Genomic DNA, 72,089 nt, shown 5'->3' on the forward strand with positions numbered 1-72,089 from the left:
CTCACTCATCTCTGCACATTCCTCTCTTCTCCCTTTCTCTCCCTTCTTTCTTCTCACTCATCTCTGCACATTCTTCTCTTCTCCCTTTCTCTCCCTTCTTTCTTCTCACTCATCTCTGCACATTCTTCTCTTCTCCCTTTCTCTCCCTTCTTTCTTCTCACTCATCTCTGCACATTCTTCTCTTCTTTCTTTCTCTCCCTTCTTTCTTCTCACTCATCTCTGCACATTCTTCTCTTCCCTCTTTCTCTCCCTTCTTTCTTCTCACTCATCTCTGCACATTCTTCTCTTCCCTCTTTCTCTCCCTTCTTTCTTCTCACTCATCTCTGCACATTCTTCTCTTCTCTTGTCTTTCTCTTCCTTCTTTCTTCTCACTCATCTCTGCACATTCTTCTCTTCTCTCTTTCTCTCCCTTCTTTCTTCTCACTCATCTCTGCACATTCTTCTCTTCTCTCTTTCTATCCCTTCTTTCTTCTCACTCATCTCTGCACATTCTTCTCTTCTCTCTTTCTCTCCCTTCTTTCTTCTCACTCATCTCTGCACATTCTTCTCTTCTCTCTTTCTCTCCCTTCTTTCTTCTCACTCATCTCTGCACATTCTTCTCTTCTCTCTTTCTATCCCTTCTTTCTTCTCACTCATCTCTGCACATTCTTCTCTTCTCTCTTTCTCTCCCTTCTTTCTTCTCACTCATCTCTGCACATTCTTCTCTTCTCTCTTTCTCTCCCTTCTTTCTTCTCACTCATCTCTACACATTCCTCTCTTCTCTTTCTCTCCGTTCTTCCTTCTCACTCATTTCTGCACATTCCTCTCTTCTCTCTTTCTCTCCCTTCTTTCTTCTCACTATTCTCTGCACATTCTTCTCTTCTCCCTTTCTCTCCCTTCTTTCTTCTCACTCATCTCTGCACATTCTTCTCTTCTCTCTTTCTCTCCCTTCTTTCTTCTCACTCATCTCTGCACATTCTTCTCTTCTCCCGTTCTCTCCCTTCTTTCTTCTCACTCATCTCTGCACATTCTTCCCTTCTCTCTTTCTCTCCCTTCTTTCTTCTCACTCATCTCTCCACATTCTTCTCTTCTCTCTTTCTCTCCCTTCTTTCTTCTCACTCATCTCTGCACATTCTTCTCTTCCCTCTTTCTCTCCCTTCTTTCTTCTCACTCATCTCTGCACATTCTTCTCTTCTCTTCTCTTTCTCTCCCTTCTTTCTTCTCACTCATCTCTGCACATTCCTCTCTTCTCTCTTTCTCTCCCTTCTTTCTTCTCACTCATCTCTGCACATTCTTCTCTTCTCTCTTTCTCTCCCTTCTTTCTTCTCACTCATCTCTGCACATTCCTCTCTTCTCTCTTTCTCTCCCTTCTTTCTTCTCACTCATCTCTGCACATTCTTCTCTTCTCTCTTTCTCTCCCTTCTTTCTTCTCACTCATCTCTGCACATTCCTCTCTTCTCTCTTTCTCTCCGTTCTTCCTTCTCACTCATTTCTGCACATTCTTCTCTTCTTTGCTGAGCTCGTTTACTAGGCTTCTTTAACCCTTTCCTTACTAGATCGCTCAGGTTAGAGGGTGAACATTGGTCATGATGCTCTACAGTCGGCAGCAGACTAGAGTTGACCTGTATACTAGCCAGGATTTGGGGAAAGTTTGGGGGCGACCTTGATGGGCAGAGGACGGTGGGTGCCGGCCAACACCTGCGACCCACAGAGCAGCCAGGGCTAATCCTGCACGGCATTTCCCCTAATCTCGCGCCCGGCTCCGATTCCTCTCCGCGATAAATTGCGTTATATTTATAGCCCATCTGAATATGATAAAACTCCACCACCCGGTAATGTAGGTTCGTCCCAGGGAGACACTTTCATTAGTAAATGTCACACAAGTGGACAACCCAATCCCCAACCAATTAGAGAAGTGGAATATTCCCAGCTGCCGCAATTTACAGCGCCGCCGCCGCCACCGTCCCCCCATCCTGACGAGATCTCCGCGCGCTCCAGGCTCGCCACATGCGCACACACCGGTCTATAAATTGCACATTTCGCCGAGATGAAGTGGGCAATTAGCGGCTTCTAATTCATCAGACTAAGGACCCTGATTTGTAGTCTCAGCAATGGAGGGAAAAAAAACGTGGCTGCAAACGGCGCTCAAAGCTCCAGCGCAATTCACAATATTCCGCACTAATCTCTCACGTTTCCTCTCTCCACAGAACAGCTGGTCTCATTAAAGCTGTATCTGCAGGAACGGGTGAGCGGCTGCTGCGTAACCTCTTCAATGCTGGGGGCAGCGATGGAAAAACAGACGAGTGGGAAAGCGCCAAGTACAGAAAGTGAGAGCTACACGGAGAAAGCCGCAGAGAGGAGTCAGAGAGCTGCCGGCAAGGGGCAAGAAATATTCCGGGGCCCAGAGAAGGAAACAGGGCCCCACACGTGTGCCAGCAGCAGGGTCATATATAACTATACGTAAGGTTATACCCGCTGTAGGTATATAAGATGCCCAGGTTATACCAGCTGTACATATATAATTATATACAGCAGATTCCCAGGTTATACCAGCTGTACATATATAATTATACACAGGAGATGCCCAGGTTATACCGACTGTACATATATAATTATATACAGGAGATACCCAGGTTATACCAGCTGTACATATATAATTATATACAGCAGATTCCCAGATTATACCAGCTGTACATATATAATTATATACAGGAGATACCCAGGTTATACCGGCTGTAGGTATATCATTATATACAGGAGATACCCAGGTTATACCAGCTGTACATATATAATTATACACAGGAGATGCCCAGGTTATACCGACTGTACATATATCATTATATACAGGAGATACCCAGGTTATACCGGCTGTAGGTATATCATTATATACAGGAGATACCCAGGTTATACCAGCTGTACATATATAATTGTATACAGAAGATACCCAGGTTATACCAGCTGTACATATATAATTATATACAGGAGATACCCAGGTTATACCGGCTGTAGGTATATAATTATACACAGGAGATGCCCAGGTTATACCAGCTGTACATATATAATTGTATACAGAAGATACCCAGGTTATACCAGCTGTACATATATAATTATATACAGGAGATGCCCAGGTTATACCGGCTGTAGGTATATAATTATACACAGGAGATGCCCAGGTTATACCAGCTGTACATATATAATTGTATACAGAAGATACCCAGGTTATACCAGCTGTACATATATAATTATATACAGGAGATGCCCAGGTTATACCGGCTGTAGGTATATAATTATACACAGGAGATGCCCAGGTTATACCAGCTGTACATATATAATTATATACAGGAGATGCCCAGGTTATACCCGCTGTAGGTATATAATTATACACAGGAGATGCCCAGGTTATACCAGCTGTAGGTATGTACCGTAATTATATACAGGAGATGCCCAGGTTATATCAGCTGTACATATATAATTATATACAGGAGATACCCAGGTTATACCAGCTGTACATATATAATTATATATAGGAGATGCCCAGGTTATATCAGCTATGCATATATAATTATATACAGGAGATGCCCAGGTTATACCAGCTGTGCATATATAATTATATACAGGAGATGCCCAAGTTATATCAGCTGTACATATATAATTATATACAGGAGATACCCAGGTTATACCAGCTGTGCATATATAATTATATACTGGAGATGCCCAGGTTATACCAGCTGTACATATATAATTCTATACAGGAGATGCCCAGGTTATACCAGCTGTACATATATAATTATATACAGGAGATACCCAGGTTATACCAGCTGTACATATATAATTATATACAGGAGATGCCCAGGTTACACCAGCTGTACATATATAATTATATACAGGAGATGCCCAGGTTATACCCGCTGTAGGTATATAATTATACACAGGAGATGCCCAGGTTATACCCGCTGTAGGTATATAATTATACACAGGAGATGCCCAGGATATACCCACTGTAGGTATGTAATTATACACAGGAGATACCCAGGTTATACCAGCTGTACATATATAATTATATACAGGAGATGCCCAGGTTATACCAGCTGTAGGTATATAATTATACACAGGAGATGCCCTGGTTATACCGGCTGTACATATATAATTATATACAGGAGATGCCCAGGTTATACCAGCTGTACATATATAATTATATACAGGAGATACTCAGGTTATACCAGCTGTACATATACATAGCTATATACAGGAGATGCCCAGGTTATAACAGCTGTACATATATAATTATATACAGGAGATGCCCAGGTTATAACAGCTGTACATATATAATTATACACAGGAGATGCCCAGGTTATACCCGCTGTAGGTATATAATTATACACAGGAGATGCCCAGGTTATACCAACTGTATGTATGTAATTATACACAGGAGATGCCCAGGTTATACCGGCTGTAGGTATATAATTATACACAGGAGATGCCCAGGTTATACCAGCTGTACATATATAATTATATACAGGAGATGCCCAGGTTATACCCGCTGTAGATATATAATTATACACAGGAGATACCCAGGTTATACCAGCTGTAGGTATGTAATTATATACAGGAGATGCCCAGGTTATATCAGCTGTACATATATATTATTATATACAGGAGATACCCAGGTTATACCAGCTGTACATATATAATTATATATAGGAGACGCCCAGGTTATATCAGCTGTGCATATATAATTATATACAGGAGATGCCCAGGTTATACCAGCTGTGCATATATAATTATATACAGGAGATGCCCAGGTTATATCAACTGTACATATATAATTATATACAGGAGATACCCAGGTTATACCAGCTGTGCATATATAATTATATACTGGAGATGCCCAGGTTATACCAGCTGTACATATATAATTCTATACAGGAGATGCCCAGGTTATACCAGCTGTACATATATAATTATATACAGGAGATACCCAGGTTATACCAGCTGTACATATATAATTATATACAGGAGATGCCCAGGTTACACCAGCTGTACATATATAATTATATACAGGAGATGCCCAGGTTATACCCGCTGTAGGTATATAATTATACACAGGAGATGCCCAGGTTATACCCGCTGTAGGTATATAATTATACACAGGAGATGCCCAGGTTATACCCGCTGTAGGTATGTAATTATACACAGGAGATACCCAGGTTATACCAGCTGTACATATATAATTATATACAGGAGATGCCCAGGTTATACCAGCTGTAGGTATATAATTATACACAGGAGATGCCCAGGTTATACCGGCTGTACATATATAATTATATACAGGAGATGCCCAGGTTATACCAGCTGTACATATATAATTATATACAGGAGATACTCAGGTTATACCAGCTGTACATATATATAGCTATATTCAGGAGATGCCCAGGTTATAACAGCTGTACATATATAATTATATACAGGAGATGCCCAGGTTATAACAGCTGTACATATATAATTATACACAGGAGATGCCCAGGTTATACCCGCTGTAGGTATATAATTATACACAGGAGATGCCCAGGTTATACCAACTGTATGTATGTAATTATACACAGGAGATGCCCAGGTTATACCGGCTGTAGGTATATAATTATACACAGGAGATGCCCAGGTTATACCCGCTGTAGGTATATAATTGTACACAGGAGATGCCCAGGTTATACCCGCTGTAGGTATATAATTATACACAGGAGATGCCCAGGTTATACCAACTGTATGTATGTAATTATACACAGGAGATGCCCAGGTTATACCGGCTGTAGGTATACAATTATACACAGGAGATGCCCAGGTTATACCGGCTGTAGGTATATAATTATACACAGGAGATGCCCAGGTTATACCGGCTGTACATATATAATTATATACAGAAGATGCCCAGGTTATACCAGCTGTACATATATAATTATATACAGGAGATACCCTGGTTATACCAGCTGTAGGTACATAATTATACACAGGAGATGCCCAGGTTATACCAGCTGTAGGTATATAATTATACACAGGAGATGCCCAGGTTATACCAGCTGTACATATATAATTATATACAGGAGATGCCCAGGTTATACCAGCTGTACATATATAATTATATACAGGAGATGTCCAGGTTATACCAGCTGTACATCTATATATATAATTGTCGGCCTGGCGGCCTCGACCAATCAGAGACGCGGGATGTCTACGTCCTTTATGACATCATCGTCGCTGTGCCCGTCGCTGATTGGTCGAGGCCGCCAGGCCTCGACCAATCAGAGACGCGGGATTTCTACGTCGATGCTGTGCCCGTCGCTGATTGGGCGAGGCCTAGATTGTGGCCCGATTCTAACGCATCGGGTATTCTAGAATATGCATGTTCCCGTAGTATATGGACAATGATGATTCCAGAATTCGCGGCAGACTGTGCCCGTCGCTGATTGGTCGAGGCAACCTTTAGGACATCATCGTCGCCATGGCAACCATTATGACATCTACGTCGATACTGTGCCTGTTGCTGATTGGTCGAGGCCTGGCGGCCTCGACCAATCAGACGCGGGATATCTACGTCCTTTATGACATCATCGTCGCTGTGCTCGTCGCTGATTGGTCGAGGCCTGGCGGCCTCGACCAATCAGAGACGCGGGATTTCCAGGACAGAGAGACAGACAGACAGACAGACAGACAGAAAAACCCTTAGGCAATTATATATATAGATTGTCTAAGGGTTTTTCCGTCTGCCTGTCTGTCTGTCTGTCCTGGAAATCCCGCGTCTCTGATTGGTCGAGGCCGCCAGGCCTCGACCAATCAGCGACGGGCACAGTATCGACGTAGATGTCATAATGGTTGCCATGGCGACGATGATGTCATAAAAGTTGCCTTGACCAATCAGCGATGGGCACAGCGACGATGATGTCATAAAGGACATAGAAATCCCGCGTTTCTGATTCAGCTACGGGCACAGTATCGACGTAGATGTCATAATGGTTGCCTCGACCAATCAGCGACGGGCACAATCTGCCGCGAATTCTGGAATCATCATTGTCCATATACTATGGGGACATGCATATTCTAGAATACCCGATGCGTTAGAATCGGGCCAACATCTAGTATCTATATATATAATTGTCTAAGGGTTTTTCCGTCTGTCTGTCTGTCTGTCTGTCCTGGAAATCCCGCGTCTCTGATTGGTCGAGGCCGCCAGCGACGATGATGTCATAAAGGACGTAGACATCCCGCGTCTGATTCAGCGACGGGCACAGTATCGACGTAGATGTCATAATGGTTGCCATGGCAATGATGATGTCCTTAAGGTTGCCTCTACCAATCAGCGACGGGCACAGTCTGCCGCGAATTCTGGAATCATCATTGTCCATATACTACGGGGACATGCATATTCTAGAATACCCGATGCGTTAGAATCGGGTCACAATCTAGTATAATTATATACAGGAGATGCCCAGGTTATACCGCCTGTAGGTATATAATTGTACACAGGAGATGCCAGGTTATACCAGCTGTATGTATATAATTATATACAGGAGATACCCAGGTTATACCAGCTGTACATATATAATTATACACAGGAGATGCCCAAGTTATACCAGCTGTAGGTATATAATTATATACAGGAGATGCCCAGGCTATACCGGCTGTACATATATAATTATACACAGGAGATTGTTATGATCTGGTGGTCAGGACTATAATGAACCTGGTGGTTAAGAGCACACAGAATGACCTGATAGTTACTGATAATAAGGACGAGCTCTGGGACGTGGGAACTCTGCTGACCGCAATCCCTAATCCTATCAAACACACTAGAAATAGCCGTGGATTGCGCCTAACGCTCCCTATGCAACTCGGCACAGCCTAAGGAACTAGCTAGCTCTAAGAAAGGAAAATAAAGCCTACCTTGCCTCAGAGAAATTCCCCAAAGGAAAAGGCAGCCCCCCACATATAATGACTGTGAGTAAAGATGAAAATACAAACACAGAGATTAAATAGATTTAGCAAAGTGAGGCCCGACTTACTGAACAGACCGAGGATAGAAAAGGTTACTTTGCGGTCAGCACAAAAACCTGCAAAAAGACCACGCAGAAGGCGCAAAAAAAGACCCTCCGCACCGACTCACGGTGCGGAGGCGCTCCCTCTGCGTCCCAGAGCTTCCAGCAAGCAAGACACAATAAAAATAGCAAGCTGGACAGAAAAAATAGCAAACCAGAGAAATACAAGCTGTAACTTAGCTTCTGCTGGGAAGACAGGTCACAAGAACGATCCAGGAGTGAACTAGACCAATACTGGAACATTGACAGGTGGCGTGGAGCAAAGATCTAAGTGGAGTTAACTAGAGCGGCAGCTAACGAATAACCTCGTCACCTGTGGAAGGAAACTCAGAAACACCCACCAGAGAAAGTCCATGGACAGAACCAGCCGAAGTACCATTCATGTCCACAGGAGGGAGCCCGACAACAGAATTCACAACAGTACCCCCCCCCTTGAGGAGGGGTCACCGAACCCTCACCAGAGCCTCCAGGCCGACCAGGATGAGCCAAATGAAAGGCACGAACCAGATCGGCAGCATGAACATCAGAGGCAAAAACCCAGGAATTATCTTCCTGACCATAACCCTTCCACTTGACCAGGTACTGGAGTTTCCGTCTCAAAACACGAGAATCCAAAATCTTCTCCACCACATACTCCAACTCCCCCTCAAGCAACACCGGGGCAGGAGGATCAACGGATGGAACCACAGGCGCCACGTATCTCCGCAATAACGACCTATGGAACACATTATGGATGGCAAAAGAAGCAGGAAGGGCCAAACGAAATGACACAGGATTGATAACCTCAGAAATCTTATACGGACCAATGAAACGAGGCTTAAACTTAGGAGAGGAAACCTTCATAGGAACATAACGAGACGACAACCAAACCAAATCCCCAACACGAAGTCGGGGACCCACACAGCGCCGGCGGTTAGCGAAACGTTGAGCCTTCTCCTGGGACAATGTCAAATTGTCCACCACATGAGTCCAAATCTCCTGCAACCTATCCACCACAGTATCTACACCAGGACAGTCCAAAGACTCAACCTGCCCTGAAGAGAAACGAGGATGGAAACCAGAATTGCAGAAAAACGGCGAAACCAAAATAGCCGAGCTGGCCCGATTATTAAGGGCGAACTCAGCCAAAGGCAAAAAGGACACCCAATCATCCTGATCAGCAGAAACAAAGCATCTCAGATATGTTTCCAAAGTTTGATTAGTTCGTTCGGTTTGGCCATTTGTCTGAGGATGGAAAGCCGAGGAAAAAGACAAATCAATGCCCATCCTAGCACAAAAGGATCGCCAAAACCTCGAAACAAACTGGGAACCTCTGTCAGAAACGATGTTCTCCGGGATACCATGTAAACGAACCACATGCTGGAAAAATAATGGCACCAAATCAGAGGAGGAAGGCAATTTAGACAAAGGTACCAAATGGACCATCTTAGAAAAGCGATCACAAACCACCCAAATGACCGACATCTTTTGAGAGACGGGGAGATCCGAAATAAAATCCATAGAAATATGCGTCCAGGGCCTCTTCGGGACCGGCAAGGGCAAAAGCAACCCACTGGCACGAGAACAGCAGGGCTTAGCCCGAGCACAAGTCCCACAGGACTGCACAAAAGAACGCACATCCCGTGACAAAGACGGCCACCAGAAGGATCTAGCCACCAAATCTCTGGTATCAAAGATTCCAGGATGCCCAGCCAACACTGAACAATGAATCTCAGAGATAACTCTACTAGTCCATCTATCAGGGACAAACAGTTTCTCCGCTGGGTAACGGTCAGGTCTATCAGCCTGAAATTTTTGCAGCACCCGCCGCAAATCAGGGGAGATGGCAGACAAAATTACCCCCTCTTTGAGAATACCCGCCGGCTCAGGAACACCCGGAGAGTCAGGCACAAAACTCCTTGACAGGGCATCAGCCTTCACATTCTTAGAGCCCGGAAGGTACGAAACCACAAAATCAAAATGGGAGAAAAATAATGACCATCGAGCCTGTCTCGGATTCAACCGTTTGGCAGACTCAAGATAAGTCAAATTCTTGTGATCTGTCAAGACCACCACGCGATGCTTGGCTCCTTCCAGCCAATGACGCCACTCCTCGAATGCCCACTTCATGGCCAACAACTCACGATTACCAACATCATAGTTACGCTCAGCAGGCGAAAACTTTCTAGAAAAGAAAGCACATGGCTTTATCACCGAGCCATCAGAACTTCTTTGCGACAAAACAGCCCCTGCTCCAATCTCAGAAGCATCAACCTCAACCTGAAACAGGAGCGAAACATCTGGCTGGCACAACACAGGGGCGGAAGAAAAACGACGCTTCAACTCCTGAAAAGCCTCTACAGCTGCAGAAGACCAATTGACCACATCAGCACCCTTCTTGGTCAAATCAGTCAACGGTTTAGCAACAGTAGAAAAATTAGCGATGAAGCGCCGATAAAAATTAGCAAAGCCCAGGAACTTTTGCAGGCTCTTCACAGATGTCGGCTGAGTCCAATCGTAAATGGCCTGGACTTTAACAGGGTCCATCTCGATAGTAGAAGGGGAAAAAATGAACCCCAAAAATGAAACCTTCTGAACTCCAAAGAGACACTTTGACCCCTTCACAAACAAGGAATTCGCACGAAGGACCTGGAACACCATTCTGACCTGCTTCACATGAGACTCCCAATCATCCGAAAAGACCAAAATATCATCCAAATACACAATCAGGAATTTATCCAGGTACTCTCGGAAGATGTCATGCATAAAGGACTGAAATACTGATGGAGCATTGGAAAGCCCGAATGGCATCACCAGGTACTCAAAATGGCCCTCGGGCGTATTAAATGCTGTTTTCCATTCATCGCCCCGTTTAATACGCACAAGATTATACGCCCCTCGAAGGTCTATCTTGGTAAACCAACTAGCCCCTTTAATACGAGCAAACAAGTCAGACAGCAACGGCAAAGGATACTGAAATTTGACAGTAATTTTATTAAGAAGGCGGTAATCAATACAAGGTCTCAAAGAACCATCCTTCTTGGCCACAAAAAAGAACCCTGCTCCCAACGGTGATGACGATGGGCGAATATGGCCTTTCTCCAAGGATTCCTTTATATAACTCTGCATAGCGGCGTGCTCTGGCACAGATAAATTGATCAATCGGCCCTTAGGAAACTTACTACCAGGAATCAAATTAATTGCACAATCGCAATCCCTATGAGGAGGTAGGGCACTGGCTTTGGGCTCATCAAATACATCCCGATAATCCGACAAAAACTCTGGGACCTCAGAAGGAGTGGAAGACGAAATAGACAAAAATGGAACATCACCATGTACCCCCTGGCAACCCCAGCTGGACACAGACATAGATTTCCAGTCCAATACTGGATTATGAACCTGTAGCCATGGCAACCCCAAAATGAACGCATCATGCAGATTATGCAACACTAGAAAGCGGATATCCTCCTGATGTGCAGGAGCCATGCACATGGTCAATTGGGTCCAGTACTGAGGCTTATTCTTGGCCAAAGGCGTAGCATCAATTCCTCTCAATGGAATAGGATACTGCAAGGGCTCCAAGAAAAAACCACAGCGCCTAGCATACTCCAAGTCCATCAAATTCAGGGCAGCGCCTGAATCCACAAATGCCATAACAGAATAGGATGACACAGAGCAAATCAGAGTAACAGACAATAGAAATTTAGACTGTACCGTACCAATGGTGGCAGACCTAGCGAACCACTTAGTGCGCTTAGGACAATCGGAGATAGCATGAGTGGAATCACCACAGCAAAAACATAGCCCATTCCGACGTTTGTGTTCTTGCCGTTCAGCTCTGGTCAAAGTCCTATCACATTGCATAGGCTCAGGCCCATGCTCAGATCGTACCGCCAAATGGTGCACAGCTTTACGCTCACGCAAGCGTCGATCGATCTGAACGGCCAAGGACATAGACTCATTCAGACCAGCAGGCATGGGGAACCCCACCATGACATCCTTAAGGTCTTCAGAGAGACCCTTTCTGAAGATAGCTGCCAGGGCACATTCATTCCACTGAGTGAGCACAGACCACTTTCTAAACTTCTGACAATACAGGTCCTTCTCAAAAAATTAGCATATAGCGTTAAATTTCATTATTTACCATAATGTAATGATTACAATTAAACTTTCATATATTATAGATTCATTATCCACCAACTGAAATTTGTCAGGTCTTTTATTGTTTTAATACTGATGATTTTGGCATACAACTCCTGATAACCCAAAAAACCTTTCTCAATAAATTAGCATATCAAGAAAAGGTTCTCTAAACGACCTATTACCCTAATCTTCTGAATCAACTAATTAACTCTAAACACATGCAAAAGATACCTGAGGCTTTTATAAACTCCCTGCCTGGTTCATTACTCAAAACCCCCATCATGGGTAAGACTAGCGACCTGACAGATGTCAAGAAGGCCATCATTGACACCCTCAAGCAAGAGGGTAAGACCCAGAAAGAAATTTCTCAACAAATAGGCTGTTCCCAGAGTGCTGTATCAAGGCACCTCAATGGTAAGTCTGTTGGAAGGAAACAATGTGGCAGAAAACGCTGTACAACGAGAAGAGGAGACCGGACCCTGAGGAAGATTGTGGAGAAGGACCGATTCCAGACCTTGGGGAACCTGAGGAAGCAGTGGACTGAGTCTGGTGTGGAAACATCCAGAGCCACCGTGCACAGGCGTGTGCAGGAAATGGGCTACAGGTGCCGCATTCCCCAGGTAAAGCCACTTTTGAACCATAAACAGCGGCAGAGGCGCCTGACCTGGGCTACAGAGAAGCAGCACTGGACTGTTGCTAAGTGGTCCCAAGTACTTTTTTCTGATGAAAGCAAATTTTGCATGTCATTCGAAAATCAAGGTGCCAGAGTCTGGAGGAAGACTGGGGAGAAGGAAATGCCAAAATGCCTGAAGTCCAGTGTCAAGTACCCACAGTCAGTGATGGTGTGGGGTGCCATGTCAGCTGCTGGTGTTGGTCCAATGTGTTTCATCAAGGGCAGGGTCAATGCAGCTAGCTATCAGGAGATTTTGGAGCACTTCATGCTTCCATCGGCTGAAATGCTTTATGGAGATGAAGATTTCATTTTTCAGCACGACCTGGCACCTGTTCACAGTGCCAAAACCACTGGTAAATGGTTTACTGACCATGGTATTACTGTGCTCAATTGGCCTGCCAACTCTCCTGACCTGAACCCCATAGAGAATCTGTGGGATATTGTGAAGAGAAAGTTGAGAGACGCAAGACCCAACACTCTGGATGAGCTTAAGGCCGCTATTGAAGCATCCTGGGCCTCCATAACATCTCAGCAGTGTCACAGGCTGATTGCCTCCATGCCACGCCGCATTGAAGCAGTCATTTCTGCCAAAGGATTCCCGACCAAGTATTGAGTGCATAACTGAACATTATTATTTGTTGGTTTTTTTGTTTGTTATTAAAAAACACTTTTTTTTGATTGGATGGGTGAAATATGCTAATTTATTGAGACAGGTTTTTTGGGTTATCAATAGTTGTATGCCAAAATCATCAGTATTAAAACAATAAAAGACCTGACAAATTTCAGTTGGTGGATAATGAATCTATAATATATGAAAGTTTAATTGTAATCATTACATTATGGTAAATAATGAAATTTAACACTATATGCTAATTTTTTGAGAAGGACCTGTATATCTCCGCTTCATCCTGACCCTGACACAGAGCCAACAAGATTTTCTCTGCCTGATCCACTGAATTAGGTTCGTCATTAAGCAATCCAAGCGCCAGGAAAAACGCATCAACATCACGCAATGCCGGATCTCCTGGCGCAAGGGAAAATGCCCAGTCTTGAGGGTCACCACGTAACTAAGAAATAATGATCTTTACTTGTTGAACAGGGTCACCTGAGGAGCGAGGTTTCAAGGCAAGAAACAATTTACAATTATTCTTGAAATTCAAGAACTTAGATCTATCACCAAAAAACAAATCAGGAATTGGAATCTTAGGCTCTGACATCGGATTCTGAACCACAAAATCTTGAATGTTTTGTACCCTTGTAGTGAGATTATCCATCCAAGAGGACAGACCTTGAATGTCCATGTTTACACCAGTGTCCTGAACCACCCAGAGGTAAAGGGGAAAAGAGAGACAAAACACACTGCAAAGAAGAAAAAAAAATGGTCTCAGAACTTCTCTTATCCCTCTATTGAGATGCATTAGTACTTTGGGCCACCTGTACTGTTATGACCTGGTGGTCAGGACTATAATGAACCTGGTGGTTAAGAGCACACGGAAAGACCTGATAGTTACTGATAATAAAGACAAGCTCTGGGACGTGGGAACTCTGCTGACCGCAATCCGTAATCCTATCAAACACACTAGAAATAGCCGTGGATTGCGCCTAACGCTCCCTATGCAACTCGGCACAGCCTAAGGAACTAGCTAGCCCTAAGAAAGGAAAATAAAGCCTACCTTGCCTCAGAGAAATTCCCCAAAGGAAAAGGCAGCCCCCACATATAATGACTGTGAGTAAAGATGAAAATACAAACACAGAGATGAAATAGATTTAGCAAAGTGAGGCCCGACATACTGAACAGACCGAGGATAGAAAAGGTTACTTTGCGGTCAGCACAAAAACCTGCAAAAAGACCACGCAGAGGGCGCAAAAAAAGACCCTCCGCACCGACTCACGGTGCGGAGGCGCTCCCTCTGCGTCCCAGAGCTTCCAGCAAGCAAGACACAATAAAAATAGCAAGCTGGACAGAAAAAATAGCAAACCAAAGAAATACAAGCTGTAACTTAGCTTCTGCTGGGAAGACAGGTCACAAGAACGATCCAGGAGTGAACTAAACCAATACTGGAACATTGACAGGTGGCGTGGAGCAAAGATCTAAGTGGAGTTAAATAGAGCGGCAGCTAACGAATAACCTCGTCACCTGTGGAAGGAAACTCAGAAACACCCACCAGAGAAAGTCCATGGACAGAACCAGCCGAAGTACCATTCATGACCACAGGAGGGAGCCCGACAACAGAATTCACAACAGGAGATGCCCAGGTTATACCAGCTGTAGGTATGTTATTATACACAGGAGATGCCCAGGTTATACCAGCTATATGTAATTATATACAAGGAGATGCCCAGGTTATTCCAGCTGTATGCATATAATTATACACAGGAGATGCCCAGGTTATACCAGCTATACATATATAATTATACACAGGAGATGCCCAGGTTATACCAGCTATACATATATAATTATATACAGCAGATGCCCAGGTTATACCAGCTGTATGTATATAATTATACACAGGAGATGCCCAGGTTATATCAGCTGTAGGTATATAATTATACACAGGAGATGCCCAGGTTATACCCGCTGTATGTACAGTATATAATTATACACAGGAGATGCCCAGGTTATACCAGCTGTAAATATATAATTGTATACAGGAGATGCCCAGGTTATACCAGCTGTATGCATAAAGACACAAAAGAGAATGGTAAAACCAAAAACACTCAGTTTGAAAAAATGTTTGCAGTAATCCGCAAGTGCTAGTAAAAGATGTAAATAACAGGGTATTTGGTTGATACGTTTTTTGCAAAAAATGTATACTAAGCTGCTCTACCAATCTTCACGGTATACCCTTATCAGAGCAGTCCGAACTAATGTATGCAATCCCTATCTGATGTATTTAAAAACCTGATCATCTGTATATTACCTGTGTGAACAGGGTTCAGAGAGGAAAAATCCATGTGTGCATACAGGGCAGAACAGCTTTTGTGCAGCTAGCCCAAGAGGAGTGGTGGAACTCCCCAGTCTTGTAGACACAAGAGAACAATTATGGAAACAGGAACACATGGGCTACTTGCACAGTGAACAAGTCTGTATGATCATGTTCACACACCACCAAGAAACCTGAAGACACAAAAGAGAATGGTAAAACCAAAAACACTCAGTTTGAAAAAATGTTTGCAGTAATCCGCAAGTGCTAGTAAAAGATGTAAATAACAGGGTATTTGGTTGATACGTTTTTTGCAAAAAATGTATACTAAGCTGCTCTACCAATCTTCACGGTATACCCTTATCAGAGCAGTCCTAACTAATGTATGCAATCCCTATCTGATGTATTTAAAAACCTGATCATCTGTATATTACCTGTGTGAACAGGGTTCAGAGAGGAAAAATCCATGTGTGCATACAGGGCAGAACAGCTTTTGTGCAGCTAGCCCAAGAGGAGTGGTGGAACTCCCCAGTCTTGTAGACACAAGAGAACAATTATGGAAACAGGAACACATGGGCTACTTGCACAGTGAACAAGTCTGTATGATCATGTTCACACACCACCAAGAAACCTGAAGACACAAAAGAGAATGGTAAAACCAAAAACACTCAGTTTGAAAAAATGTTTGCAGTAATCCGCAAGTGCTAGTAAAAGATGTAAATAACAGGGTATTTGGTTGATACGTTTTTTGCAAAAAATGTATACTAAGCTGCTCTACCAATCTTCACGGTATACCCTTATCAGAGCAGTCCTAACTAATGTATGCAATCCCTATCTGATGTATTTAAAAACCTGATCATCTGTATATTACCTGTGTGAACAGGGTTCAGAGAGGAAAAATCCATGTGTGCATACAGGGCAGAACAGCTTTTGTGCAGCTAGCCCAAGAGGAGTGGTGGAACTCCCCAGTCTTGTAGACACAAGAGAACAATTATGGAAACAGGAACACATGGGCTACTTGCACAGTGAACAAGTCTGTATGATCATGTTCACACACCACCAAGAAACCTGAAGACACAAAAGAGAATGGTAAAACCAAAAACACTCAGTTTGAAAAAATGTTTGCAGTAATCCGCAAGTGCTAGTAAAAGATGTAAATAACAGGGTATTTGGTTGATACGTTTTTTGCAAAAAATGTATACTAAGCTGCTCTACCAATCTTCACGGTATACCCTTATCAGAGCAGTCCTAACTAATGTATGCAATCCCTATCTGATGTATTTAAAAACCTGATCATCTGTATATTACCTGTGTGAACAGGGTTCAGAGAGGAAAAATCCATGTGTGCATACAGGGCAGAACAGCTTTTGTGCAGCTAGCCCAAGAGGAGTGGTGGAACTCCCCAGTCTTGTAGACACAAGAGAACAATTATGGAAACAGGAACACATGGGCTACTTGCACAGTGAACAAGTCTGTATGATCATGTTCACACACCACCAAGAAACCTGAAGACACAAAAGAGAATGGTAAAACCAAAAACACTCAGTTTGAAAAAATGTTTGCAGTAATCCGCAAGTGCTAGTAAAAGATGTAAATAACAGGGTATTTGGTTGATACGTTTTTTGCAAAAAATGTATACTAAGCTGCTCTACCAATCTTCACGGTATACCCTTATCAGAGCAGTCCTAACTAATGTATGCAATCCCTATCTGATGTATTTAAAAACCTGATCATCTGTATATTACCTGTGTGAACAGGGTTCAGAGAGGAAAAATCCATGTGTGCATACAGGGCAGAACAGCTTTTGTGCAGCTAGCCCAAGAGGAGTGGTGGAACTCCCCAGTCTTGTAGACACAAGAGAACAATTATGGAAACAGGAACACATGGGCTACTTGCACAGTGAACAAGTCTGTATGATCATGTTCACACACCACCAAGAAACCTGAAGACACAAAAGAGAATGGTAAAACCAAAAACACTCAGTTTGAAAAAATGTTTGCAGTAATCCGCAAGTGCTAGTAAAAGATGTAAATAACAGGGTATTTGGTTGATACGTTTTTTGCAAAAAATGTATACTAAGCTGCTCTACCAATCTTCACGGTATACCCTTATCAGAGCAGTCCTAACTAATGTATGCAATCCCTATCTGATGTATTTAAAAACCTGATCATCTGTATATTACCTGTGTGAACAGGGTTCAGAGAGGAAAAATCCATGTGTGCATACAGGGCAGAACAGCTTTTGTGCAGCTAGCCCAAGAGGAGTGGTGGAACTCCCCAGTCTTGTAGACACAAGAGAACAATTATGGAAACAGGAACACATGGGCTACTTGCACAGTGAACAAGTCTGTATGATCATGTTCACACACCACCAAGAAACCTGAAGACACAAAAGAGAATGGTAAAACCAAAAACACTCAGTTTGAAAAAATGTTTGCAGTAATCCGCAAGTGCTAGTAAAAGATGTAAATAACAGGGTATTTGGTTGATACGTTTTTTGCAAAAAATGTATACTAAGCTGCTCTACCAATCTTCACGGTATACCCTTATCAGAGCAGTCCTAACTAATGTATGCAATCCCTATCTGATGTATTTAAAAACCTGATCATCTGTATATTACCTGTGTGAACAGGGTTCAGAGAGGAAAAATCCATGTGTGCATACAGGGCAGAACAGCTTTTGTGCAGCTAGCCCAAGAGGAGTGGTGGAACTCCCCAGTCTTGTAGACACAAGAGAACAATTATGGAAACAGGAACACATGGGCTACTTGCACAGTGAACAAGTCTGTATGATCATGTTCACACACCACCAAGAAACCTGAAGACACAAAAGAGAATGGTAAAACCAAAAACACTCAGTTTGAAAAAATGTTTGCAGTAATCCGCAAGTGCTAGTAAAAGATGTAAATAACAGGGTATTTGGTTGATACGTTTTTTGCAAAAAATGTATACTAAGCTGCTCTACCAATCTTCACGGTATACCCTTATCAGAGCAGTCCTAACTAATGTATGCAATCCCTATCTGATGTATTTAAAAACCTGATCATCTGTATATTACCTGTGTGAACAGGGTTCAGAGAGGAAAAATCCATGTGTGCATACAGGGCAGAACAGCTTTTGTGCAGCTAGCCCAAGAGGAGTGGTGGAACTCCCCAGTCTTGTAGACACAAGAGAACAATTATGGAAACAGGAACACATGGGCTACTTGCACAGTGAACAAGTCTGTATGATCATGTTCACACACCACCAAGAAACCTGAAGACACAAAAGAGAATGGTAAAACCAAAAACACTCAGTTTGAAAAAATGTTTGCAGTAATCCGCAAGTGCTAGTAAAAGATGTAAATAACAGGGTATTTGGTTGATACGTTTTTTGCAAAAAATGTATACTAAGCTGCTCTACCAATCTTCACGGTATACCCTTATCAGAGCAGTCCTAACTAATGTATGCAATCCCTATCTGATGTATTTAAAAACCTGATCATCTGTATATTACCTGTGTGAACAGGGTTCAGAGAGGAAAAATCCATGTGTGCATACAGGGCAGAACAGCTTTTGTGCAGCTAGCCCAAGAGGAGTGGTGGAACTCCCCAGTCTTGTAGACACAAGAGAACAATTATGGAAACAGGAACACATGGGCTACTTGCACAGTGAACAAGTCTGTATGATCATGTTCACACACCACCAAGAAACCTGAAGACACAAAAGAGAATGGTAAAACCAAAAACACTCAGTTTGAAAAAATGTTTGCAGTAATCCGCAAGTGCTAGTAAAAGATGTAAATAACAGGGTATTTGGTTGATACGTTTTTTGCAAAAAATGTATACTAAGCTGCTCTACCAATCTTCACGGTATACCCTTATCAGAGCAGTCCTAACTAATGTATGCAATCCCTATCTGATGTATTTAAAAACCTGATCATCTGTATATTACCTGTGTGAACAGGGTTCAGAGAGGAAAAATCCATGTGTGCATACAGGGCAGAACAGCTTTTGTGCAGCTAGCCCAAGAGGAGTGGTGGAACTCCCCAGTCTTGTAGACACAAGAGAACAATTATGGAAACAGGAACACATGGGCTACTTGCACAGTGAACAAGTCTGTATGATCATGTTCACACACCACCAAGAAACCTGAAGACACAAAAGAGAATGGTAAAACCAAAAACACTCAGTTTGAAAAAATGTTTGCAGTAATCCGCAAGTGCTAGTAAAAGATGTAAATAACAGGGTATTTGGTTGATACGTTTTTTGCAAAAAATGTATACTAAGCTGCTCTACCAATCTTCACGGTATACCCTTATCAGAGCAGTCCTAACTAATGTATGCAATCCCTATCTGATGTATTTAAAAACCTGATCATCTGTATATTACCTGTGTGAACAGGGTTCAGAGAGGAAAAATCCATGTGTGCATACAGGGCAGAACAGCTTTTGTGCAGCTAGCCCAAGAGGAGTGGTGGAACTCCCCAGTCTTGTAGACACAAGAGAACAATTATGGAAACAGGAACACATGGGCTACTTGCACAGTGAACAAGTCTGTATGATCATGTTCACACACCACCAAGAAACCTGAAGACACAAAAGAGAATGGTAAAACCAAAAACACTCAGTTTGAAAAAATGTTTGCAGTAATCCGCAAGTGCTAGTAAAAGATGTAAATAACAGGGTATTTGGTTGATACGTTTTTTGCAAAAAATGTATACTAAGCTGCTCTACCAATCTTCACGGTATACCCTTATCAGAGCAGTCCTAACTAATGTATGCAATCCCTATCTGATGTATTTAAAAACCTGATCATCTGTATATTACCTGTGTGAACAGGGTTCAGAGAGGAAAAATCCATGTGTGCATACAGGGCAGAACAGCTTTTGTGCAGCTAGCCCAAGAGGAGTGGTGGAACTCCCCAGTCTTGTAGACACAAGAGAACAATTATGGAAACAGGAACACATGGGCTACTTGCACAGTGAACAAGTCTGTATGATCATGTTCACACACCACCAAGAAACCTGAAGACACAAAAGAGAATGGTAAAACCAAAAACACTCAGTTTGAAAAAATGTTTGCAGTAATCCGCAAGTGCTAGTAAAAGATGTAAATAACAGGGTATTTGGTTGATACGTTTTTTGCAAAAAATGTATACTAAGCTGCTCTACCAATCTTCACGGTATACCCTTATCAGAGCAGTCCTAACTAATGTATGCAATCCCTATCTGATGTATTTAAAAACCTGATCATCTGTATATTACCTGTGTGAACAGGGTTCAGAGAGGAAAAATCCATGTGTGCATACAGGGCAGAACAGCTTTTGTGCAGCTAGCCCAAGAGGAGTGGTGGAACTCCCCAGTCTTGTAGACACAAGAGAACAATTATGGAAACAGGAACACATGGGCTACTTGCACAGTGAACAAGTCTGTATGATCATGTTCACACACCACCAAGAAACCTGAAGACACAAAAGAGAATGGTAAAACCAAAAACACTCAGTTTGAAAAAATGTTTGCAGTAATCCGCAAGTGCTAGTAAAAGATGTAAATAACAGGGTATTTGGTTGATACGTTTTTTGCAAAAAATGTATACTAAGCTGCTCTACCAATCTTCACGGTATACCCTTATCAGAGCAGTCCTAACTAATGTATGCAATCCCTATCTGATGTATTTAAAAACCTGATCATCTGTATATTACCTGTGTGAACAGGGTTCAGAGAGGAAAAATCCATGTGTGCATACAGGGCAGAACAGCTTTTGTGCAGCTAGCCCAAGAGGAGTGGTGGAACTCCCCAGTCTTGTAGACACAAGAGAACAATTATGGAAACAGGAACACATGGGCTACTTGCACAGTGAACAAGTCTGTATGATCATGTTCACACACCACCAAGAAACCTGAAGACACAAAAGAGAATGGTAAAACCAAAAACACTCAGTTTGAAAAAATGTTTGCAGTAATCCGCAAGTGCTAGTAAAAGATGTAAATAACAGGGTATTTGGTTGATACGTTTTTTGCAAAAAATGTATACTAAGCTGCTCTACCAATCTTCACGGTATACCCTTATCAGAGCAGTCCTAACTAATGTATGCAATCCCTATCTGATGTATTTAAAAACCTGATCATCTGTATATTACCTGTGTGAACAGGGTTCAGAGAGGAAAAATCCATGTGTGCATACAGGGCAGAACAGCTTTTGTGCAGCTAGCCCAAGAGGAGTGGTGGAACTCCCCAGTCTTGTAGACACAAGAGAACAATTATGGAAACAGGAACACATGGGCTACTTGCACAGTGAACAAGTCTGTATGATCATGTTCACACACCACCAAGAAACCTGAAGACACAAAAGAGAATGGTAAAACCAAAAACACTCAGTTTGAAAAAATGTTTGCAGTAATCCGCAAGTGCTAGTAAAAGATGTAAATAACAGGGTATTTGGTTGATACGTTTTTTGCAAAAAATGTATACTAAGCTACTCTACCAATCTTCACGGTATACCCTTATCAGAGCAGTCCTAACTAATGTATGCAATCCCTATCTGATGTATTTAAAAACCTGATCATCTGTATATTACCTGTGTGAACAGGGTTCAGAGAGGAAAAATCCATGTGTGCATACAGGGCAGAACAGCTTTTGTGCAGCTAGCCCAAGAGGAGTGGTGGAACTCCCCAGTCTTGTAGACACAAGAGAACAATTATGGAAACAGGAACACATGGGCTACTTGCACAGTGAACAAGTCTGTATGATCATGTTCACACACCACCAAGAAACCTGAAGACACAAAAGAGAATGGTAAAACCAAAAACACTCAGTTTGAAAAAATGTTTGCAGTAATCCGCAAGTGCTAGTAAAAGATGTAAATAACAGGGTATTTGGTTGATACGTTTTTTGCAAAAAATGTATACTAAGCTGCTCTACCAATCTTCACGGTATACCCTTATCAGAGCAGTCCTAACTAATGTATGCAATCCCTATCTGATGTATTTAAAAACCTGATCATCTGTATATTACCTGTGTGAACAGGGTTCAGAGAGGAAAAATCCATGTGTGCATACAGGGCAGAACAGCTTTTGTGCAGCTAGCCCAAGAGGAGTGGTGGAACTCCCCAGTCTTGTAGACACAAGAGAACAATTATGGAAACAGGAACACATGGGCTACTTGCACAGTGAACAAGTCTGTATGATCATGTTCACACACCACCAAGAAACCTGAAGACACAAAAGAGAATGGTAAAACCAAAAACACTCAGTTTGAAAAAATGTTTGCAGTAATCCGCAAGTGCTAGTAAAAGATGTAAATAACAGGGTATTTGGTTGATACGTTTTTTGCAAAAAATGTATACTAAGCTGCTCTACCAATCTTCACGGTATACCCTTATCAGAGCAGTCCTAACTAATGTATGCAATCCCTATCTGATGTATTTAAAAACCTGATCATCTGTATATTACCTGTGTGAACAGGGTTCAGAGAGGAAAAATCCATGTGTGCATACAGGGCAGAACAGCTTTTGTGCAGCTAGCCCAAGAGGAGTGGTGGAACTCCCCAGTCTTGTAGACACAAGAGAACAATTATGGAAACAGGAACACATGGGCTACTTGCACAGTGAACAAGTCTGTATGATCATGTTCACACACCACCAAGAAACCTGAAGACACAAAAGAGAATGGTAAAACCAAAAACACTCAGTTTGAAAAAATGTTTGCAGTAATCCGCAAGTGCTAGTAAAAGATGTAAATAACAGGGTATTTGGTTGATACGTTTTTTGCAAAAAATGTATACTAAGCTGCTCTACCAATCTTCACGGTATACCCTTATCAGAGCAGTCCTAACTAATGTATGCAATCCCTATCTGATGTATTTAAAAACCTGATCATCTGTATATTACCTGTGTGAACAGGGTTCAGAGAGGAAAAATCCATGTGTGCATACAGGGCAGAACAGCTTTTGTGCAGCTAGCCCAAGAGGAGTGGTGGAACTCCCCAGTCTTGTAGACACAAGAGAACAATTATGGAAACAGGAACACATGGGCTACTTGCACAGTGAACAAGTCTGTATGATCATGTTCACACACCACCAAGAAACCTGAAGACACAAAAGAGAATGGTAAAACCAAAAACACTCAGTTTGAAAAAATGTTTGCAGTAATCCGCAAGTGCTAGTAAAAGATGTAAATAACAGGGTATTTGGTTGATACGTTTTTTGCAAAAAATGTATACTAAGCTGCTCTACCAATCTTCTGTATGCATATAATTATACACAGGAGATGCCCAGGTTATATCAGCTGTAGGTATATAATTATGCACAGGAGATGCCCAGGTTATACCCGCTGTATGTACAGTATATAATTATACACAGGAGATGCCCAGGTTATACCAGCTGTAAATATATAATTGTATACAGGAGATGCCCAGGTTATACCAGCTGTATGCATATAATTATACACAGGAGATGCCCAGGTTATATCAGCTGTAGGTATATAATTATACACAGGAGATGCCCAGGTTATACCCGCTGTATGTACAGTATATAATTATACACAGGAGATGCCCAGGTTATACCAGCTATACATATATAATTATAAACAGGAGATGCCCAGGTTATACCAGCTGTATGCATATAATTATACACAGGAGATGCCCAGGTTATACCAGCTGTAGGTATATAATTATACACAGGAGATGCCCAGGTTATACCCGCTGTATGTATATAATTATACACAGGAGATGCCCAGGTTATACCAGCTGTAAATATATAATTGTATACAGGAGATGCCCAGGTTATACCAGGTGTACATATATAATTACATACAGGTGATGCCCAGGTTATAACAGCTGTACATATATAATTATATACAGGAGATGCCCAGGTTATTCCAGCTGTATGCATATAATTATACACAGGAGATGGCCAGGTTATACCAGCTGTAGGTATATAATTATACACAGGAGATGCCCAGGTTATATCGGCTGTACATATATAATTATATACAGGAGATACCCAGGTTATACCAGCTGTATGTATATAATTATACAGAGGAGATGCCCAGGTTATACCAGCTGTATGTATATAAATATACACAGGAGATGCCCAGGTTATACCAGCTGTATGTATATAATTAAACATAGGAGATGCCCAGGTTATACCATGTGTACATATATAGTTATATACAGGAGATACCCAGGTTATACCAGCTGTATGCATATAATTATACACAGGAGATGCCCAGGTTATACCAGCTGTAGGTATATAATTATACACAGGCGATGCCCAGGTTATATCAGCTGTAGGTATATAATTATACACAGGAGATGCCCAGGTTATACCCGCTGTATGTATATAATTGTACACAGGAGATGCCCAGGTTATACCAGCTGTAAATATATAATTGTATACAGGAGATGCCCAGGTTATACCAGGTGTACATATATAATTATATACAGGAGATACCCAGGTTATACCAGCTGTACATGTATAATTATACACAGGAGATGCCCAGGTTATACCAGCTGTAGGTATATAATTATACACAGGCGATGCCCAGGTTATATCAGCTGTAGGTATATAATTATACACAGGAGATGCCCAGGTTATACCCGCTTTATGTATATAATTGTACACAGGAGATGCCCAGGTTATACCAGCTGTAAATATATAATTGTATACAGGAGATGCCCAGGTTATACCAGGTGTACATATATAATTATATACAGGAGATACCCAGGTTATACCAGCTGTACATATATATAGCTATATACAGGAGTTGCCCAGGTTATAACAGCTGTACATATATAATTATATACAGGAGATGCCCAGGTTATACCAGCTGTACATGTATAATTATACACAGGAGATGCCCAGGTTATACCAGCTGTAGGTATATAATTATACACAGGCGATACCCAGGTTATATCAGCTGTAGGTATATAATTATACACAGGAGATGCCCAGGTTATACCCGCTGTATGTATATAATTGTACACAGGAGATGCCCATGTTATACCAGCTCTAAATATATAATTGTATACAGGAGATGCCCAGGTTATACCAGGTGTACATATATAATTATATACAGGAGATACCCAGGTTATACCAGCTGTACATATATATAGCTATATACAGGAGATGCCCAGGTTATAACAGCTGTACATATATAATTATATACAGGAGATGCCCGGGTTATACCAGCTGTACATGTATAATTATACACAGGAGATGCCCAGGTTATACCAGCTGTAGCTATATAATTATACACAGGAGATGCCCAGGCTATATCAGCAGTACATATATAATTATATACAGGAGATGCCCAGGTTATAACAGCTGTATGTATATAATTGCAGCGCCCCAGGGTCATGGTTGTTGCAGTAATGTCATTCTTCCACCAGGGGGAGTGATGTTACGTCTGAAGGCAATAAAGGAGATCACCTTACCAGGTATCACAGCCACACAACACACTTCACACTCCAGTCCACCAGGGGCAGCCATGCTCCTATTTAGTAGGGCACTCTTCACAATTAGGTAAGACTGGTGGTCTGGATAGGAAGTTAGGCAGAAGCGAGCTGGGCTTCACCCAGTTAGCTGCTATCTGAGCTCTGCTCAGGTAGTGGGTCCCTGACAGGGGTGGGATCCTGTCAGAGGCCTAGACAGTATGCCATGGAGCTGTATCAGCCCGACGTGCGGCAGCATCCTAAGAAAGAGACATTAAAGGAGAATTGTGTTGCAGAGAGTGAGAAACGAAGTCATAGCAAAAGGAGAGGAAACCAGAAGGAGTTCTGCCCTGTAAAAGGCTGCCTCCTTTCTGAGGCGCAGGATCCGGTAGCCAGAACACCGAGGGTGTCATCGTCTCCAAGCCTGGCTCCAGAGACCGGCAGGACAGCTAGTTCTATATTACCCACCTTTACCCAGGAGGCATGGTGGCAACGATGGGAGGCCGGGGTATCTAAGAGCTCCTGTAAAAAGCCTCAAGCCACCAGTCATACGGGTTGTTCCTATCCATCTGGGGGACAGAGAGAAAGAGACATAACATCTAGAACATCTACAACAGTTGTGAGGACCTTATGAGAAGCTCAGCAGGGAGGTACTACAACACCCAGGCGCTAGAGGAAGGCTACTGATTTCCATCTGGATAAGTGGACTCTGGAATTGCTTTCAGACCGGCCGGACTCTGCCTGCCCTGTGATCTGGTGCCCTGGACTGTGGATGCTGAAGTCTTCAGTAAAGGTAAAGAGACCGCAGCCTTGTGTCCTCGTTCTTCACTGCGCCTCACACCATCCACCATCTACACTCTGGGACGCCCTGGGGACATACTTCACCTGTGGGAAGGTATACCATCTAGCTGCCATAACATCACCCCAGCGGACCCCTAAGCAGCGTCGGCCACCCTGACCGAATACCACAGGTGGCGTCACGAACATTATCTCTTTAAGGACCTTTCCCCTTTTTTTAACGGACGTCCCTAGGGCCACGGACTGGGTCAGCCATCGTGACATCCACCTTGAGAACCAAAGGGCCCGGTACCGAGTACCCCACTGCCTTTAGGGGGGCGATCCATAATTATACACAGGAGATGCCCAGGTTATACCAGCTGTACATATATAAATATATACAGGAGATACCCAGGTTATACCAGCTGTACATATATAATTATATATAGGAGATGCCCAGGTTATACCCGCTGTAGGTATATAATTATATACAAGAGATGCCCAGGTTATACCGCCTGTAGGTATATAATTGTACACAGGAGATGCCCAGGTTATACCAGCTGTAGGTATATAATTATATACAGGAGATGCCCAGGTTATACCAGCTGTAGGTATATAATTATATACAGGAGATCCCCAGGTTATACCAGCTATATGTATGTAATTATACACAGGAGATGCCCAGGTTATACCAGCTGTATGTATATAATTATATACAGGAGATACCCAGGTTATGCCAGCTGTACATATATAATTATACACAGGAGATGCCCAGGTTATACCAGCTGTTGGTATATAATTATATACAGAAGGATGTGTGGTAAACTCCCAGTAACCATGGCGACGGAAATGTAAGGGGCAGTAAATAAAAGAGCCCTGCATGATGGATGATGCGTGACAAAAGCTAGCTAATGGACGCGGACGCGCCGCTCTAGTACGCAGGACACCACACCGTAAGCAGGTAAATCATGAGATGTATACTTTACATGCCTCTTGGGTGACTAGCTACCATTAGCTATCTGACTGTGCCCAGATTTCTGCTCCATTAGACATCATCGCAGCTCTGTTACTTATGTGAATTTCCCACCCATGGGTCCCTACAGGTGTACTTCAGCTACTACAGTAGTAACTACCGATTCTAGTATTATCATTGTATATAGCTACCCCCTCTAGTCAATTTAGTTGCTTACTCCACTGACAGTTTTCCCGTTATCCATTACAGTTTCGGTTACCCTAAATCTAAGGGTCCTACATCTTCCTTTATCTACTCTGACATCTCCTACTAAGGTAATGCTTGCCTGTCATATTTGTATGTTTACCATCTTATACCATATGGTATTCGATTCTGGTTTTATGCTAACTAATGCTGGCAGCCCATTCTTGCTCTATTGCTTTACTACTATTGGTAATCCTACTTATGCTGCTAAAATCCTATTGCCGATTATTCCTTGTACATATTGTATATTATGTATATATTGCTTAGTGTCTTTTATTGTGTCTTATATTATGTCTTTTTGTTTTCACTAGTAACCCCATGATTAAGACCCAGGAGGGTCGAAACGTTGGGTTGTTGTACCTTGCTTCACTTCTACACTGCTTGTGGTTATATTTTCTGTCTGCCAAAATTTTCTTGGAATAAAAGTGTCATTACACGTCTGCAAACCAGCATTTGAGAGTGTGCGGTGAATCTCTACTATTTAGCTGTGGGGCCATCCTGGTCCGTTACGCCAGCACCTCGTAAACTTGACCTGAGTGCACACCATTTTTTCTACATTACGGATCCTTTCTCTTGGTGTCTGCACCGGTTAGTCCAATGTCTTCAGAGACTTTTGCCTATGACACGGCTACCAGCACCAGCATCCTTTCACTAGTTTCCAGTGCTAATGACTTTCTAAAAACTCCTGCACAGGAGCTAAGAACCAGAGACTACGAGAAAGAGAAACGTAAACTTATCTCCTATGATTTGCACTGTATTACCTTGGCTGAGTACCATAAACAAGGAAAGATTCCCAGGGGTCTTAGATGTAACCTGCGTCCAACCCTTTTCTCCGATAATCAAGACTTCTGTGAAAAATACAAGAGGATCTTGAACAAGTGCTCCTTGGATATCATTATTCTCACTATCGAATTTCTGCAGAAATCAATTGCTGAGACACAAGAAAACATCAAGGCTATTGAAACCCAGCTCACCTCAACCTTATCCTCTACCGAGTGGACCAAACTCAAGGAGAAAACTGATAAAGTTCTTACGGACCACCAGAATTTCCTACAAGAAAGAAAACGCCTTAAATTCCAACGCGATAACGACGATTACGCAACCAATAGAGTTTATAAATGGAGCGACTCCACCGGGCGAGGCAACTGGCGCCGTCAACCAAGTCAGCGCAGATCCTTCAGTACAGACAGCGACTCATCCACAAATTCCAACAGGTCCCATTTTTTATCAAAAGGTCACAGGGGAGGCCATCAACGCACCGACCGACGAGAAGATCCAGGAGAAAAAATGACGACTCGTTCCCAGGTAAGGCACCTAACCTGGTGATCAACACCTCCAGCTACACGCTCTCCCCGGCTGAATTGGCTCTATTACAGAAGGGACTGTCGTTCTGTCCTACTCCCAACTGGGATGCTTTCCAGTTGGAGAGGGACCTACAGCGGTTTTACCGCGCTGTGAGACTAAAGACTCACTTTGGGACATCGTCAGAGACTTCCGAGAGCAGAGTGTCTCCTAACGGGGACGTCTCTGTTGCGGAAATCTCCCTCACTTCTCTGGGTTTACGCAACCCGAGTACGTTTAGTCCACCTCAGTCTTTTCATGCTACTGAAACTTTCATTTCTTTGGTTGACCGTGAGGTAAGGGAATTATCACACCAACAACGCCTTGGTTTCTTTCCTACACATACCAACCTCACACTAGCAGAAAAACAGGCACTGTCATCCCTTAAGGATAATAAATCCATAATAATAAAACCGGCAGATAAGGGGGGCGCAATTGTAATCATGGACCGCGCCGGATACTCTAACGAAGTCCAACGCCAACTTTCGGACTCTAATACATATAGACCTATCCCGAGAGACCCCACATTTGACATTGATAAGAAAATTCGTAACCTTATTAGGACCTATTTGGATAACCACACTATTGACCTGAATACTGCCAAATTCCTCTCTAACTCTAACCCTGTTATCCCTGTTTTCTATATACTCCCAAAGATCCACAAATCACTCACTAATCCTCCTGGTAGACCCATCGTGGCCTCTACTGATTCGATTCTATCACCTCTGTCGATCTATCTAGAAAAAATATTAACACCTCTCATTAGGACTACCAGATCTTTCTTGCTAGATACTGGACATTTCTTGAACCTCATTAGAGAACAGGATACCATACCACCAGACAGCCTACTCGTTACATTAGATGTAAACAGTCTATATACGTCCATCACACACGAGAAAGGCATCACAGCTACTAGGACACTCCTACAGGCCTCAAACATGTCCAATAATTCCATCAAATTCTGTCTTGATCTTCTCAAAATAGTCCTTTATGAAAATTTCTTCTTATATGAGGATACATATTATGTACAGTGTTGCGGGACCGCGATGGGCTCAAATGTCGCACCGGCTTACGCAAATGCGTATATGAGCCACTTTGAAAATAATCACGTCTACCCAGAGGAACTGTTCAAGCAATACGTCAGATGTTATCATCGATACATCGATGACATCTTTCTTATCTGGACAGGGTCATCTGAATTACTACTATCCTTTCATCAACATCTTAATTCGGTTCACCCTGAGCTACAGTTTACTATGCAGTATGATACGACTGTTATATCATTCCTTGACACTATGGTACATAAAAACCAATCAGGTAAACTCACGACGGACCTATTTACCAAACCCACAGACTGTAACAATCTCCTACACTACTCTAGTAGCCACCCTAAGGCTACCAAAAACAGTTTACCCCGATCACAATTCACAAGATTAGCGAGAATTGTATCGGATCCAGCCTTACTTCCTACACGCCTGGATACTATGTCCCAGAAGTTTAGGGACAGGAACTACCCAGCACGTTTGCTGGCATCAGAGAAAAATAACATCTTGAATCCTCAACCCCGTTGCCCACAATTGGCTACCAAAGAACGTGTTCCCTTTGTACACACATACCACCCCCTGATGCCAAAAGTCCAATCCATCATCAGAAAGCACTGGCCTCTACTATCCAAGTCATACCCTAGAATAGATTGCTTTACTTCACCAGTTCTAATGTGCAACAGAAGGGCTCCCAACATCAGGGATAAGTTGGTACGTGCTGATATTGGTAGTTCACGACCAACCATGACTCAGAGCTTCCTTACCACGCGTAGACAGGGTACTTTTCCCTGTCTTAACTGCGCCTCATGCTCCAACGTGATTAAATCGGACAATGTCACTCACCCTAGGACGGGTAAATCGTTTCCCATCCATGGATATCATACCTGCAATTCAAATTTTGTAGTGTACCTCATAAAATGTCCATGTGGCCTTCTATACATTGGGGAAACTACTCAACATGTCAGAGACAGAATCGCGAGCCACAAATCGACTATTCGATGTGGGAAAACCTGGCTTCCGGTACCTGACCACTTCATTAAGTTAAAACACACTGTGGCACAACTCAAATACCAGGTGATCGAACACGTACCCAGGCCTAGGAGAGGGGGCAATCACATTAAACTTCTCAAAACTAGAGAGGCCTATTGGATACATAAACTTGATACTCTGGCCCCTAGAGGCCTTAACAGAGAGATTGACTGGTTAATATGATCCTAATCATTCTACCATTTACTTTTGCAGACTCGCTAAACTCTATTCCCTATAGGTGAGTTGTCCCTCCTTTTACATTAGATTATTATTTTTTATTTTTTCCTTTTTACTTTATTTTTATTTTTTGCCCCATTTTTTCTCATCCGTGATATCATTTATCAGGTTTCTAGTATGATCTATTTTGGGTAGCTTATACTCCTATCCATTTTCCATTAGCTAGCTTTTGTCACGCATCATCCATCATGCAGGGCTCTTTTATTTACTGCCCCTTACATTTCCGTCGCCATGGTTACTGGGAGTTTACCACACATCCTTCCCAGCTACTATATGCCATCTAGGGCTAGTCATCCTTGTTCCCTCCCCTGCCTCTTCATGTCCGCCGCCTTGTTTTTATCTCCAGTCATGCGCAGTGTAACCTTTTCAGCCACGATACGTCACTTCCGGTCCCGGTGACGCATTTCCGGTCCGGCGGCATGGAAGCATTTATAACGCCGCTTCTGGCCTCACTGCACACATCAGACAGCCGCACTCTGAGCAGGACGCGGACGCGCCGCTCTAGTACGCAGGACACCACACCGTAAGCAGGTAAATCATGAGATGTATACTTTACATGCCTCTTGGGTGACTAGCTACCATTAGCTATCTGACTGTGCCCAGATTTCTGCTCCATTAGACATCATCGCAGCTCTGTTACTTATGTGAATTTCCCACCCATGGGTCCCTACAGGTGTACTTCAGCTACTACAGTAGTAACTACCGATTCTAGTATTATCATTGTATATAGCTACCCCCTCTAGTCAATTTAGTTGCTTACTCCACTGACAGTTTTCCCGTTATCCATTACAGTTTCGGTTACCCTAAATCTAAGGGTCCTACATCTTCCTTTATCTACTCTGACATCTCCTACTAAGGTAATGCTTGCCTGTCATATTTGTATGTTTACCATCTTATACCATATGGTATTCGATTCTGGTTTTATGCTAACTAATGCTGGCAGCCCATTCTTGCTCTATTGCTTTACTACTATTGGTAATCCTACTTATGCTGCTAAAATCCTATTGCCGATTATTCCTTGTACATATTGTATATTATGTATATATTGCTTAGTGTCTTTTATTGTGTCTTATATTATGTCTTTTTGTTTTCACTAGTAACCCCATGATTAAGACCCAGGAGGGTCGAAACGTTGGGTTGTTGTACCTTGCTTCACTTCTACACTGCTTGTGGTTATATTTTCTGTCTGCCAAAATTTTCTTGGAATAAAAGTGTCATTACACGTCTGCAAACCAGCATTTGAGAGTGTGCGGTGAATCTCTACTATTTAGCTGTGGGGCCATCCTGGTCCGTTACGCCAGCACCTCGTAAACTTGACCTGAGTGCACACCATTTTTTCTACATTACGGATCCTTTCTCTTGGTGTCTGCACCGGTTAGTCCAATGTCTTCAGAGACTTTTGCCTATGACACGGCTACCAGCACCAGCATCCTTTCACTAGTTTCCAGTGCTAATGACTTTCTAAAAACTCCTGCACAGGAGCTAAGAACCAGAGACTACGAGAAAGAGAAACGTAAACTTATCTCCTATGATTTGCACTGTATTACCTTGGCTGAGTACCATAAACAAGGAAAGATTCCCAGGGGTCTTAGATGTAACCTGCGTCCAACCCTTTTCTCCGATAATCAAGACTTCTGTGAAAAATACAAGAGGATCTTGAACAAGTGCTCCTTGGATATCATTATTCTCACTATCGAATTTCTGCAGAAATCAATTGCTGAGACACAAGAAAACATCAAGGCTATTGAAACCCAGCTCACCTCAACCTTATCCTCTACCGAGTGGACCAAACTCAAGGAGAAAACTGATAAAGTTCTTACGGACCACCAGAATTTCCTACAAGAAAGAAAACGCCTTAAATTCCAACGCGATAACGACGATTACGCAACCAATAGAGTTTATAAATGGAGCGACTCCACCGGGCGAGGCAACTGGCGCCGTCAACCAAGTCAGCGCAGATCCTTCAGTACAGACAGCGACTCATCCACAAATTCCAACAGGTCCCATTTTTTATCAAAAGGTCACAGGGGAGGCCATCAACGCACCGACCGACGAGAAGATCCAGGAGAAAAAATGACGACTCGTTCCCAGGTAAGGCACCTAACCTGGTGATCAACACCTCCAGCTACACGCTCTCCCCGGCTGAATTGGCTCTATTACAGAAGGGACTGTCGTTCTGTCCTACTCCCAACTGGGATGCTTTCCAGTTGGAGAGGGACCTACAGCGGTTTTACCGCGCTGTGAGACTAAAGACTCACTTTGGGACATCGTCAGAGACTTCCGAGAGCAGAGTGTCTCCTAACGGGGACGTCTCTGTTGCGGAAATCTCCCTCACTTCTCTGGGTTTACGCAACCCGAGTACGTTTAGTCCACCTCAGTCTTTTCATGCTACTGAAACTTTCATTTCTTTGGTTGACCGTGAGGTAAGGGAATTATCACACCAACAACGCCTTGGTTTCTTTCCTACACATACCAACCTCACACTAGCAGAAAAACAGGCACTGTCATCCCTTAAGGATAATAAATCCATAATAATAAAACCGGCAGATAAGGGGGGCGCAATTGTAATCATGGACCGCGCCGGATACTCTAACGAAGTCCAACGCCAACTTTCGGACTCTAATACATATAGACCTATCCCGAGAGACCCCACATTTGACATTGATAAGAAAATTCGTAACCTTATTAGGACCTATTTGGATAACCACACTATTGACCTGAATACTGCCAAATTCCTCTCTAACTCTAACCCTGTTATCCCTGTTTTCTATATACTCCCAAAGATCCACAAATCACTCACTAATCCTCCTGGTAGACCCATCGTGGCCTCTACTGATTCGATTCTATCACCTCTGTCGATCTATCTAGAAAAAATATTAACACCTCTCATTAGGACTACCAGATCTTTCTTGCTAGATACTGGACATTTCTTGAACCTCATTAGAGAACAGGATACCATACCACCAGACAGCCTACTCGTTACATTAGATGTAAACAGTCTATATACGTCCATCACACACGAGAAAGGCATCACAGCTACTAGGACACTCCTACAGGCCTCAAACATGTCCAATAATTCCATCAAATTCTGTCTTGATCTTCTCAAAATAGTCCTTTATGAAAATTTCTTCTTATATGAGGATACATATTATGTACAGTGTTGCGGGACCGCGATGGGCTCAAATGTCGCACCGGCTTACGCAAATGCGTATATGAGCCACTTTGAAAATAATCACGTCTACCCAGAGGAACTGTTCAAGCAATACGTCAGATGTTATCATCGATACATCGATGACATCTTTCTTATCTGGACAGGGTCATCTGAATTACTACTATCCTTTCATCAACATCTTAATTCGGTTCACCCTGAGCTACAGTTTACTATGCAGTATGATACGACTGTTATATCATTCCTTGACACTATGGTACATAAAAACCAATCAGGTAAACTCACGACGGACCTATTTACCAAACCCACAGACTGTAACAATCTCCTACACTACTCTAGTAGCCACCCTAAGGCTACCAAAAACAGTTTACCCCGATCACAATTCACAAGATTAGCGAGAATTGTATCGGATCCAGCCTTACTTCCTACACGCCTGGATACTATGTCCCAGAAGTTTAGGGACAGGAACTACCCAGCACGTTTGCTGGCATCAGAGAAAAATAACATCTTGAATCCTCAACCCCGTTGCCCACAATTGGCTACCAAAGAACGTGTTCCCTTTGTACACACATACCACCCCCTGATGCCAAAAGTCCAATCCATCATCAGAAAGCACTGGCCTCTACTATCCAAGTCATACCCTAGAATAGATTGCTTTACTTCACCAGTTCTAATGTGCAACAGAAGGGCTCCCAACATCAGGGATAAGTTGGTACGTGCTGATATTGGTAGTTCACGACCAACCATGACTCAGAGCTTCCTTACCACGCGTAGACAGGGTACTTTTCCCTGTCTTAACTGCGCCTCATGCTCCAACGTGATTAAATCGGACAATGTCACTCACCCTAGGACGGGTAAATCGTTTCCCATCCATGGATATCATACCTGCAATTCAAATTTTGTAGTGTACCTCATAAAATGTCCATGTGGCCTTCTATACATTGGGGAAACTACTCAACATGTCAGAGACAGAATCGCGAGCCACAAATCGACTATTCGATGTGGGAAAACCTGGCTTCCGGTACCTGACCACTTCATTAAGTTAAAACACACTGTGGCACAACTCAAATACCAGGTGATCGAACACGTACCCAGGCCTAGGAGAGGGGGCAATCACATTAAACTTCTCAAAACTAGAGAGGCCTATTGGATACATAAACTTGATACTCTGGCCCCTAGAGGCCTTAACAGAGAGATTGACTGGTTAATATGATCCTAATCATTCTACCATTTACTTTTGCAGACTCGCTAAACTCTATTCCCTATAGGTGAGTTGTCCCTCCTTTTACATTAGATTATTATTTTTTATTTTTTCCTTTTTACTTTATTTTTATTTTTTGCCCCATTTTTTCTCATCCGTGATATCATTTATCAGGTTTCTAGTATGATCTATTTTGGGTAGCTTATACTCCTATCCATTTTCCATTAGCTAGCTTTTGTCACGCATCATCCATCATGCAGGGCTCTTTTATTTACTGCCCCTTACATTTCCGTCGCCATGGTTACTGGGAGTTTACCACACATCCTTCCCAGCTACTATATGCCATCTAGGGCTAGTCATCCTTGTTCCCTCCCCTGCCTCTTCATGTCCGCCGCCTTGTTTTTATCTCCAGTCATGCGCAGTGTAACCTTTTCAGCCACGATACGTCACTTCCGGTCCCGGTGACGCATTTCCGGTCCGGCGGCATGGAAGCATTTATAACGCCGCTTCTGGCCTCACTGCACACATCAGACAGCCGCACTCTGAGCAGGACGCGGACGCGCCGCTCTAGTACGCAGGACACCACACCGTAAGCAGGTAAATCATGAGATGTATACTTTACATGCCTCCTGGGTGACTAGCTACCATTAGCTATCTGACTGTGCCCAGATTTCTGCTCCATTAGACATCATCGCAGCTCTGTTACTTATGTGAATTTCCCACCCATGGGTCCCTACAGGTGTACTTCAGCTACTACAGTAGTAACTACCGATTCTAGTATTATCATTGTATATAGCTACCCCCTCTAGTCAATTTAGTTGCTTACTCCACTGACAGTTTTCCCGTTATCCATTACAGTTTCGGTTACCCTAAATCTAAGGGTCCTACATCTTCCTTTATCTACTCTGACATCTCCTACTAAGGTAATGCTTGCCTGTCATATTTGTATGTTTACCATCTTATACCATATGGTATTCGATTCTGGTTTTATGCTAACTAATGCTGGCAGCCCATTCTTGCTCTATTGCTTTACTACTATTGGTAATCCTACTTATGCTGCTAAAATCCTATTGCCGATTATTCCTTGTACATATTGTATATTATGTATATATTGCTTAGTGTCTTTTATTGTGTCTTATATTATGTCTTTTTGTTTTCACTAGTAACCCCATGATTAAGACCCAGGAGGGTCGAAATGTTGGGTTGTTGTACCTTGCTTCACTTCTACACTGCTTGTGGTTATATTTTCTGTCTGCCAAAATTTTCTTGGAATAAAAGTGTCATTACACGTCTGCAAACCAGCATTTGAGAGTGTGCGGTGAATCTCTACTATTCATATATAATTATATACAGGAGGTGCCCGGGTTATACCAGCTGTACTTATATAATTATATACAGGAGATGCCCAGGTTATACCAGCTGTACATATATAATTATATACAGGAGATACTCAGGTTATACCAGCTGTACATATATAATTATATACAGGAGATGCTCAGGTTATACCAGCTGTACATATATAATTATATACAGGAGATGCTCAGGTTATACCAGCTGTACATATATAATTATATACAGGAGATACTCAGGTCATACCAGCTGTACATATATAATTATATACAGGAGATGCCCAGGTTATACCAGCTGTACATATATAATTATATACAGGAGATACCCAGGTTATACCAGCTGTACATATATAATTATATACAGGAGATCCTCAGGTTATACCAGCTGTACATATATAATTATATACAGGAGATGCTCAGGTTATACCAGCTGTACATATATAATTATATACAGGAGATGCTCAGGTTATACCAGCTGTACATATATAATTATATACAGGAGATGCTCAGGTTATACCAGCTGTACATATATAATTATATACAGGAGATGCTCAGGTTATACCAGCTGTACATATATAATTATATACAGGAGATGCTCAGGTTATACCAGCTGTACATATATAATTATATACAGGAGATGCTCAGGTTATACCAGCTGTACTTATATAATTATATACAGGAGATGCCCTGGTTATACCAGCTGTACATATATAATTATATACAGGAGATACTCAGGTTATACCAGCTGTACATATATAATTATATACAGGAGATGCTCAGGTTATACCGGCTGTACATATATAATTATATACAGGAGATGCTCAGGTTATACCGGCTGTACATATATAATTATATACAGGAGATGCTCAGGTTATACCAGCTGTCCTTATATAATTATATACAGGAGATGCCCAGGTTATACCAGCTGTACATATATTATTATATACAGGAGATACTCAGGTTATACCAGCTGTACATTTATAATTATATACAGGAGATGCTCAGGTTATACCAGCTGTACATATATAATTATATACAGGAGATGCTCAGGTTATACCAGCTGTACATATATAATTATATACAGGAGATGCTCAGGTTATACCAGCTGTACATATATAATTATATACAGGAGATGCTCAGGTTATACCAGCTGTACATATATAATTATATACAGGAGATGCTCAGGTTATACCTCCATGAGACCAATAGTCTCTGGCATGAGACCGATGAATGAGCACCTGTGTGAATGGGTGGATACATTGTTACAGCCATTGGTACGGAGGCTTTCAGGATACGTCAAAGACTCAAGGGAAGTTTTAAAAACCTTTTCCAAGAAAATATGGCAAGGTCATTATATATGGCTCTGCTGTGATGTCATCTCCTTATACACTTGTATTGCACACGAACTGGCCATGAAGGCGTTGGAACTTCATGTAGAAAAACAGAGCAATTACTCTGAAGACTTAAAAAACTTTTTGTATCAAGTGTTTTTTTTTCTATTGACCCATAATGTCTTTTCTTTTGACAGTGATATATTCCTGCAAAAAACGGGCGTCCCTATGGGAGCGAAATACTCCCCAATCTCACCATGGCTCTTTGGGAAAGTGAATTTATTTATTCTGAAAATAATCCCTATTCGGGGGACATAGTCTGGTACGGTAGATACATTGATGACCTACTCATTATTTGGGGGGGGGGTGTATCTGCCGTACCAAACTTTGTTAGTTACCGTATATACTCGAGTATAAGCCGACCCCCCTAATTTTGCCACAAAAAACTGGGAAAATTTATTGACTCGAGTATAAGCCTAGGGTGGAAATGCAGCATTTACCAGTGAATTTCAAAAATAAAAATAGATCATTATTTCCCCATAGCTGTGCCATATAGTGCTCTGCACCGTTCATTATTTCCCCATAGCTGTGCCATATAGTGCTCTGCACCATTCATATTTCCCCATAGCTGTGCCATATAGTGCTCTGCACCATTCATATTTCCCCATAGCTGTGCCATATAGTGCTCTGCACCATTCATATTTCCCCATAGCTGTGCCATATAGTGCTCTGCACCGTTCATTATTGCCCCATAGCTGTGCCATATAGTGCTCTGCACCATTCATATTTCCCCATAGCTGTGCCATATAGTGCTCTGCACCGTTCATATTTCCCCATAGCTGTGCCATATAGTGCTCTGCACCGTTCATATTTCCCCATAGCTGTGCCATATAGTGCTCTGCACTGTTCATATTTCCCCATAGCTGTGCCATATAGTGCTCTGCGCCGTTCATATTTCCCCATAGCTGTGCCATATAGTGCTCTGCACCATTCATATTTCCCCATAGCTGTGCCATATAGTGCTCTGCACCATTCATATTTCCCCATAGCTGTGCCATATAGTGCTCTGCACCGTTCATTATTGCCCCATAGCTGTGCCATATAGTGCTCTGCACCATTCATATTTCCCCATAGCTGTGCCATATAGTGCTCTGCACCGTTCATATTTCCCCATAGCTGTGCCATATAGTGCTCTGCACGTTCATATTTCCCCATAGCTGTGCCATATAGTGCTCTGCACCGTTCATATTTCCCCATAGCTGTGCCATATAGTGCTCTGCACCATTCATATTTCCCCATAGCTGTGCCATATAGTGCTCTGCACCGTTCATATTTCCCCATAGCTGTGCCATATAGTGCTCTGCACCGTTCATATTTCCCCATAGTTGTGCCATATAGTGCTCTGCACCGTTCATATCTCCCCATAGATGTGCCATATAGTGCTCTGCACCGTTCATATCTCCCCATAGCTCTGCCATATAGTGCTCTGCACCGTTCATATCTCCCCATAGCTGTGCCCCATATAGTGCTCTGCACCGTTCATATCTCCCCATAGCTGTGCCCCATATAGTGCTCTGCACCGTTCATATCTCCCCATAGCTGTGCCCCATATAGTGCTCTGCACCGTTCATTATTGCCCCATAGCTGTGCCATATAGTGCTCTGCACTGTTCATATCTTCCCATAGCTGTGCCATATAGTGCTCTGCACCGTTCATATCTCCCCATAGCTGTGCCATATAGTGCTCTGCACCGTTCATATTTCCCCATAGCTGTGCCATATAGTACTCTGCACCGTTCATATCTCCCCATAGCTGTGCCATATAGTGCTCTGCACCGTTCATATCTCCCCATAGCTGTGCCCCATATAGTGCTCTGCACCGTTCATAGCTCCCCATAGCTGTGCCCCATATAGTGCTCTGCACCGTTCATAGCTCCCCATAGCTGTGCCATATAGTGCTGTGCACCATTCATATTTCCCCATAGCTGTGCCCCATATAGTGCTCTGCACCGTTCATATTTCCCCATAGATGTGCCATATAGTGCTCTGCACCGTTCATATCTCCCCATAGCTGTGCCATATAGTGCTCTGCACCATTCATATTTCCCCATAGCTGTGCCATATAGTGCTCTGCACCGTTCATATCTCCCCATAGCGGTGCCCCATATAGTGCTCTGCACCGTTCATATCTCCCCATAGCGGTGCCCCATATAGTGCTCTGCACCGTTCATATCTCCCCATAGCTCTGCCATATAGTGCTATGCACCATTCATATTTCCCCATAGCTGTGCCATATAGTGCTCTGCACCGTTCATATTTCCCCATAGTTGTGCCATATAGTGCTCTGCACCATTCATATTTCCCCATAGCTGTGCCATATAGTGCTCTGCACCGTTCATATTTCCCCATAGCTGTGCCATATAGTGCTCTGCACCGTTCATATTTCCGCATAGATGTGCCATATAGTGCTCTGCACCGTTCATATCTCCCCATAGCTGTGCCATATAGTGCTCTGCACCGTTCATATCTCCCCATAGCTCTGCCATATAGTGCTCTGCACCGTTCATATCTCCCCATAGCTGTGCCATATAGTGCTCTGCACCGTTCATATCTCCCCATAGCTGTGCCCCATATAGTGCTCTGCACCGTTCATATCTCCCCATAGCTGTGCCATATAGTGCTTGCACCGTTCATATCTCCCCATAGCTCTGCCATATAGTGCTCTGCACCGTTCATATATTCCCATAGCTCTGCCATATAGTGCTCTGCACCGTTCATTATTGCCCCATAGCTGTGCCATATAGTGCTCTGCACCGTTCATATTTCCCTATAGAGCTCCACATATAGCTGTGCCATATAGTGCTCTGCACCGTTCATATTTCCCCATAGCTGTGCCATATAGTGCTCTGCACCATTCATATTTCCCCATAGATGTGCCATATAGTGCTCTGCACCGTTCATTATTGCCCCATAGCTGTGCCATATAGTGCTCTGCACCGTTCATATCTCCCCATAGCTGTGCCCCATATAGTGCTCTGCACCGTTCATATCTCCCCATAGCTGTGCCATATAGTGCTCTGCACCGTTCATATCTCCCCATAGCTCTGCCATATAGTGCTCTGCACCGTTCATATATTCCCATAGCTCTGCCATATAGTGCTCTGCACCGTTCATTATTGCCCCATAGCTGTGCCATATAGTGTTCTGCACCGTTCATATCTCCCCATAGCTCTGCCATATAGTGCTCTGCACCGTTCATATATTCCCATAGCTCTGCCATATAGTGCTCTGCACCGTTCATATTTCCCCATAGCTGTGCCATATAGTGCTCTGCACCGTTCATATTTCCCCATAGCTGTGCCATATAGTGCTCTGCGCCGTTCATATTGCCCCATAGCTGTGCCATATAGTGCTCTGCACCGTTCATATTTCCCCATAGCTGTGCCATATAGTGCTCTGCACCGTTCATATTTCCCCATAGCTGTGCCATATAGTGCTCTGCACCATTCATATTGCCCCATAGCTGTGCCATATAGTGCTCTGCACCGTTCATATTGCCCCATAGCTGTGCCATATAGTGCTCTGCACCATTCATATTGCCCCATAGCTGTGCCATATAGTGCTCTGCACCGTTCATATTGCCCCATAGCTGTGCCATATAGTGCTCTGCACCATTCATATTTCCCCATAGCTGTGCCATATAGTGCTCTGCACCGTTCATATTGCCCCATAGCTGTGCCATATAGTGCTCTGCACCGTTCATATTGCCCCATAGCTGTGCCATATAGTGCTCTGCACCGTTCATATTTCCCCATAGCTGTGCCATATAGTGCTCTGCACCGTTCATATCTCCCCATAGATGTGCCATATAGTGCTCTGCACCGTTCATATCTCCCCATAGCTCTGCCATATAGTGCTCTGCACCGTTCATATCTCCCCATAGCTGTGCCCCATATAGTGCTCTGCACCGTTCATATTTCCCCATAGCTGTGCCATATAGTGCTCTGCACCGTTCATATCTTCCCATAGCGGTGCCCCATATAGTGCTCTGCACCGTTCATATCTCCCCATAGCTGTGCCCCATATAGTGCTCTGCACCGTTCATATCTCCCCATAGCTGTGCCATATAGTGCTCTGCACCGTTCATATTTCCCCATAGCTGTGCCATATAGTGCTCTGCACCGTTCATATCTCCCCATAGCTGTGCCATATAGTGCTCTGCACCGTTCATATCTCCCCATAGCTGTGCCCCATATAGTGCTCTGCACCGTTCATATCTCCCCATAGCGGTGCCCCATATAGTGCTCTGCACCGTTCATATCTCCCCATAGCGGTGCCCCATATAGTGCTCTGCACCGTTCATATCTCCCCATAGCTCTGCCATATAGTGCTATGCACCATTCATATTTCCCCATAGCTGTGCCATATAGTGCTCTGCACCGTTCATATTTCCCCATAGTTGTGCCATATAGTGCTCTGCACCGTTCATATTTCCCCATAGCTGTGCCATATAGTGCTCTGCACCGTTCATATTTCCGCATAGATGTGCCATATAGTGCTCTGCACCGTTCATATCTCCCCATAGCTGTGCCATATAGTGCTCTGCACCGTTCATATCTCCCCATAGCTCTGCCATATAGTGCTCTGCACCGTTCATATCTCCCCATAGCTGTGCCATATAGTGCTCTGCACCGTTCATATCTCCCCATAGCTGTGCCCCATATAGTGCTCTGCACCGTTCATATCTCCCCATAGCTGTGCCATATAGTGCTTGCACCGTTCATATCTCCCCATAGCTCTGCCATATAGTGCTCTGCACCGTTCATATATTCCCATAGCTCTGCCATATAGTGCTCTGCACCGTTCATTATTGCCCCATAGCTGTGCCATATAGTGCTCTGCACCGTTCATATTTCCCCATAGAGCTCCACATATAGCTGTGCCATATAGTGCTCTGCACCGTTCATATTTCCCCATAGCTGTGCCATATAGTGCTCTGCACCATTCATATTTCCCCATAGATGTGCCATATAGTGCTCTGCACCGTTCATTATTGCCCCATAGCTGTGCCATATAGTGCTCTGCACCGTTCATATCTCCCCATAGCTGTGCCCCATATAGTGCTCTGCACCGTTCATATCTCCCCATAGCTGTGCCATATAGTGCTCTGCACTGTTCATATCTCCCCATAGCTCTGCCATATAGTGCTCTGCACCGTTCATATATTCCCATAGCTCTGCCATATAGTGCTCTGCACCGTTCATTATTGCCCCATAGCTGTGCCATATAGTGTTCTGCACCGTTCATATCTCCCCATAGCTCTGCCATATAGTGCTCTGCACCGTTCATATATTCCCATAGCTCTGCCATATAGTGCTCTGCACCGTTCATATTTCCCCATAGCTGTGCCATATAGTGCTCTGCACCGTTCATATTTCCCCATAGCTGTGCCATATAGTGCTCTGCGCCGTTCATATTGCCCCATAGCTGTGCCATATAGTGCTCTGCACCATTCATATTTCCCCATAGCTGTGCCATATAGTGCTCTGCGCCGTTCATATTTCCCCATAGCTGTGCCATATAGTGCTCTGCACCATTCATATTGCCCCATAGCTGTGCCATATAGTGCTCTGCACCGTTCATATTGCCCCATAGCTGTGCCATATAGTGCTCTGCACCATTCATATTGCCCCATAGCTGTGCCATATAGTGCTCTGCACCGTTCATATTGCCCCATAGCTGTGCCATATAGTGCTCTGCACCGTTCATATTGCCCCATAGCTGTGCCATATAGTGCTCTGCACCGTTCATATTTCCCCATAGCTGTGCCATATAGTGCTCTGCACCGTTCATATCTCCCCATAGATGTGCCATATAGTGCTCTGCACCGTTCATATCTCCCCATAGCTGTGCCATATAGTGCTCTGCACCGTTCATATCTCCCCATAGATGTGCCATATAGTGCTCTGCACCGTTCATATCTCCCCATAGCTCTGCCATATAGTGCTCTGCACCGTTCATATCTCCCCATAGCTGTGCCATATAGTGCTCTGCACCGTTCATATCTCCCCATAGCTGTGCCCCATATAGTGCTCTGCACCGTTCATATCTCCCCATAGCTGTGCCATATAGTGCTCTGCACCGTTCATATTTCCCCATAGCTCTGCCATATAGTGCTCTGCACCGTTCATATCTTCCCATAGCTGTGCCATATAGTGCTCTGCACCGTTCATATCTCCCCATAGCTGTGCCATATAGTGCTCTGCACCGTTCATATTTCCCCATAGCTCTGCCATATAGTGCTCTGCACCGTTCATATCTTCCCATAGCTGTGCCATATAGTGCTCTGCACCGTTCATATCTCCCCATAGCTGTGCCCCATATAGTGCTCTGCACCGTTCATATCTCCCCATAGCTGTGCCATATAGTGCTCTGCACCGTTCATATTTCCCCATAGCTGTGCCATATAGTGCTCTGCACCGTTCATATCTCCCCATAGATGTGCCATATAGTGCTCTGCACCGTTCATATCTCCCCATAGCTCTGCCATATAGTGCTCTGCACCGTTCATATCTCCCCATAGCTGTGCCATATAGTGCTCTGCACCGTTCATATCTCCCCATAGCTGTGCCCCATATAGTGCTCTGCACCGTTCATATCTCCCCATAGCTGTGCCATATAGTGCTCTGCACCGTTCATATCTCCCCATAGCTCTGCCATATAGTGCTCTGCACCGTTCATATCTTCCCATAGCTGTGCCATATAGTGCTCTGCACCGTTCATATCTCCCCATAGCTGTGCCCCATATAGTGCTCTGCACCGTTCATATCTCCCCATAGCTGTGCCATATAGTGCTCTGCACCGTTCATATTTCCCCATAGCTGTGCCATATAGTGCTCTGCACCGTTCATATCTCCCCATAGCTGTGCCATATAGTGCTCTGCACCGTTCATATCTCCCCATAGCTGTGCCCCATATAGTGCTCTGCACCGTTCATAGCTCCCCATAGCTGTGCCATATAGTGCTCTGCACCGTTCATATTTCCCCATAGCTGTGCCCCATATCGTGCTCTGCACCGTTCATATTTCCCCATAGCTGTGCCATATAGTGCTCTGCACCGTTCATATCTCCCCATAGCGGTGCCCCATATAGTGCTCTGCACCGTTCATATCTCCCCATAGCTCTGCCATATAGTGCTATGCACCATTCATATTTCCCCATAGCTGTGCCATATAGTGCTCTGCACCGTTCATATTTCCCCATAGATGCTCCACATAAATCTGTGCTGCTGCTGCTGCAATAAAAAAACAAAACAAAACACATACTCACCTCTCTTGCTTGCAGCTCCCGGCGTCCGGTCCCAGCGTCTCTCCGCACTGACTGATCAGGCAGAGGGCACCGCGCACACTATATGCGTCATCGCGCCCTCTGACCTGCACAGTCAGAGGGGAGAGACGCCGGGAAGATGGAGCGACGCCCGGCGGGTGGAACGTGTGTAAGAGGGTGAACTGTAGTCCCACTGAGAGGGCACTAGGACCCTGTGGTTTTTGCCTATTGCAGAAGAGAACAGACCGTGCAAAACTCCCAGAGACAGTGTGTGCTGCTGGGTGGGGTCTGGTGTCTCGGGTGTAAAGTGAAACTAGGAAGTGAGAGCTGAGAGAGAAAAAGGCGGGAAGCAAAGGCAGAAGCTGCTGTGAGATCTTAAAGAGAGACTGTGTGTGGATTTACTGCAAGTGTTTTTGGAGGAAAAGAAGCTTTTGAGAGACTTTTTGTTGCTAACGTTCCCCTGGAGAAGAGCTAACCTTTTGTTTAACTCTGTGAGAGACTTGTGAGGCTAACGTTTCCTGGAGAGGAGTTAACCCTTTATTTAACAAAAGACGGAGACTTTGCTAAGAACCCAGTACGAATTTGGAAGTCTGTGGATTCCCTGTGCATTGAGTGGAGAACCAAGTCTGGACAGACTGCTGATACAGAGACGGACGGATTGTCGTGGAAGCATTCCTAGGAGCTACAGAAGCAGAGACAACATCGTGAGACCACTAACTAAGTCCCCGGCGTTTGGGCTCGGCATCGGCCGACAAGACAAGAGGAGTTTGCTGTAACTTATTGGCGCTGAAGATATGAAATGGCTGCAGCCTGTGCGGATTCCTGCCTGAGAGGAAATCCATCTCAGGATACGGTACCATAGTTATAGATACCCGGGTATCTCTGCTCAGAGTGTTAGATTGTTACTTTAGAGGTGTATCTTATATTAGAGTTGTGTAAGTTATACTCAATGTGCCATTCCAGGGGCTCCCTTAATAACACTACATTCAATTTACACTTGTTCCTGTTTTTAGTTGCCTGTTAGGTAAATTTCTTACTAGTCTGTTGTAGTATACAGTTCTCAGGAGACCTTTGAGTGGCACAGTGATTTCAGCTGCTGCTGAATTGGTGTATCTTTGGGGTGCATCTGCCTTAACCCCTTCATGACCCAGCCTATTTTGACCTTAAAGACCTTGCCGTTTTTTGCAATTCTGACCAGTGTCCCTTCATGAGGTAATAACTCAGGAACGCTTCAATGGATCCTAGCGGTTCTGAGATTGTTTTTTCGTGACATATTGGGCTTCATGTTAGTGGTAAATTTAGGTCAATAAATTCTGTGTTTATTTGTGATAAAAACGGAAATTTGGCGAAAATTTTGAAAATTTCGCAATTTTCACATTTTGAATTTTTATTCTGTTAAACCAGAGAGTTATGTGACACAAAATAGTTAATAAATAACATTTCCCACACGTCTACTTTACATCAGCACAATTTTGGAAACAAAATTTTTTTTTGCTAGGAAGTTATAAGGGTTAAAATTTGACCAGCGATTTCTCATTTTTACAACGAAATTTACAAAACCATTTTTTTTAGGGACCACCTCACATTTGAAGTCAGTTTGAGGGGTCTATATGGCTGAAAATACCCAAAAGTGACACCATTCTAAAAACTGCACCCCTCAAGGTGCACAAAACCACATTCAAGAAGTTTATTAACCCTTCAGGTGCTTCACAGCAGCAGAAGCAACATGGAAGGAAAAAATGAACATTTAACTTTTTAGTCACAAAAATGATTTTTCAGCAACAATTTTTTTATTTTCCCAATGGTAAAAGGAGAAACTGAACCACGTACGTTGTTGTCCAATTTGTCCTGAGTACGCTGATACCTCATATGTGGGGGTAAACCACTGTTTGAGCGCACGGCAGGGCTTGGAAGGGAAGGAGCGCCATTTGACTTTTTGAATGAAAAATTGGCTGCACTCTTTAGCGGACACCATGTCACATTTGGAGAGCCCCCGTGTGCCTAAAAATTGGAGCTCCCCCACAAGTGACCCCATTTTGGAAACTAGACGCCCCAAGGAACTTATCTAGATGCATAGTGAGCCCTTTAAACCCCCAGGTGCTTCACAAATTGATCCGTAAAAATGAAAAAGTACTTTTTTTTCACAAAAAAATTCTTTTAGCCTCAATTTTTTCATTTTCACATGGACAACAGGATAAAATGGATCCTAAAATTTGTTTGGCAATTTCTCCTGAGTACACCGATACTTCACATGTGGGGGTAAACCACTGTTTGGGCACATGGTAAGGCTCGGAAGGGAAGGAGCGCCATTTGACTTTTTGAATGAAAAATTATCTCCATCGATAGCGGACACCATGTCGCGTTTGGAGAGACCCTGTGTGCTTAAACATTGGAGCTCCCCTACAAGTGACCCCATTTTGGAAACTGGACCCCCCAAGGAACTTATCTAGATGCCTAGTGAGCACTTTAAACCCTCAGGTGCTTCACAAATTGATCCGTAAAAATGAAAAAGTACTTTTTTTTCACAAAAAATTTATTTTCGCCTCAATTTTTTCATTTTCACATGGGCAATAGGATAAAATGGATCCTAAAATTTGTTGAGCAGTTTCTCCCGAGTACGCCGATACCTCATATGTGGGGGTAAACCACTGTTTGGGCACACGGCAGGGCTCGGAAGGGAAGGCGCGCCTTTTAACTTTTTGAATGGAAAATTAGCTCCAATTGTTAGCGGACACCATGTCGCATTTGGAGAGCCCCTGTGTGCCTATGCAATGGAGCTCCCCCACAAGTGACCCCATTTTGGAAACTAGACCCCCCAAGGAACTTATCTAGATGCATACTGAGCACTTTAAACCCCCAGGTGCTTCACAGAAGTTTATAATGCAGAGCCATGAAAATAAAAAATAATTTTTCTTTTCTCAAAAATGATTTTTTAGCCTGGAATTTCCTATTTTGCCAATGGTAATAGGAGAAATTGGACCACAAATGTTGTTGTCCAGTTTGTCCTGAGTATGCAGATACCCCATATGTGGGGGTAAACCACTGTTTGGGCGCACGGCAGGGCTCAGAAGGGAAGGCACGCCATTTGGCTTTTTAAATGGAAAATTATCTCCAATCATTAGCGGACACCATGTCGCGTTTGGAGAGCCCCTGTGTGCCTAAACATTGGAGATCCCCCACAAATTACCCCATTTTGGAAACTAGACCCCCAAAGGAACTAATCTAGATGTGTAGTGAGCACTTTGAACCCTCAAGTGCTTCACAGAAGTTTATAACGCAGAGCCATGAAAATAAAAAAAAAAAATTATTTTCTCAAAAATGAATTTTAGCCCGCAATTTTTTATTTTCCCAAGGGTAACAGGAGAAATTTGACCCCAAAAGTTGTTGTCCAGTTTCTCCTGAGTACGCTGATACCCCATATGTGGGGGTAAACCACTGTTTAGGCACATGCTGGGGCTCGGAAGTGAAGTAGTGACGTTTTGAAATGCAGACTTTGATGGAATGCTCTGCGGGCGTCACGTTGCGTTTGCAGAGCCCCTGATGTGGCTAAACAGTAGAAACCCCCCACAAGTGACCCCATTTTGGAAACTAGACCCCGAAAGGAACTTATCTAGATGTGAGGTGAGCACTTTGAACCCCCAAGTGCTTCACAGAAGTTCATAACACAGAGCAGTGAAAATAATAAATACGTTTTCTTTCCTCAAAAATAATTTTTTAGCCCAGAATTTTTTATTTTCCCAAGGGTTACAGGAGAAATTGGACCACAAAAGTTGTTGTCCAGTTTCTCCTGAGTACGCTGATACCCCATGTGTGGGGGTAAACCACTGTTTGGGCACACGTGGGGGCTCAGAAGGGAAGTAGTGACTTTTGAAATGCAGACTTTGATGGAATGGTCTGCGGGCGTCACATTGCGTTTGCAGAGCCCCTGGTGTGCCTAAACAGTAGAAACCCCCCACAAGTGACCCCATTTTGGAAACTAGACCCCCAAAGGAACTTATCTAGATGTGTGGTGAGCACTTTCAACCCGCAAGTGCTTTACAGAAGTTTATAACGCAGAGCCGTGAAAATAATAAATACGTTTTCTTTCCTCAAAAATAATTTTTTAGCCCAGAATTTTTTATTTTCCCAAGGGTTACAGGAGAAATTGGACCACAAAAGTTGTTGTCCAGTTTCTCCTGAGTACGCTGATGCCCCATGTGTGGGGGTAAACCACTGTTTGGGCACACGTGGGGGCTCAGAAGGGAAGTAGTGACTTTTGAAATGCAGACTTTGATGGAGTGGTCTGCGGGTGTCACGTTGCGTTTGCAGAGCCCCTGGTGTGCCTAAACAGTAGAAACCCCCCACAAGTGACCCCATTTTGGAAACTAGACCCCCCAAGGAACTTATCTAGATATGTGGTGAGCACTTTGAACCCCCAAGTGCTTCACAGACGTTTACAACGCAGAGCCGTGAAAATAAAAAATCATTTTTCTTTCCTCAAAAATGATGTTTTAGCAAGCAATTTTTTATTTTCTCAAGGGTAACAGGAGAAATTGGACCCCAGTAATTGTTGCGCAGTTTGTCCTGAGTATGCTGGTACCCCATATGTGGGGGTAAACCACTGTTTGGGCACACGTCGGGGTTCGGAAGTGAGGGAGCACCATTTGAATTTTTGAATACAAGATTGGCTGGAATCAATGGTGGCGCCATGTTGCGTTTGGAGACCCCCTGAAGTGCCTAAACAGTGGAAACCCCTCAATTCTACCTCCAACACACCCCTAACCCTTATCCCAACTGTAGCCGTAACCCTAATCACAACCCTAACCCCAACACACCCCTAACCACAACCCTAACCCCAACACACCCCTAACCCTAACCACAACCCTAATTCCAACCCAACTCTAAGGCTATGTGCCAACGTTGCGGATTCGTATGAGATTTTTCAGCATCATTTTTGAAAAATCCGCGGGTAAAAGGCACTGCGTTTTACCTGTGGATTTACCGTGGATTTCCAGTGTTTTTTGTGCGGATTTCACCTGTGGATTCCTATTGAGGAACAGGTGTAAAACGCTGCGGAATCCGCACAAAGAATTGGCATGCTGCGGAAAATACAACGCAGCGTTCCCGCGCGGTATTTTCTGCACCATGGGCACAGCGGATTTGGTTTTCCATATGTTTACATGGTACTGTAAACCCGATGGAACACTGCTGCGGATCCGCAGCGGCCAATCCGCACCGTGTGCACATAGCCTAATTCTAAAGGTATGTGCACACGCTGCGGAAAACGCTGCGGATCCGCAGCAGTTTCCCATGAGTTTACAGTTCAATGTGAACCTATGGGAACCAAAAATCGCTGTACACATGCTGCGGAAAAACTGCACGGAAACGCAGCGGTTTACATTCCGCAGCATGTCACTTCTTTCTGCGGATTCCGCAGCGGTTTTAGAACTGCTCCAATAGAAAATCGCAGTTGTAAAACCGCAGTGAAATGCGCAGAAAAACCGCGGTAAATCCACGATAAATCGGCAGCGGTTTAGCACTGTGGATTTTTCAAATCCGCTGCGGAAAAATCCGCATAGGACCAGAATACGTGTGCACATACCGAAACCCTAACCCTAGCCCTAACCCTACCCCTAACCCTAACCCTAGCCCTAACCCTACCCCTAACCCTAACCCTACCCCTACCCCTACCCCTAACCCTACCCCTAACCCTACCCCTAACCCTAACCCTACCCCTAACCCTACCCCTAACCCTAACCCTAGTTCTTACCCCAACCTTAGTGAAAAAAAAAAAATTCTTTATTTTTTTTATTGTCCCTATCTATGGGGGTGACAAAGGGGGGGGTCATTTACTATTTTTTTTATTTTGATCACTGAGATAGGATATATCTCAGTGATCAAAATTCACTCTGGAACGAATCTGCCGGCCGGCAGATTCGGCGGGCGCACTGCACATGCGCCCGCCATTTTGGAAGATGGCGGCGCCCAGGAAAGAAGACGGACGGACCTCGGGCGGCCAGGTAAGTATAAGGGGGGGGAGATCAGGGCACGGGGGGGGCGTCGGAGCACGGGGGGGTGGATCGGATCATGGGGGGGGGTGGATCGGAACACGGGAGGGAGGATTGGAGCACGGGGAAGGATTGGAGCACGGGGTGAGGGATCGCTGTGCGGGGGGTGGATCGGAGCACGGGGGGGGGGGTCGCTGTGTGCGGGGGGGGATCGGAGTGCGGGGGGGTTTGATTGCAGCACAGGGGGTGTGATTGGTGCATGGGGAAGCGGACAGGAGGACGGGGGAGCGGAGCACAGGACGGAGGGGAGCGGACCACAGATCGGGGGGCTGGGGGGGCGATCGGAGGGGTGGGGTGGGTGCACATAAGTGTTTCCAGCCATGGCCGATGATATTGCAGCATCGGCCATGGCTGGATTGTAATATTTCACCAGTTTTTTAGGTGAAATATTACAAATCGCTCTGATTGGCAGTTTCACTTTCAACAGCCAATCAGAGCGATCGTAGCCACGAGGGGGTGAAGCCACCCCCCCTGGGCTAAACTACCACTCCCCCTGTCCCTGCAGATCGGGTGAAATGGGAGTTAACCCTTTCACCCGGCCTGCAGGGACGCGATCTTTCCATGACGCATATGCTGCGTCATGGGTCGGAATGGCACCGACTTTCATGACGCAGCGTATGCGTCAAAGGTCGGGAAGGGGTTAATATTCTCCATATTACCTTGATTAATTTGCCTTTGAGTAAATACCGTTGGAGATTTCTGCCTTGGTCTTGGTTTGTGACTCACTGGATCTTATTCGGACCTCTGGTCATTACATTTTTGGCGTAGTCGGCAGGATCCAGTGTTTGTCATGGACGAGGGCGAGGGTGGAAATGACCCCGCTGTATCCGCATCCTCCTCGGGGGTTGGGGTTCCCCTGGCAGCCGCGGCGACTTCGGGAGGGTATGTGCCTGTAGGAGCTTTACTTCAGCACATGCCGAAATACGATGGGCGCAATATGGCGTTGCAAGATTGGGCTGAGAGAATCCGGAGTATTCTGCGCATGTGTAATTTGACCCCCGCGTTACGCGCTGAGCTGGCATTAAATGCACTGGAGGGTGATATTAGGCGTATGGTGATGGTGCGCCCAGAATCAGAGAGGGATACATTAGAAAAGATTTTGGAACTGTTAGAGGGGAGTTTGGGGGGCCGAGCGCGCGTGGCCCAGCTTCGGTCCCTATTCTTTAATCGTCCCCAGAGAGAGTGTGAGTCCCTGATGCAGTACTCTAATATTTTGCAAGAGATGTTGAATGAGATGCAGCGACTAGACCCGGGGGCCATGGGGGCATTCCGGGAGGTAGACCGCTTGCTCCGGGACCAATTCATCACCGGTGTAGCCAATAGACTTCTCCGGGACAAACTGTTGGAAATGGCCCGGGTTGCACCAGAGTTATCTTTCTGGCAGATTTACCGAGCTGCAGTGGAAAGGGAAGAGAAATCGGCCTATGTTCCCGAGGGGTCAGTGAACAGTGCCCAGCTGGAGGAAGGTGTGTCATCAGGGTCGGGGGGAGAGGGGCTTGTAAGCGTGGTACAAGCTTTGCGTGCTGAGGTGAAGGAGTTGAAGCTGAAATTGTCTCAACTGACAGTTGATCCCGCCTCTACCCCCTCGCGGGAACCTCCTGCCTCACCCCCTGGAACGGTGACCCCGCAAATGGCCAGGTCGTCCTATCAGAATGAGTCAAGCCCTCGCCCACGAGGAACAATCACCTGCTGGAAGTGTGGCCGCCAGGGACACATCTCGCGTTACTGCCGGGCGCTTACAGCCCCAGAAACACCGTCGCCGGCTTTAAACTTCCGGCCGCTGCCATGAGAGGGCAAGCAGCAGCGGCCTCACCCACACAAAGCCCTCGACGGAATGAACAAGATTTGTTTGCATGTAGTCCAGTGATAGAAGCAGAGTTTGAAGGGCGGAAGATGAGGTGCTTGGTTGACACGGGATCCGAATGTACTATAATGCCTCTAGAAGTATATGAGAGATACTTCAGTCGACTAGTGATTCCAGAGGATGGCCGAGTGATACGACTGACCGCCGCAAATAATGGTCAATTGTCAGTAAAAGGGATCGTGTGGATGCAACTAAAAATGTTTGGTCAAGAGCTGGGGCAGAAAGGGGTAGTACTGGTGGATCACCCCCCTAGAAGAGGGATGGAAGTGACGCTCGGAATGAACGTGCTGCGAGATTTGAATCACCAGATGTATGCCAGTGAAGGACCCCGATACTGGGCCCGTGCGACAAGACACCGACCCACACAGAGAATTCTACACCGTCTAGTGCTGAGTTGCGACTTGCTGAAAAGTGCGGTCCCAGGTGGCCGGGTGGGCCGGGTCCGAGTGACTTCGAGGGCCCCGATCCTGCTGGGACCCAGACAAGAGGAACTCTTAATGCTGCCTGTGGGAGCTGCACAGAGATTGAATGGGCTTGAAGTGCTACTTGAGCCCGCCTGAGAGGGTTCCTCATTTGCCAAGGTACATGTGGCCCGTTCTTTGGCGATTGTGAAGAATGGACGAGTACCGGTCCGATGCATCAATGTTTTAGATGAAGCTGTTGCAATTCCCGCTGGGACCATACTGGCTGAACTGTTCGTACCGGCAGAGAAGGTGCCGGAAAATGCAGGGTTCGAATTGCGACCAGACCAACAGTCATCCTGGACATTCGCGGTCGAGGTAGGCCGGACTGAACCTCCTACGGAGGAATGGAATGTTCATGTGATCATGGAGCAGATGGGAGTGGATCGGGAGAAGCTGACCCCCGTGCAGTTGGAGCAGTTGGAGAGAGTTTTGTGGGAACATCAAGAGACCTTTTCCCGACATGGAGAGGACTTCGGGTGTACCCAGACGATTGAGCATGAGATTCCAACGGGGGATACTCCACCCATTAGAGAAAGATATCGTCAAATTCCTCCGGCGCTCTATCAAGAGGTGAAGAGCATGGTGGCCAGTATGCTGGACAACCAAGTGATCCGAGAGAGCCGGAGTCCCTGGGCGGCCCCTGTAGTCTTGGTCCGCAAGAAGGATGGGACACTCCGATTTTGTGTGGACTATCGGAAATTGAATGCCCACACCGTACGGGACGCATATCCTTTACCCCGTATTGAAGAATCCCTGTCGGCCCTGGGTCGGGCCAAGTATTTCTCAACGTTGGATTTGGCAAGCGGGTACTGGCAGGTCCCAATGGCTGAAAAAGATCGGGCCAAGACGGCGTTTGTATTGCCAATGGGGCTCTTTGAGTTCAACCGGATGCCCTTTGGCCTCGCTACCGCCCCGGGAACCTTCCAACGCCTGATGGAACATTGCTTGGGCGATCTAAATTTTGAATCAGTCCTGATATATTTGGACGACATTGTGGTGTTCGGAACCTCATTTGAAGATCATCTGGAGAAGCTGCGTCAAGATCTCCGGCGGCTCAAGAGCTACGGCCTGAAAATAAAGCCAAAAAAATGTCAGCTGTTACGAAACCAGATTGAATATTTGGGGCATCTTGTGACCCCGGACGGGGTACTACCTTTAGCCAGTAAGATTAAGGCAGTACAAGAGTGGCCACCTCCTTGTGACCTGCGAGAAGTGCGGGCCTTCCTGGGCCTAGCAGGATACTATCGGCGGTTGTGCCTAAATTCTCACAAGTGGTGAGTCCCTTGAATGAACTTTTGAGAGGGACAGCGCTGGGTCCTCGAAATCGCCCCATTCCATGGGGGCCCCTACAGAAAAAGGCATTTGATGGAGTGAAAACCGCCCTAACGAGTGCCCCATTGCTGGCCTACGCCCGGTTTGACACCCCTTTTTTGTTGTATACCGATGGTAGTCTTCATGGGTTGGGGGCAGTACTAGCACAGGTGCAGGACGGCCGAGAGCGAGTGATTTCTTATGGCAGCAGATCTTTAAGAGACTCCGAGCGAAATCCGGCTAACTACAGCTCATTCCGGCTGGAATTGCTGGCCCTGGTGTGGGCAATGACAGAACGCTTCGCCGAGTATCTAACAGGAGCTGAGGTGCTAGTCATGACAGATAACAACCCGCTAGCTCACTTAGAGAATGCAAAACTGGGGGCGTTGGAGCAGCGGTGGGTCGCCAGACTGGCCAAGTTCAATTACCGCATTAAATTTCGCTCTGGTCGAGAGAACGGCAATGCAGATGCATTGTCAAGAGTGCCCCTTGGGTCATCCGGGGAAGATGTTGATGAACAACTTGAGGATACTGAAACTCCAGCTTTGGGGCAAATACCTATCTTCCAAAGTGTGGTACACTCAAGTGGGGTGGCCACCGGGATGCCCTGTGTCCTGGGTAAAACACCCTCAGATTGGACAAGAGTCCAGGATGAGTGTCCGGACGTTGCACTTGTGCGCCGTTGGGTACAAAACAAGGCCTGGCCCAGTGCAGAGGACAAGGCTCAGTTGTCCATGGAAGGAATGAAACTCCTTCGACAATGGGATAAATTGTGTGTGGAACAAGGTCTTTTGTATCGTAAGGTGTACCTGCCATCGGAGCTGCAGCATCGGTACCAACTGATAATTCCTGTGGGGATGGGGCCGGTGGTCGCTCGTGAGGCGCATGAGAAGGGGGCCCATTTTGGAAGTGAAAAGACACTTCAGTGGTTGCAGCGAGTCCTCTACTGCCCTGAGTTGGGAGGGATGGTGGCCGACGCGTGTCGGCAGTGCCGAATTTGTGGGCTCAACAAAAGCCCTGAGCAGCGGGCTCCCACACAGTCTATTAAGACTTCAGCTCCACTGGAACTACTCATGATTGACTACGTGTTGATAGGGTACTCTACATCAGGGTACTCCTACTGCCTGGTGATGACAGATCACTTTACCAAGTATGCTGTAGCGGTGCCGACAAGAGATCAGACGGCCAAGTCGGCGGCTGAGGCAGTGTGCCGACATTTCTTCCAAGTGTTCGGGTGTCCGCAGAGAATACATTCAGATCAAGGGGCCTGCTTTCAGGGAACGCTGATGAAAGAGTTGCACCAGCTCTATGGTATCGAGCAGTCGAGAACAACGCCTTACCACCCTCAGGGTAACGGGGCGTGTGAGCGTTTTAATCGGACCCTGTTGCAAATGTTGAGGTCCTTAGAGAGTCAGCAACAGACATGCTGGCCTGAGTATCTCCCCGAATTGATGTGGGCTTACAATAACAGGGTGCACAGTACTACTGGTTACTCACCACACATGTTGATGTTTGGTAGACCTGGCCGAGACATTGAGGATTTGAGCATGCCAGATCCCTCCTCCGCCCCCCTTCGGACTGCATCCGAGTGGGTACGAGAGCATCGGCGGCGGTTGAGGGTGGTGCATCAGGTGGTGGGTGACCGCCTTCGCCAGGTGGTCCATAAGGACACGCGACCTGTACAAACAGAGCTGTTCTCTCCGGGAGACAGAGTGTTGGTGAGGACAAAACGACGGTCAGGAAAGCTGAGTGACCGATGGGAGGCGATACCGTATCTGATAAAAAAACAGGTGAACCCTGAGATTCCAGTGTACGAGGTCGAACCGGTGGGGACAGGGGGGCCAACCCGTAATTTGCATCGTAACATGTTACAGCGGTGCTGGTTTGAAGATTCGGCGCCTACCCCCCTAGAGCCAGAGGCCATGTTTCAAGGGGCGGAAGCTCTGAATGATCTTGAGTTTGATGGTGTGCTTACTCCTGCGCCTGCTTATTTGCCCCCTGTGACCGATCTGGCCTCGGGTGATGAGAATGTTGGGGATATGGAGGATGTTGTTGAGGAGAGTGCATCAGGTCAACTGCTTGGTCCTGACGCTGTATCACAGGACATCGAGCCGCAGGAGGAGACAACTCCACTTACGCCCACTAACACGACCATGGAAGAGACTCTAGCTCCCTCTAAGGTCGCACCTGTTGATGTAGGACTCAGGAGAACTACACGATCTACGGCAGGAATACCGCCTCAGCGATATGCTCAAGATGAATTTGAGTGGGAAGGTATGTCGAGGACGCCAACCTCTAGTGGGGTGGCATGTAAGAGGGTGAACTGTAGTCCCACTGAGAGGGCACTAGGACCCTGTGGTTTTTGCCTATTGCAGAAGAGAACAGACCGTGCAAAACTCCCAGAGACAGTGTGTGCTGCTGGGTGGGGTCTGGTGTCTCGGGTGTAAAGTGAAACTAGGAAGTGAGAGCTGAGAGAGAAAAAGGCGGGAAGCAAAGGCAGAAGCTGCTGTGAGATCTTAAAGAGAGACTGTGTGTGGATTTACTGCAAGTGTTTTTGGAGGAAAAGAAGCTTTTGAGAGACTTTTTGTTGCTAACGTTCCCCTGGAGAAGAGCTAACCTTTTGTTTAACTCTGTGAGAGACTTGTGAGGCTAACGTTTCCTGGAGAGGAGTTAACCCTTTATTTAACAAAAGACGGAGACTTTGCTAAGAACCCAGTACGAATTTGGAAGTCTGTGGATTCCCTGTGCATTGAGTGGAGAACCAAGTCTGGACAGACTGCTGATACAGAGACGGACGGATTGTCGTGGAAGCATTCCTAGGAGCTACAGAAGCAGAGACAACATCGTGAGACCACTAACTAAGTCCCCGGCGTTTGGGCTCGGCATCGGCCGACAAGACTAGAGGAGTTTGCTGTAACTTATTGGCGCTGAAGATATGAAATGGCTGCAGCCTGTGCGGATTCCTGCCTGAGAGGAAATCCATCTCAGGATACGGTACCATAGTTATAGATACCCGGGTATCTCTGCTCAGAGTGTTAGATTGTTACTTTAGAGGTGTATCTTATATTAGAGTTGTGTAAGTTATACTCAATGTGCCATTCCAGGGGCTCCCTTAATAACACTACATTCAATTTACACTTGTTCCTGTTTTTAGTTGCCTGTTAGGTAAATTTCTTACTAGTCTGTTGTAGTACACAGTTCTCAGGAGACCTTTGAGTGGCACAGTGATTTCAGCTGCTGCTGAGCTAGTGTATCTTTGGGGTGCATCTGCCTTAATATTCTCCATATTACCTTGATTAATTTGCCTTTGAGTAAATACCGTTGGAGATTTCTGCCTTGGTCTTGGTTTGTGACTCACTGGATCTTATTCGGACCTCTGGTCATTACACGTGGACAGGTGAATATTACATACTTACCTGTTCCTGGCGTCCAGCTCCTTCTCCTGGACAGGTGTCTTCGGTGCCGCAGCCTCTTCCTCTGTCAGCGGTCACCGGCACCGCCGATTAGAGAAATGAATACGCGGCTCCACCCCTATGGGAGGTGGAGCCGCCTATTCATTTCTCTAATGAGCGGTCCCACGTGACTGCTGAAGAGGGGAAGAACTGCAGCACCGAAGACCGTGGGACGGCAGGGGGAGCGCCAGGATCGCTGGAAGCAGGTAAGTATGCCTCAGCGCCCTCACCCCCTCACCCGCAGACCCTGCCACCCACCTTGACTCGAGTATAAGCCGAGAGGGGCACTTTCAGCCCAAAAATTTGGGCTGAAAATCTCGGCTTATACTCGAGTATATACGGTATATGAATGTTAATGGATTTGACCTACAATTCACACACAGGTGCAATAGTGAACAGATTTCCTTTTTGGATTCGGAGTTGGTGGGGAAGCAGGGACAGGCTATTATCAGTAAAACACATAAGAAACCTATTAGTGGGAACACGGTCCTACACGCTACCAGCAGCCACCCGAAACACACAATAAAATCAGTACCTGTAGGGGAATATACGAGATTAAAAAGAGTCTGCAGCAAAGTAGGGATAGGAATGAGGAATTTAAGGAATTAGAATATAAATTAAAAGCAAGAAAATATCCCAATTGGACTTCGAAAAGAGCAGAAAAAATAGTCAGTAGAAAAGAAAGAGAAGCAATGTTAGTATCGAAAAAAACATAATTTAAGAGAAAGACATAAGAACAAGCCGTGTATTTGCTTACAGTACAGTCCGCAGTTTAATGAAATTAAAAAAATAATCAACAAACGTTTAACGATGTTATATGAAGACAGTACGCTGCTGAATATATTAGAAGAAGGTATAAATGTAGTTTCAAGGAGGCTCCTACCGTGGGGAATTTATTGCCTTGTGCAGGCGTGTACTACGGAGGACAGAGAATAAACTTCAATCCAATATGGCGGCCAACGGGTAAGGAAAGGGTGAATCAAACACCTGAAAACTCCGCCCATATGACCAAAAACCAGTCCCGCCAAATTCAGGTGACAGGTTCCCTTTAATTATATACAGGAGATGTCCAGGTTATACCAGCTGTACATATATAATTATATACAAGAGATGCCCAGGTTATACCAGCTGTACATATATAATTATATACAGGAGATGCCCAGGTTATACCAGCTGTACATATATAATTATATACAGGAGATGCCCAGGTTATATCAGCTGTACATATATAATTATATACAGGAGATACCCAGGTTATACCAGCTGTACATATATAATTATATACAGGAGATACCCAGGTTATACCGGCTGTACATATATAATTATATACAGGGGATACCCAGGTTATACCAGCTGTACATATATAATAATATACAGGAGATGCCCAGGTTATATCAGCTGTACATATATAATTATATACAGGAGATGCCCAGGTTATACCAGCTGTACATATATAATTATATACAGGAGATGCCCAGGTTATACCAGCTGTACATATATAATTATATACAGGAGATGCCCAGGTTATATCAGCTGTACATATATAATTATATACAGGAGATGCCCAGGTTATACCGGCTGTACATATATAATTATAGAGAGGAGATGCCCAGGATATACCAGCTGTACATATATAATTATATACAGGAGATGCCCAGGTTATACCAGCTGTACATATATAATTATATACAGGAGATGCCCAGGTTATACCGGCTGTACATATATAATTATATACAGGAGATGCCCAGGTTATATCAGCTGTACATATATAATTATATACAGGAGATGCCCAGGTTATACCGGCTGTACATATATAATTATAGAGAGGAGGTGCCCAGGATATACCAGCTGTACATATATAATTATATACAGGAGATGCCCAGGTTATACCAGCTGTACATATATAATTATATACAGGAGATGCCCAGGTTATACCGGCTGTACATATATAATTATATACAGGAGATGCCCAGGTTATATCAGCTGTACATATATAATTATATACAGGAGATGCCCAGGTTATACCGGCTGTACATATATAATTATAGAGAGGAGATGCCCAGGCTATACCAGCTGTACATATATAATTATATACAGGAGATGCCCAGGTTATACCAGCTGTACATATATAATTATATACAGGAGATGCCCAGGTTATACCAGCTGTACATATATAATTATATACAGGAGATGCCCAGGTTATACCGGCTGTACATATATAATTATATACAGGAGATACCCAGGTTATACCAGCTGTACATATATAATTATATACAGGAGATGCCCAGGTTATACCAGCTGTACATATATAATTATATACAGGAGATGCCCAGGTTATACCGGCTGTACATATATAATTATATACAGGAGATGCTCATGTTATAACAGCTGTACATATATAATTATATACAGGAGATGCCCAGGTTATACCGGCTGTACATATATCATATATAAGTATATACAGGAGATACCCAGGTTATACCAGCTGCACATATATAAGTATATACAGGAGATACCCAGGTTATACCAGCTGCACATATATAAGTATATACAGGAGATACCCAGGTTATACCAGCTGTACATATATAATTATATACAGGAGATGCCCAGGTTATACCGGCTGTACATATATAATTATAGAGAGGAGATGCCCAGGATATACCAGCTGTACATATATAATTATATACAGGAGATGCCCAGGTTATACCAGCTGTACATATATAATTATATACAGGAGATGCCCAGGTTATACCAGCTGTACATATATAATTATATACAGGAGATGCCCAGGTTATACCGGCTGTACATATATAATTATATACAGGAGATACCCAGGTTATACCAGCTGTACATATATAATTATATACAGGAGATGCCCAGGTTATACCAGCTGTACATATATAATTATATACAGGAGATGCTCATGTTATAACAGCTGTACATATATAATTATATACAGGAGATGCCCAGGTTATACCGGCTGTACATATATCATATATAAGTATATACAGGAGATACCCAGGTTATACCAGCTGCACATATAAAAGTATATACAGGAGATACCCAGGTTATACCAGCTGTACATATATAATTATATACAGGAGATGCCCAGGTTATACCTGCTGTACATATATAATTATATACAGGAGATACCCAGGTTATACCAGCTGTGCATATATAATTATATACAGGAGATACCCAGGTTATACCAGCTGTACATATATAATTATATACAGGAGATGTTCAGGTTATACCGGCTGTACATATATCATATATAAGTATATACAGGAGATACCCAGGTTATACCAGCTGCACATATATAAGTATATACAGGAGATACCCAGGTTATACCAGCTGCACATATATAAGTATATACAGGAGATACCCAGGTTATACCAGCTGCACATATATAAGTATATACAGGAGATACCCAGGTTATACCAGCCGTACATATATAGTTATACTCATTTAGATATGTGGTGAGCATCTTAATTACCCATGTGCTTCAGAGAAGTTTATAACATAGAGCTGTGAAAATTAAAATTAAAATTTTTCCCACAAAATTTTTTTTTTAGCCCCAAATGTTTTCATTTTCAAAAGGATGGCAGGAGAAAATGGACCTCCAAATTTGTTGTGCAATTTCTCTTGAGTACACCGATACCCCATATGTGGTCCAAAACAGTGCAAAGCTCAGAAGGAAAGGAGCGCCTTATTAGAGTGCAGATTTTACTCTTATGGTTTGCGGGTGCCATGACCTACTGGGAGAGCCCGTTAGGTTCCAGACAAGCAGAACTCCCCAAACTTCACCTCTCAATGAATTAACCTAGGGGTGAAGTGATCGTATTGACACCACAAAGGGGTCACAGAATTTTAAGCTATTGGGCAGTGAAGAAAAAATAATTACATTTTTACCACCAAAATTTTGCTTCAGCCCCAGATTTTACATTTTCACACTGGGAAATGGTTATAAATGGCACAAAAACTTGTCCTTCAATTTTAGCTGAATGTAGAAATATCCCGTATGTGGCTGTACAGTACTGCATAGCCACAAAGCGAGATTCGGGAGAGACGGAGTTCTATTTTTAACTCCTGGAGCACAGATTTTCCCGCTATAGTTTGAGGACTCCATATAAAAAGCCCATAAGTGCTATAAGAGCAGAATCCCCCATCAAGTGACCCCATTTTGGAAATTATATCCCACCGGGAATTTATCTACAGGTGTTGTGATGATTTTGACTCCATGGGTGTTATCCAGAAACAAGCAGCGGTGAAAATTGCAAAAGCCGTTGTAGTGACCAGCACGTTCTAGTGAACACTACGTTGTAGTGACCCGTACGTTGTAGTGACCAGTACGTTGAAGCACCAGTACATTGTGACCAGCTCATGCACCTGTAAATGAGGCGGGCTCTTATCACTACAGAAATGCCAAAGCAGTTTAGGCATGCTGTTGGGCTCAGAATGGAGAAGTGCATTTGGATTTAGGAGTGCAGAATTTGCTGAATTTCTTTTGGGGTGCGAGGAGCCATTTAGCTTTTCTAGAGTCTTTGTGCTACCAATAATGTGGAAGCCCCCTATATGTCCATTAACAGATGGTGGACCTCAGTGGGGACTTGCTTTTTTGTGGATTAAGGTGAATCTTTTATTGAGAACATTTTACATAACATTTGTGATCACATTTATCCTGCGCTCTACTCTGAGCACTAGTTTCCATCTAAATCTCAGGGCAACGTAATTCAGATGAAACCCCAGTGGGATCCATTGAACATAAGGAGGCAGCAGAGTTACTCTGGACTCCATCTGGTCTCTGTCCAGAAGTGTCCTTTTTTTCAGAGGTGTACAAAAATTTTACACACTCCTAATAAAAAGACTGACACCGCTCGATCACAGGTCAGACAACGCCACAGTACCTCCTTCTGCCTGCATGGGTTTGAAGCAAAAAAGTCATGCCATACTAATCTAATTTACTTCTACAATGGAATCACTGATTGGGTGGATCATGGAAATGTGGTAGTTATAGTATATCTCGACTTCAGCAAAGCATTTGATCAAGTATCTCATACTATCCTTATTGAAAACATGACCAAGTATGGGATTGACAAGGCTACGGTTAGGTGGATTCATAACTGACTCAGTGATAGTACCCAAAGAGTGATGGTAAATGTTTGCACATCCAATTGGAAAAGTTTTTCAAGTGGGGTACCATAATGCTCTATCCTGGCCACAGCATTGTTCAACATTTTTATAAATGATCTAGATAAGGGAACTGAAAGTAAACTATTCAAATTTGCAGATGATGCAAAGCTAGGAGGGATAGCTATCACTAGAGAAGACAAGAGAAAGGATTCAGAAGGATCTAGATAAGTTTGAACAATGGACAGTGACTAATAGAATGGTATTTAACAGGGATAAATGAATGATTCTACATCTGGGCAAGAAAAATGTAAATTACATCTACAAAATGGGAGAATGGGAGGGATAGAACTAAGCAACAGCACGTGTGAAAAAGACTTGGGTATACTAATAGATGACAAACTATACATGAGTCAACAGTGTGATGCAGCAGCAAAAAGGTCAAACACAGTTTTCGGCTGTATTAAGAGAAGCATAGAGTCTAGATCATGTGAAGTAATTATCCCCCTCTACTCCTCCTTGGTCAGGCCTAATCTGGAATACTGTGTCCAGTTCTGGGCACCACAATTTAAAAAAGACATTGAAAAACTGGAGCAAGTTATAGAGCTCTGCAGAGAAGAGCTACCAGGATGGTGAGCGGACTGCAAAGTAAGTCCTACGAGGAACGGTTAAAGGATCTGGGAATGTTTAGCTTGCAAAAAGGAAGGCTAAGAGGTGATATAATAGCTGTCTACAAATATCTGAAGGGCTGTCTTAGTGTAGAGGGATCATCCTTATTCTCATTTAAACATGGAAACACAAGAAGCAATGAAATTAAACTGAAAGGGAGAAGATACAGATTAGATATTAGAAAAAACTTTTTAACAGTGAGGGAGATCAATAAGTGGAACAGGCTGCCACGAGAGGTGGTGAGTTCTCCTTCAATGGACGTCTTCAACCAGAGGCTGGACAGACATCTGTCTGACATCGTTTAGTGAATCCTACATTGAGCAGGGGGTTGGACACGCGGACCCCGGAGGTCACTTCCAATTCTAACATTCTGTGATTCTATGATTCTTACTCATTATAGGGAATGTTCCGCCAGAGGTTTCATCAAAATCACGTATTTTAGAGATTTACATGGAAACCCCGTGTAAGCGCTCAGCGTAGAGTGCAGGATGAATCTGAGCAGAGCCTTTCTGCAATCAATGTGAGGCAAAAAGAACAAATCAACAGCAGTTGAAGTTTTTTTTTTTACGCCGTTCCTCGTGCGGTATAAGTGATTAGGCTACTTTATTCTTCGAGTCAGTGCGATTACAGCGACACCAGATTTTTTTTCGGGTTTTTATGTTTGGCAACTGCCACACACTAAAAGACGGGTTTTATTGCAAATGCTAGTTTTTGCATCACCTTATTTTGAGAGCTATAATATTTCCATATTTTGGCCCACAGAGTCACGTGACGGCTTGTTTTTTGTGGGATGAGCTGACATTTTTATTGGTACCATTTTTTGATTGTTTTCTATTCCGATGTTTGGGAGGTAGAATGAACAAACACCAGCAACTCAGAAATTAATCTTTTGGGGGGGTTTATGCCATTCCTCGAGAGGTGAAATTGATAAGGCTGCTTTAGTCTTCAGGTCAGTACTTTTACAGTGATACCCCAGTTATATAGTTTTTTATGTTTTGGTGATTGAGCTGTGTGGCAGCTTGTTTTTTGCAGGACAAGATTAGGTTTTCAGCTGTACAATTTTTTGTCTACATTCGCCTTTCAGATCACGATGTATTCTACTTTTTGTTTGGTGATGTGATGACAAAGCATATTTTTTTGCCCCGTCTTTTTTTTTTATGGTGTTCACTGAAAAGGTAAACTAGTATGACAGTTTTCATGGGGTGGATCATTCTGGATGCGGCGATTCCAAAGATATGTACTTTTATTGTTTTTTTTACATAAAATTAAAATTTATGGGTGTAATTTAAAAAAAAAATTATTACGATTTTGTGATTTTGGTAAAAATATTTGTACAGTTTTTTTTACTTTTTTACTTTATTACTTAGTCACTTTTTTGGGACTTTCATTTTTTACAGTCTGATTGCAGGAGCATTGCTATGCTTTATAAATGTCAGTTGTGCACTGAGACATGTTGTTCGACCATAATCTCAGCATAGTCTAACAAGCTTGCTAGCCTAGTGACCCGGGGGCATCATGACGACCTTGCGTCACCATGGCAATCATCAGACCCTCGCAATGTCACGGGGCACCGATCGGAGGTCTCTCCCTGTCTCCAAAATGCTGCAATCGATATTGATCGCAGCATTCATGGGTTTAGGCTTCGGGAACATTGTGGGCTCTACTTCTGACAGTGAAGGTCAAGTGTAAGCTATGATGTTAGCTGAATACCTGGCGGCGATTACACGTGCACAGCTCCTGTGCTTGGAACAGTCACCATGATGTACATCCATGGTCGGGAACCATTCCCTTCCATGAAGTACTGGGTACGTCCAAGGTCGGGAAGTCATTGCCTTCCACGAAGTACTGGGTACGTCCAAGGTCGGGAAGTCATTGCCTTCCACGAAGTACTGGGTACGTATTCTGTTCTCGAGCAGCGACCGGCATAACGGTCGTTACATTTTGGCATAGTCGGCAGGATACGGTGCTCGCTATGGATGTTTCTGATGGCACTGTCGCTCCTGCTGTAGTTATTCACCCCCCTTCCCCCATTGTTTCTGGTAGAGATCGATTAGTGGGTTGCTCTGCCACGGGAGCGCTGCTTAATCACCTGGCCAAGTTTGATGGATACAATCTGCTGCTCAGTGATTGGGAAGGGAAGGTTAAAGAATGCCATTGACTTGCTCGGTGTTAGCCCCCGACTGCAGCCAGAAGTTGCGCTGAATGCTTTGGAGGGGGATGCCCGCAAAGTTGTCTTGTTGAAATCCGAGGATAAGCGAAGAACAGTTGATGACATCATTCGGATATTGAAAAAAGCATTTGATCACGTGGCGGCAGCAGGGCAACTGCGAGTACAGTTTTTCGCTCTGACCCAGAGAGACGGAGAAAGTCTGATTCAGTATGCTATAGCATTGGAGGAGCTGCATCAGGAGGTTAAAAGGAAGTCACCTGTGACTGTGGGTACTGAGGCTGAGCTTGACAGCATTCTTCGGGATCAGTTCATTGAGGGGATCCAAAGTGAGATGGAGCGCCCCCACACACAGGGCCACGAGTTCTCGGTACCGGGCCTCTCTGGTGTGGTTCTGAGGCTGTCATGGTGGCTAGACCCAGTCCGCGACCCTGCTAAGGGGCATCCAATAAAGGTGGTACAGTTTGTCAGGGATTCGTGACGCCACCTGTGGTGTTCGGTCAGGGTGAACGACGCTGCTGTGGGGTCCGCTGGGGTGATGGAATGGCAGCTGGATGGTATACCTTCCCACAGGTGAAGTATGTCCCCAGGGCTTCCCAGTAAGGTGGATGGTGATGGTGTGAGGTGCAGTCAATAACGAGGACACAGGGTTGCAGTCTCTTTACCTCTTTACTGAAGACTTCAGGATCCTCAATCCAGAGCACGATTAACAGGGCTTTCTGAGACCGGCCGGTCCAATGGGCACATCCAGAGTTCCCCTTGCAGGTGGAAATCGTTGCCTACCACTAGCACCTGTGTGTTGTAGTGCTACCCTGCTGAGCATTCGGGATAGTCCTCACAACTGCTGTTCTCGTTGGTTCGTTCTTTCTAGTTCTTTCTCTCTCTCTCTTTTGTTCCAGATGTTACTAGTTCTCCGTCTCCCAGGTATGTTATGGCTAGGACGCACCCGTATGACGGGAAGGCTCGGAGCTCTTCCGGGACCCTAGAGACGCCCCTCTCCACGCGTTGCCCCCTATGTCTTCGTAGGAAATTTAAGGTAGACAGCCAACCTATAATTAACTGTCCTGCGGAGTTTGAAGTAAGGCCTAGAGTCAGTTACTCCCGTGGTGTTCCGGCCACCGGCTACGCGCCTCAGTAGGATGTTGCCTCGGTCTCACGGCACGACTCCTACTGGCTCTCCTATGTGCTTGATCTCGTTTCTCACTGTTCCACAATGTCCTTCCCTTCGTGTCTCTTTCTTAGGATACCACCGCAAGGTAGTGCAGGCGCGGTTCCGTAACGTTCTGCTCTGTTCACTAGGCACCTGCCAGGATCCCACGCCTGACAGGCACCCCCCTGTGTCTTCTCCCTGCAACACCCCCTGCCACGGAATTTTGCCTGAATCCAACCCAGTCAGCTTCTGACTAACTTCCTATCCAACCCCTAGTTTTACCAGTGTGAGGAGTGGCCCAATAAATAAAGCCTTTTTCTCCCCCTAGTGGCCGGAGTGTGAAGTGTAATGTGTGCTGGTGATACCTGGTCAGAGAACTCCTTTAGTGCCATCAGACGTACCATCACTCCCCTTAGCGGCAGAGTGTCATACTGCAACGACCAGATCTCTGGGGAGCTGCAGAGACACTAAGGAGTGAATTGTTACTGAAAGCACAAAGTATTCCTGGTATTACATATGCTGAAATTCAGGAAGAAGCAGTAGCACGGACCTTAGAAGTGAAGCCCGTTCTGCAAAGGAGTAACCTGCAAGTGGCTGATACACGAGGGCCGGGGCCAGATCCCATCCAGACACAGCTGGCAGCTTTACAGAAAACCGTGGAAAGCCTGGCAGAGCAGATGCAGCAGATGCAGGTTCGGGAAACGCCTCCGATGTACATGGCACCACCCAACCCCTCTATTCCGTTGTATGGGCGGTTACCCCATACCTCAAGGGAAATGTCGACTGCTATAAGACTCTGGCCATCCAGAGGTCGGGCAAGAAGACCGGTGCAATGCTGGCGATGCAGGGAATTTGGTCATTTGCAGCGAGACTGCCAGAGGAAGCTGGCAGATGAAGCCTCGTCATCAGTAAAAGAGAGGCCCTTGCTGTAGTTGGGCATACGGCGGGGCAGGAACGAAAATCAGTGCCCAATGTCCGTTCTGAGGATCTGATTGAGGACAGTCACACTTTGGAGGTGCAGTTTGCAGGCAAGAAGGTGGCGTGCCTGGTGGATACCGGGTCGGAGGTGACTACGATGCCAATTAAGTTTTTTAAGGCGCACTTCGAAGAGACTGTCAAACCGGAGTCGGGATATCTATTAAAACTGAAGGCCGCCAATAATAAGGAAATCCCAGTGGTGCGCATTGCTTGGATGAAGGTACAGCTGTGTGGTCAGGAGTTGGGGACCAAGTGAGTGATGCTCGTGAAGACGCAGGCGAGACCAAACCTTCCGGTGGTTCTGGGAATGAACATCCTGAGAGAACTTGATTCCCTTCTGTTTGAACGTGATGGTCCGTGTTATTGGAAGCGGGCGACGCCCCACAAAGTCACTCAGAGAGTCCTGCAGCAGGTGGTCCGTTCGTGCGGCATTCAGAAGAGTTCAGCAGAAGGAAGAGCAGTGGGAGCAGTGTATGTCCTACGCGGGTCTGCTGTTGTGATCGATCCGGGTCAAGAGAAGCTTGTATTAATGCCGGTAGGGACACACAGAAAACTGAATGTTGTGGAGGTGATTCTGGAACTGACCAGTCGGTCAGAAGACATGGACAGTTTAATTGTAGCCCGGACAGTGGCCGTTGTACGAGATGGAAGTGTACCAATAAGGTGCTTGAATCTGCAAGATCATGAGATGACTCTGGCGGCAGGCACCAAGCTGGCTGATGTATATGTGTGCGGCGAGAGAGTCATTCCCAAAAGTCAGTTTACACTGAGAGCAGACCGCAGGACTGCCTGGACCCTGTCAATGCAGACGACAACCAAAGAGTCCCCCACACCTGCATGGAATGGCAGGAAGATCATGGAGATTATGGGGGTGGATGAGTCCCAGTTAACATTCGAGCAGGCGTGCAGGCTGGAAGATACACTGTGGGAATATCAGGCTGCTTTCTCCAGGGATGATGAAGACTTTGGTTGCACAAAGGCAGTGGAACATGAAATACCCACAGGAGATACCTCTCCGATACGAGAGAGATATCGTCAGATCCCGCCGAACCTCTATCAGAAGGTTAAGGGAATAGCGCAAATGCTAGACAATGGGGTGATCCGTGTTGTGAATTCTGTGGTCACAAGTGGTATTGCAGTCTCTGGGCGTCCTCCCTCAGGTGTTTTGGTGAGCTCGTTGGCTGCCTTGCTATTTAGCTCCACCTGAGTCTGTCTTCCTTGCTCCTTGTCAATGTTCCAGTGTTGGATCTGAGCTACTGCATCTTTCCTTGGGCCTGCTGCTCTGCTAGATAAGTGCTTCTAGTTTGTTTTCTGTTTTTTTCTGTCCAGCTTGTTATTATCTTTTGCTGGAAGCTCTGAGAAGCAAAGGGGTGCACCGCCGTGCTGTTAGTTCGGCACGGTGGGTCTTTTTGCCCCTTTGCGTGGTTTTCGTTTTAGGGTTTTTGGTAGACTGCATAGTTCTCTTTGCTATCCTCGCTCTGTCTAGAATATCGGGCCTCACTTTGCTGAATCTATTTCATTCCTACGTTTGTCTTTTTCATCTTGCTAACAGTCATTATGTGTGGGGGCTGCCTATTCCTTTGGGGTATTTCTCTGAGGTAAGTCAGGCTTGTATTTCTATCTTCAGGCTAGTCAGCTCCTCAGGCAGTGCCGAGTTGCATAGGTAGTGATAGGCGCAATCCACTGCTGCTTCCAGTTGTGTGAGGACAGTTCAGGTACTGCAGTCTACAGAGATTCCACGTCTCAGAGCTCGTCCTATTGTTTTGGGTTTTTGCCAGATCTCTGTATGTGCGCTGATTACTGCACGCTGTGTTGCCTGATTGCCAGCCATAACAGTACAAGGAGCCAATTCAATGATTTCCAATAGAGGGAAAAAAGAAATCCTGACATCATTTTTTTTTCTTAGCTCTGTCTTCAGTCTTTTTTTTCCCCTAGACATTAGAGTGCTTCAGGACACAGCTGTGGACATGGATATTCAGGCTCTGTGCTCCTCAATGGATAATCTCGTTGTAAATGTACAAAAGATTCAAGATACTATTGATCAGAAATCGATGCTAGAACCAAGAATTCCGATTCCTGATTTGTTTTTTGGTGACAGAACTAAGTTCCTGAGCTTCAGAAATAATTGTAAGCTATTTTTGGCCTTGAAACCTCATTCTTCTGGTAATCCTATTCAACAGGTTTTGATTATTATTTCTTTTTTGCGCGGCGACCCACAGGACTGGGCGTTTTCTCTTGCACCAGGAGATTCTGCATTGAGTAATATTGATGCATTTTTCCAGGCGCTGGGATTGCTTTACGATGAGCCTAATTCAGTGGATCAAGCTGAGAAAAATCTGCTGGCTTTATGCCAGGGTCAGGATGATGTAGAACTATATTGTCAGAAATTTAGAAAATGGTCAGTACTCACTCTGTGGAATGAATCTGCACTAGCGGCTTTGTTCAGAAAGGGTCTCTCTGAAGCTCTTAAGGATGTAATGGTGGGATTTCCTATGCCTGCTGGTTTGAATGAGTCTATGTCCTTGGCCATTCAGATCGGTCGTCGCTTGCGCGAGCGTAAATCTGTGCACCATCTGGCGGTACTGTCTGAGAGTAAGCCTGAGCCTATGCAGTGCAACAGGACTATGACTAAAGTAGAACGGCACGAAC

The sequence above is a fragment of the Ranitomeya imitator genome, chromosome 3 (genome assembly GCF_032444005.1).
Source record: "Ranitomeya imitator isolate aRanImi1 chromosome 3, aRanImi1.pri, whole genome shotgun sequence".
Taxonomy (NCBI): domain Eukaryota; kingdom Metazoa; phylum Chordata; class Amphibia; order Anura; family Dendrobatidae; genus Ranitomeya; species Ranitomeya imitator.